At 43.3% G+C, this 72,089-nt stretch overlaps 2 protein-coding genes and 2 pseudogenes across 2 annotated transcripts; 2 read left to right on the forward strand and 2 right to left on the reverse strand.

Moving 5' to 3' along the window:
• Positions 1-21,579: 21,579 nt before the first annotated feature.
• On the forward strand, positions 21,580-27,070 carry LOC136512211 (probable protein phosphatase 2C 52; annotated as a pseudogene).
• A 2,918-nt stretch (positions 27,071-29,988) lies between these two features.
• Positions 29,989-32,283, forward strand: LOC136513823 (probable polygalacturonase; annotated as a pseudogene).
• Positions 32,284-32,385: 102 nt separating this feature from the next.
• On the reverse strand, positions 32,386-34,977 carry LOC136513822 (pentatricopeptide repeat-containing protein At4g01030, mitochondrial-like). The gene has a single exon (XM_066507798.1). The coding sequence runs from the start codon at positions 34,975-34,977 to the stop codon at positions 32,389-32,391; it is 2,589 nt and encodes an 862-aa protein (XP_066363895.1). The 3' UTR covers positions 32,386-32,388.
• A 35,296-nt stretch (positions 34,978-70,273) lies between these two features.
• Positions 70,274-71,355, reverse strand: LOC136509959 (uncharacterized). Its single transcript, XM_066504538.1, has one exon. It carries the CDS (start codon positions 71,304-71,306, stop codon positions 70,455-70,457), a length of 852 nt encoding a protein of 283 aa, XP_066360635.1. The 5' UTR covers positions 71,307-71,355; the 3' UTR covers positions 70,274-70,454.
• Between the last annotated feature and the right edge of the window lie 734 nt (positions 71,356-72,089).

A 72,089-nucleotide genomic window follows, 5' to 3' on the forward strand; every position in this document is an offset into this window, starting at 1 on the left:
GATGGAATATATAAGCTTGTCCGTTCGAGTAAGTCTGTCGGCCCTAGCAAGTAAGATAGGTAAGGGCAAATATGCTCTCTAGCTGCTGCTACAATGGACTCAATGTTGCACACCTTCTGAGACCTGAATGCTGCCCCACTGTTAAGATACGCATTATAAAAATCTTTCTATAGTGGTGTGTAGAAGCCTTCTGATGCACGCTCATTCCGCCTCAGCGGAAACCACTCCTCGAACTGAACGAACCTGAGCTGCTGCACCTGCTTGGCCGTGGTGGCCCTCAAATCCAGATGAGTCACTAGAGGCGGACCTTATGGTCTAGGAGGCGGATGAGAACCCCTCCACTATGTCTCTACCCTCGGTGTCACCTGGGTACGAGTACGACCAGAGCGGCATAACTATGGCTGAGGTGCCTGCTCTATCTCCTCTGACTGCACTCCCTCCTAAGTCTGCTCTGTCTATTGTGACTGCTGCTGTGACTCCCCATGAGACTAGCTCTCATCAATAGCGACATGCCATCCTCCAACCATGACTGTCCTAGCTGGACCACCATGATGACGCTCAACCTCCTAGACAGCGGCCCTTTGAGTAGGTGAAAGCTGATCTGCAATGACTACACCACTCTGAGCACCTCCTCTCTCAGCAAGTGTGGCAGAACCTCCTAAATTATAGGGTCTACATGCACCTGTCACTGTCCAACGACCTCTGACATCTATGCATATGTTCCCGGTAACTTAAGAAGACTGTCGGGTGTCCCCGTGGAACCCCGAATCATCCACGATTTCCGAGCAGGATCACGTTACAGAGTCATTGCAGTATTACAACATTTATTCAAGTATCAATACCAGAGTAAAAACAGCGGAAGTCTTACGATAGCATAGTTTACAAACCAGTTGTTTCAAACCTTACAAACTAAGTTCGATAATTATTACAAACCATAGTAGTAGTGGAGCGGCATAATTAATATATACATAACACACAAAATAAACATCCTGCCCAAGGATCACACATTTTACTTCTCATCGTCAGAACGAACGATAGTCATGCAGCACGATCCAAAACAGATCTGCTCATGAGGCTCACCTGCAACAAGGGGTCAACGAACCCTGAGTACAAAAGTACTCAACAAGACTTAACCGAAACAAAATTGAGAAGACTCAGGAATGCCGGCTCAGGGATTCAAGGTATAGCTTTAACAATAATCAAAGTTCTTTTGCGTAAAAGCTCTTTAACAAAATTCTTCATATAGAAAACTTCATAAAAACATATACAAAGCTGACATGATCCATGTTGAGATCATGAAACTTCATATCCAACACCTTCACAAGCCTTATTCGAGTTCCAGTTATTAATACTACGATGATGAACAGAGAAGTGAGTCTCCATAACCGAGGAGCAACGACGATTCGAACCGATTAAAACCCAGCTGGGAATTCTAGACCACACGACATATGTAGGTCCCCGACCTACATATATCAACCTACCCTCGGATCCTCTAAACAAGAACGGGTCCGCGCCACCCGAGAATACAGTACTCCACCAATCCAGCCCAATGCCATGTGGGTACACGCTATTCCCGCCATCTCTCCACTCCCAGTGCGCGAGTAGCCATTCTCGTAATAGAATCGCCAAGTTCAGGCTTACCAGAGTATGTGGTTAGTACTACAAAGTCTCACCGCACACAGTTCAACAACGGACGTGCCTTAATCAACCCAGGCGGAAAGAACCCGCTCACAAGACCTCCATGTCTTGTGGCTCACACACACCGAGTCCGCCCGATCTAGATTTATTACTCCACATGCTCATATTTCATGATAACATAAGTAACCAAAGATCCATTTAAAACCTGCAGGTGACAGGTAATCACCTGGCTAAGCATGACTAAGCATATCTAGTCATTTTCGAATTAAAACTGGTAACAAGGTAGATATGGAAAAACAAGGTTGGTAATGCACCAATTAGGTTTCCACTTAACTCCTAATCACTCAATGCAGTAACGGAAAGCAAAAGCGAATTTAATTTGTAAAACACAAGGTAGGGTTGTATGCATCCGGGGCTTGCCTTCGTTGATGGAAAAGTCCGGCTCCTGCGACGTTACACAAGTATTCGATCCGACCTCAATAGATGGATTAACCTCCTCCACAACTTGATTAACTACCACGTGCTCACCTTCGTTCACTACACGTAGTAACAATGCCATGTTTAACATGATGCGAGATACAAAATATGATGCTCGATGATGGATGCCGATTAACAACTAATTAAACATATTCATAAAACTTATTTCAATTGAACTCAAAACTTTTGTAAAGGTTCATCACATGATAACTAAGTGGCAAAACAATTTTCATAATTTTTTTTAATTAATTAAGCCTAGAAAAATCATGAAAACTCATTTATTAATTAATTGAGCAATTTTTATCACATTCAAAAATTACTGAAAAGTAACATTTAATATTTTTCCTAAATAATATACATCACAGAGAGGTCACACAAAAATTTTCATAATTTTTGGAGCTCTAAATAAATCTACACAAAAATAACAAATTACAGCACTATTCAATCATTTCTGAAAAAGGAAAAATTCCATTTTGAACTCACCCGCTCACACAAACAACTCGGAAAGAACCAGGAGTCACACAAACAACTCGGAAAAGAACCTGGAGCTCACACAAACAACTCAGAAAAAGAACCTAGAGCTCACACAAACAACTCGGAAAAGAACCTGGAGCTCACACAAACAACTCGGAAAAGAACCTGGAGCTCACAAAAACTACTCGGAAAAGAACCTGGAGCTCACAAAAACAACTCGGAAAAGAACCTGGAGCTCACAAAAACAACTCGGAAAAGAACCTGGAGCTCACAAAAACTACTCGGAAAAGAACCTGGAGCTCACAAAAACAACTCGGAAAAAAACCTGGAGCTCACCCCGAACGCACTGGAGCATAAAGCTGGATCAAAAGAGCAATGGATGAGTGGTTCGACGTGCACAGGAAGCACCAGTAGCTCACCCTAAACTCGATGGAGCAAAGAACAGGGCTGGAGAAGCAACGGTGAAGCAGGTCGACGATCCGAGCAACCACGGCGGAGCAAAACGTCGACGGTGGCGGTGCTCCGGCGACTGCGGTGGACAAAACTATCAAGAAACAAGGTATTAAGCACCACGGCATCGAGGCAAAGCTGGAGCTACGCCGAGCAAGGACAAATACGCATCGGAGAGCTCTGGCCACGGCGACACGCTCACGACGGCGGTGCTGCCGGCCGCGAGGAAGAAGAGCAACGAACGGAGGTTCCCGGCGAAATCAAGTAACCAAAACTGGCTGGCTGGGTGCATAAGGATCAGGCGAAGCTAGGACAGGCTTTGCTGGGACAGCAACGGCGCTGAATCGACGGTGAAAGCTCGACAGAGCAGCGGCGATGGCGACGGGAGAAAACAGAGAAGGGAAAACGAAGAACGACGACTGCACAGGCTTTATAGGACGGCCAGGAAGCAAAGAGAAACCACGCAGGGGCCTTTCCCATGCCAGCGCAAAGCCAAGGACGGCCACAGTCGCGTCTAGAAGCAGAAGGAAGATCGTGGACGGTGATTTGGCTTCCGCGGTTACTGTTCATCAGAATTACCAAACTGCCATTCGATTTAAAAATCCAAATTACTCCCAAATTTATGTAACAACTCAAAAATCTCCAAAAATAAAAGTTGTTCCAAATTTAAAGTTCTACAACTTTGATTTTATAACCATACCCAAATTCAGTCTACATTTTGAAATGCAAATTTGAATTCGAAAAGGGAACATTTAAAGAATCTCGCCTTTTCAAATTACTTCAAATTTTTCTAAACAACTTTGAAAACTCCAAAAACAAACTTTGTATAACTTGACAAGCTCTACACTTTTGCTTTTAGGCTCAACCCCAAAATATGCTTAGATTTTGAAATGAGTTTTTCAGGGTAGGCTTTAAATACTGAAAAATCAAGGTTTTCTTGAAAATTCAAAATCCAAACCAAATTTTTAACTCAATTCAAACCATACAAGGCAACACTCATAACATAAATGTAGACTTGTTTTAGTGAATGCATATCAAAGTTTTCCATATAACTAAATGCTTTGCAATGCATATGATGACATGTCCTGTTTTAGTATTTAAACACCCGAGGTGTTACAATCCTTCCCCCTAAAAGAAATCTCGTCCCGAGATTCAAAGTCACAGGGTAAGTAATGGAAAAGGAAATGTGTCAGTCCAAAAATATCCAAAATCTGTTCATAAAACAGCTGAGGTTCCTTTACAAACTTGATTGGTAACAACATAGTACACTAACATTATTCTATATTGCCGCAAGAAACTCTGGAAATTTTTCTAACAAGTAATCTTCGGATTCCCAAGTAGCTTCTTCTTCTGAATGTTGATTCCATTGTATTTTGTAGAACTTGATTGTCCGTCTTCGAGTAACACGATCTTTCTGATCTAACACTCGGATAGGATATTCGGAATAAGTTAAATCCGGTTCTAGTTCCACTCCTTCAACTTCAACATTCTGTTCAGGCACTTGGAGACACTTTTTCAATTGAGAAACATGGAACACATCATGTACCACTGCGAGATGTTCAGGTAATTTCAAGCGATATGCCACTTTTCCATACCTCTCCAAAATTTGATATGGTCCAATGTATCGGGGTGCCAACTTTCCTTTAACACCAAAACGGTTAACTCCCTTCATTGGTGATACTTTCAGATATACAAAATCTCCTTTATTGAATACCAATGGTCTCCGTCTTCTATCAGCATAACTCTTTTGTCGGGATTGAGCTATCTTCAAATTACTTTGTATTTGCTTAACCTTGTCTTCTGTTTCTTTCACAAGGTCAACCCCAAAGAATCTTCTTTCTCCAGGCTCAGACCAACTCAGCGATGTTCTGCATCTACGACCATAGAGTGCTTCAATTGGAGTCATTCTAATGCTTTCCTGATAACTATTGTTGTATGAGAACTCAGCCAAAGGTAAGCACTCATCCCACTTATTGGAATAGTTAAGGACACAACACCTTAACATATCTTCAAGTACTTGATTGACTCTTTCAGTCTGTCCATCAGTCTGTGGATGATAAGCTGTACTATACAGAAGTTTGGTACCCAATAAAGAATGCAATTGTTTCCAAAAGTTGGAGACAAACTGTGTACCCCTATCTGACACAATAGTCTTGGGTACTCCATGGAGACTCACAATTCGCTCTAAATACATCTTGGCATACCGTATAGTGGGATATGTATTCTGGACTGGAAGAAAATGTGCTGATTTGGTTAGTCGATCTACAATAACCCATACTGAATCAAATCCCTTTGATGTCTTGGGTAGACCAACAATAAAATCCATACTTATGTCCTCCCATTTCCAAGATGGAATAGGTAATGGTTGTAATTCACCAGCAGACCTCAAATGTATTGCTTTCACCTTTTGACAAGTATCACACTTCGCTATATATCTAGCAATCTCTATTTTCATTTTAGTCCACCAAAATCTTTGCTTTAAGTCATGGTACATCTTGTTGCTTCCCGGATGGATAGATAACCTAGTAGCATGTGCCTCTTCTAGAATTGACTGCCGCAACTTAGGAACTTTTGGTACCACTAGGCGATCCTTGAACCATAACACATCTTCATCATCTATGCTGAAGCATTCTGCTTTTCCATTCTTGACTCTTTCCTTGATATGGGCTATACCCTTGTTTTCCTTCTGAGCAACAATAACTTGATCTCGAATAGTGGCTTCAACAATTATGTTGGTCAAACTACCTTGTTGAATTACCTCTACATTCAACTTCTCCATTTCTTGACATAGCGTCAAACCCATTGTTCTCACTGTCAGACAATTGCAATAACTTTTGCGACTAAGGGCATCTGCAACCACATTTGCTTTACCCGGGTGATAATGTACTTCCAAATCATAATCCTTAATCAGTTCTAACCATCTTCTTTGTCGCATGTTCAAATCCGATTGAGTAAAGATATACTTTAAACTCTTATGATCTGTATAAATATGGCACGTATTACCAAGCAGGTAATGCCGCCAAATCTTCAGAGCATGGACAACTGCGGCTAACTCTAGATCATGAGTTGGATAGTGTTCTTCATGTTGCTTAAGTTGCCTAGATGCATAGGCAATGACTCGGCCTTCTTGCATCAACACACATCCAATACCAATACCTGAAGCATCATAATAAACATCAAATGGCTTCTCGATATCAGGTTGGGCTAATACTGGTGCAGTAGTCAACAGCCTCTTTAAAGTCTGGAAAGCCTCCTCACACTCTGATGACCAGACAAACTTGACTTGATTCTTCAACAACTCAGTTATGGGCTTTGATACTTTAGAGAATTCTGGAATAAACCGACGGTAATACCCCGCCAATCCAAGAAAACTCCGAACTTGATGAACTGTGGTTGGCGGTTTCCAATCAAGCACATCCTTCACTTTGCTAGGATCAACTGCAACTCCTTCGGCTGACAAGACATGTCCAAGAAATTGCACTTCCTTAAGCCAAAAATCACACTTGCTGAACTTGGCATATAGTTGATGTTCTCTCAAGCGGGTCAGAACAATTCTGAGATGTTCCACATGTTCTTTCTTATTCTTGGAATATACTAAAATATCATCAATAAACACAACTACAAACTTGTCTAGCTCAGGCATGAATACTGAGTTCATGAGATACATGAAATGAGCTGGAGCATTTGTCAAACCAAAAGACATTACCAAGTATTCATACAATCCATATCTTGTGGTAAATGCCGTTTTGGGAATATCCTCAGACTTAATCTTGATTTGGTGATAGCCTGACCTCAAATCTATCTTGGAGAAAACTTTGGCTCCGGCCAGTTGATCAAAAAGCAAATCTATCCGAGGTAAGGGATACTTATTCTTGATAGTCACTTCATTCAACGGGCGATAGTCAACACATAACCTCAGGGTCTCATCTTTCTTTTTCACAAATATTGCCGGACATCCCCAAGGTGAGGAACTAGGTTGGATAAACCCCTTCTCAATCAATTCTTGTAACTGAGTCTTCAACTCGGCCAATTCCTTAGGTGGCATCCTATAAGCCCTCCGAGAAATCGGAGCTGTTCCAGGTTGCAATTCTATGTTAAACTGGACATCCCTATCAGGTGGTAGACCGGGTAGATCTTCTAGAAACACATCCAGAAATTCACACACTACCGGAATATCTCTAATCTCTTTGACAACAGTTGCCCAAACCTTGCCCACTGATCTTCTTAGAGTTGGAAGTTGGATGAGAAGTTGAGAATTACTATCAGGCAAACTTACTCTTAAAGTCCTATTCAAAGCATCTATAACAGCCTTATGCTGATACATCCAATTCATTCCCAAAATTACATCTATATCCTGATCCTTAAGGATAATCATGGTAGTGGGAAAAATATACCCACCCAGGTTTACGGGTACCTGGTATACCATTTCCTTAGTACATAGACGTCCCCCGGGCGACTGTATAAAGAAACTTTCCTTTGTTGCCCCAATTGAAATTTCATGCTTCACGACAAATGTTCTATTGATGAATGAATGCGATGCGCCAGAATCAAAAAGTATAACTGCAGGGTGATTGGCAACAGAAAACATACCCATCATCACTGGCTCCCCTTCTGGAATTTCTCCAGCTTGAATATAGAACACCCGTCCTGTCTTCCTCTCATCTTTGCCCTTCTGAGCATTCTGATTGGGGTTCTTGTTTGGTGCCTGACCCTGTTGTTGATTGGCAGGGGCCTTCTGATAATTTTGATTAGCCTGCCTAGGATATGGACATTCCCTGGAGAAATGACCAGTCCTTCCACAATTGTAGCACGGGTAGTTGTGACCCTGGGACGTTGGAGCATTGCCACCAGAAGCATTGGTTGACTGTGAATTCGGATAGGTTATAGCAGGACGGACATTTGACTGTGGCCCAGCTTGGAACTGCGGTGGACGATAAGGAGGACGATTATGATGTACTGGATGATAAATCACCCTCTGCCAAGCTTCATTTCACCCCTCCACCGTACGAACTAATATGCTTTCGCAGTTCCTGTGTGTAGTGGTGAGACGCCACAATTGATCCTGTAATTCTCCTACCAGTATAGCATCCATAGCCCTATCTCTAGTAGCTTGTGCTAATTCTACAGAAATTCTCTATATCTCCGCCTAGGGATCAGGCCTAGAGCTGCTACTACTAGCACCGTCATTCTTAGGGGCAAGTTGGTGACGAGGAACTCCTTTGGGTCCAGTGGACTTACGGGGCGTCATCTTGGTACGAGCCATACTGTAGGAAGCTAATTTAATCCAAGTAAGACCACTTGATCAAAGTCTAAAGAGCAGCTATGATGGATTACATTACTCAAACCAGACTCACTACTCAACTCTAGACTCAGAGGTGAAGGAAGTAACGAGTGAATTAATAATGATGCATGAATCGTTCTTACGAACAAAATCATCAAAGTTTATAATGCACATAAACAACATTTATTTTTATATAGGGCATAGTAATATTACTGCTCCACCACACAAAACCTTTTTAATCAAATACGGAATAGGGAGAAAGAAATAAGATAAGTCAGAAGTAATTTGAACCAAATTATCAAGTTAAATTTAGTCATCCCAAATCAATTTGAAGTTTTTGTAAAACAATACAACAAAAACCTTATAACGATCGCTCTGATACCATTCTGTGGCAGAACCTCCTAAATTATAGGGTCCACATGCACCTGTCACTGTCCAACGACCTCTGACATCTATGCATATGTTCCCGGTAACTTAAGAAGACTGTCGGGTGTCCCCGTGGAACCCCGAATCATCCATGATTTCCGAGCAGGATCACGTTACAGAGTCATTGCAGTATTACAATATTTATTCAAGTATCAATACCAGAGTAAAAACAGCGGAAGTCTTACGATAGCATAGTTTACAAACCAGTTGTTTCAAACCTTACAAACTAAGTTCGATAATTATTACAAACCATAGTAGTAGTGGAGCGGCATAATTAATATATACATAATACACAAAATAAACATCCTGCCCAAGGATCACACATTTTACTTCTCATCGTCAGAACAAACGATAGTCATGTAGCACGATCCAAAACAGATCTGCTCATGAGGCTCACCTGCAACAAGGGGTCAACGAACCCTGAGTACAAAAGTACTCAACAAGACTTAACCGAAACAAAATTGAGAAGACTCAGGAATGCCGGCTCAGGGATTCAAGGTATAGCTTTAACAATAATCAAAGTTCTTTTGCGTAAAAGCTCTTTAACAAAATTCTTCATATAGAAAACTTCATAAAAACATATACAAAGCTGACATGATCCATGTTGAGATCATGAAACTTCATATCCAACACCTTCACAAGCCTTATTCGAGTTCCAGTTATTAATACTACGATGATGAATAGAGAAGTGAGTCTCCATAACCGAGGAGCAACGACGATTCGAACCGATTAAAACCCAGCTGGGAATTCCAGACCACACGACATATGCAGGTCCCCAACTTACATATATCAACCTACCCTCGGATCCTCTAAACAAGAACGGGTCCGCGCCACCCGAGAATACAGTACTCCACCAATCCAGCCCAATGCCACGTGGGTACACGCTATTCCCGCCATCTCTCCACTCCCAGTGCGCGAGTAGCCATTCTCGTAATAGAATCGCCAAGTTCAGGCTTACCAGAGTATGTGGTTAGTACTACAAAGTCTCACCGCACACAGTTCAACAACGGACGTGCCTTAATCAACCCAGGCGGAAAGAACCCGCTCACAAGACCTCCATGTCTTGTGGCTCACACACACCGAGTCCGCCCGGTCTAGATTTATTACTCCACATGCTCATATTTCATGATAACATAAGTAACCAAAGATCCATTTAAAACCTGCAGGTGACAGGTAATCACCTGGCTAAGCATGACTAAGCATATCTAGTCATTTTCGAATTAAAACTGGTAACAAGGTAGATATGGAAAAACAAGGTTGGTAATGCACCAATTAGGTTTCCACTTAACTCCTAATCACTTAATGCAGTAACGGAAAGCAAAAGCGAATTTAATTTGTAAAACACAAGGTAGGGTTATATGCATCCGGGGCTTGCCTTCGTTGATGGAAAAGTCCGGCTCCTGCGACGTTACACAAGTATTCGATCCGACCTCAATAGACGGATTAACCTCCTCCACAACTTGATTAACTACCACGTGCTCACCTTCGTTCACTACACGTAGTAACAATGCCATGTTTAACATGATGCGAGATACAAAATATGATGCTCGATGATGGATGCCGATTAACAACTAATTAAACATATTCATAAAACTTATTTCAATTGAACTCAAAACTTTTGTAAAGGTTCATCACATGATAACTAAGTGGCAAAACAATTTTCATAATTTTTTTTTAATTAATTAAGCCTAGAAAAATCATGAAAACTCATTTATTAATTAATTGAGCAATTTTTATCACATTCAAAAATTACTGAAAAGTAACATTTAATATTTTTCCTAAATAATATACATCACAGAGAGGTCACACAAAAATTTTCATAATTTTTGGAGCTCTAAATAAATCTACACAAAAATAACAAATTACAGCACTATTCAATCATTTCTGAAAAAGGAAAAATTCCATTTTGAACTCACCCGCTCACACAAACAACTCGGAAAGAACCAGGAGTCACACAAACAACTCGGAAAAGAACCTGGAGCTCACACAAACAACTCAGAAAAAGAACCTAGAGCTCACACAAACAACTCGGAAAAGAACCTGGAGCTCACACAAACAACTCGGAAAAGAACCTGGAGCTCACAAAAACTACTCGGAAAAGAACCTGGAGCTCACAAAAACAACTCGGAAAAGAACCTGGAGCTCACAAAAACAACTCGGAAAAGAACCTGGAGCTCACAAAAACTACTCGGAAAAGAACCTGGAGCTCACAAAAACAACTCGGAAAAGAACCTGGAGCTCACCCCGAACGCACTGGAGCATAAAGCTGGATCAAAAGAGCAATGGATGAGTGGTTCGACGTGCACAGGAAGCACCAGTAGCTCACCCTAAACTCGATGGAGCAAAGAACAGGGCTGGAGAAGCAACGGTGAAGCAGGTCGACGATCCGAGCAACCACGGCGGAGCAAAACGTCGACGGTGGCGGTGCTCCGGCGACTGCGGTGGACAAAACTATCAAGAAACAAGGTATTAAGCACCACGGCATCGAGGCAAAGCTGGAGCTACGCCGAGCAAGGACAAATACGCACCGGAGAGCTCTGGCCACGGCGACACGCTCACGACGGCGGTGCTGCCGGCCGCGAGGAAGAAGAGCAACGAACGGAGGTTCCCGGCGAAATCAAGTAACCAAAACTGGCTGGCTGGGTGCACAAGGATCAGGCGAAGCTAGGACAGGCTTTGCTGGGACAGCAACGGCGCTGAATCGACGGTGAAAGCTCGACAGAGCAGCGGCGATGGCGACGGGAGAAAACAGAGAAGGGAAAACGAAGAACGACGACTGCACAGGCTTTATAGGACGGCCAGGAAGCAAAGAGAAACCACGCAGGGGCCTTTCCCATGCCAGCGCAAAGCCAAGGACGGCCACAGTCGCGTCTGGAAGCAGAAGGAAGATCGTGGACGGTGATTTGGCTTCCGCGGTTACTGTTCATCAGAATTACCAAACTGCCATTCGATTTAAAAATCCAAATTACTCCCAAATTTATGTAACAACTCAAAAATCTCCAAAAATAAAAGTTGTTCCAAATTTAAAGTTCTACAACTTTGCTTTTATAACCATACCCAAATTCGGTCTACATTTTGAAATGCAAATTTGAATTCGAAAAGGGAACATTTAAAGAATCTCGCCTTTTCAAATTACTTCAAATTTTTCTAAACAACTTTGAAAACTCCAAAAACAAACTTTGTATAACTTGACAAGCTCTACACTTTTGCTTTTAGGCTCAACCCCAAAATATGCTTAGATTTTGAAATGAGTTTTTCAGGGTAGGCTTTAAATACTGAAAAATCAAGGTTTTCTTGAAAATTCAAAATCCAAACCAAATTTTTAACTCAATTCAAACCATACAAGGCAACACTCATAACATAAATGTAGACTTGTTTTAGTGAATGCATATCAAAGTTTTCCATATAACCAAATGCTTTGCAATGCATATGATGACATGTCCTGTTTTAGTATTTAAACACCCGAGGTGTTACAGCAAGCTCTGCAGCGGCTGCAACTACAGCTGCTCTCACTGTATCTACATCTGGATACTTGCACTTCTTCATTGCAAGCTTCTTCGTTGTCTTGCCTTTTGCCTCAGAAGGCAGGTAAGGCGGGGGCCTCGGATCCTCATCACCGGGACCACCTCTGACATTCTTGACACGAGCCATCTGATGGAGCTAAAAAGAACAACTGCACTAACAAGAATTGACTGCCAACTATCACTTTCGAGGCTCAGCCTCGATCCATACTCGCGAGCCTGGCCCTGAGTTGTCTAACAACTGCCAAAGTGACCTCAACAACACTGACTCACTACACGATGGAATAGATTGGATATATGAATAATTTCAATATACATCTAAAGATATAAAACCGTAAGAAGCAAGCAATAGGTACGGAATTAGAAATGAGGGCTTGCTACCAGACGAACCGATGAACCAAAGAACAAGGAATGGATCACGGAGAACCACCAGGTCAGCACTGTGAAGCTAGGGTTAGGGTTCCAACGATGCAAAGCGGCACTGGATGGCACTAGCGGTGCTGGTATGACAATGGGGGAGCTATTGCAGGCAGCTAGGGCACAGTGGCTCTGTTGCTGGCATCGGTAGGGGCTCCGACATGGATTGGACGGTGGCACAGGCAGGTAGCGCTGGAGGCGGCGTAGCAGACAGCGTGGAGAAGGCACGGGTGTGGTGGTGCTGCATGGTGGCGCACGAGCGGCACTGGCGTAGGAGCAGGGCGACGCAATGAGCTATGGATTCAGCGGCTAGGGCACGATTGCGGCGATGTCGACACAGACGGTTGCTATGTGGATTTAGGCCATGGTGGTACGGCAGTTATATGGTTTCCCCATGACGGAATAGAAAAGGAAAGAGATAAGAGTTTGAATCCTGCACAATTTCTATTGACCGGACGTAGCCACCTAGAGTTCGATCGACTCTAGAGAGGTCCAAATCCCCTAGAGCCACGACCGAACACGTCTGATCACAACTGATCGGACACAGCTAGAGTCTAGTCCAACCTATCTCCATTGTCTTTGCTCGACCGGACACAGGAACGCCATCCGACCGGACGCTGGACTCCAGAGTCCGGTCACTCTATCACAACAACGGTTCACCTCCTGTGAACTGACCGGACGCTGGACTCTAGAGTCCGGTGCAGCGTCTAGTCACTCTTTTGCAGTAAATCTTCAAAGTTCCTTCGTGTCGCCTATTCCCAATCAAGTCCCAACTTTAATAAGATCCAAATAAACACCAATTGGGACTGATGTGAGTGACCTCTCTCAAACCCTCAAATTTTTCAAAGTATTTTGCCTTAGGCTATAATTCTTTTTAAGAAAATAGATAATAAAAGGGTGATTGAAGAGAAACGACAAAACAACATTTATGCATATGCAATGCAATACTTGAAAGTAAATCTAGTTGCTTGTCAAGTTTGATCAAAGGTTCAGCTTCTTCACACGCTTTACGGCGGTTATCTTAACCATGTTAGAAGAGCCCTATATGCATTACCAAAGATTAAACATGTCAGATCCTCATCACTGGGACCACCTCTGACATTCTTGACATGAGCCATCTGATGGAGCTAAAAAGAACAACTGCACTGACAAGAATCAACTACCAACTGTCACTTCCAAGGCTTGGCCTCGATCCATACTCGCGAGCTTAGCCCTGAGTTGTCTAACAACTGCCAAAGTGACCTCAACAACACCGACTCGCTGCACGATGGAATAGATTGGATATATGAATAATTTCAATATACATCTAAAGATACGAAACCATAAGAAGCAAGCAATAGGTACGGAATTGGAAATGAGGGCTTGCTACCTAATGAACCGGTGAACCGAAGAACAAGGAACAGATCACGGAGAACCATCGGGTCAGCACTGTGAAGCTAGGGTTAGGGTTCCAATGATGCAAAGTGGCACTAGATGGCACTGGTGGCGCTGGTACGACAATGGGGGTGCTGTTGTAGGTAGCTAGGGCACGACGGCTCTGTTGCTGGCGTCGGTAGGGGCTCCGATGTGGATTGGACGATGGCACGGGTAGGTAGCGCTAGAGGCGGCGCAACAGATGATGCGGAGAAGGCATGGGCGCGGTGCTGCTGCATGGTGGCGCGCGGGCGGCGCGACAAGCTGTGGATTCGTCAGCTAGGGCACAATTGCGGCAATGTCAGCGCGGGCGGTTGCGATGCGGACTTAGGTCATGGTGGTATGGTGGTTATATGAGGTCCCCGTGACGGAATAGAAAAGGAAATAGATAAGAGTTCAAATCCCGCACAATTTCTATTGACCGGACGCTCCGGTGCCAACGACCGGACGCTGCCACCCAGAGTCCGGTCGAGTCCAGAGAGGTCCAAATCCCCTGGAGCCGTGACCGGACGCGTCTGATCACAACTGACCGGACGCAACCAGAGTCCGGTCCAACCTGTCTCCATCGTCTTCACTCGACCGGACGTAGGAATGCCATCTGACCGGACACTGAATAGTAGAGTCCGGTCACTCCATCGCAACAACGATTCACCTCCTGTGAACTGACTGGACGCTGGACTCCAGAGTCCGGTGCAGCGTCCGGTCACTCTTTTCCAGCAAATCTTCAAAGTTCCTTCGTGCTGCCTGTTCCCAATCAAGTCCCAACTTTAATAAGATCCAAATAAACACCAATTGAGACTGATGTGAGTGATCTCTCTCAAACCCTCAAATTTTTCAAAGTATTTTGCCTTAGGCTATAATTCTTTTTAAGAAAATAGGCAATAAAAGGGTGATTGAAGAGAAACGACAAAACAACATTCATGCATATGCAATGCAATACTTGAAAGTAAATCTAGTTGCTTGTCAAGTTTGATCCAAGGTTAAGCTTCTTCACACGCTTTATGGCGGTTATCTTAACCATGTTAGACAAGCCCTATATGCATTACCAAAGATTAAACATGTTGTATATTACAATACAATGCAAGGGACAACACAAGCTCATTTTTTAGTGAAGTTGCTAAAATCAAGAACATTGAGCTCATTTCGCAATCGACAAAAAGTCACCTCATCTAGCGGTTTAGTGAAGATATCCGTTAATTGATCCTCGGTCCTTACACCTTCTAATGATATATCATTCTTTGCAACATGATCTCTAAAAAAGTGATGGCGGATATCTATGTGCTTGGTGAGAGAGTGTTGAACCGGATTATTTGCAAGTTTTACCGCACTTTCATTGTCGCACAAAAGAGGTACTTTTTCTAGAACTACACCATAGTCTAGCAAATTTTGTTTTACGTAAAGTATTTGTGCACAACAAGCACCCGTGGCAATGTATTCTGCTTCAGTGTGGACAAAGCCACACTATTTTATTTCTTGGAGGACCAAGACACAAGTGATCTACCAAGCAAATGGCACCCTCCGGATGTGCTTTTTCTATCAACTTTGCAACCGGCATAATCTGAATCAGAATAGCCAACTAATTCAAATCTAGCTCCTTTGGGATACCAAAGGCCAATGCTTGGTATGTGCTTAAGATACCTAAGGATTCTTTTAACGGCAATCAAATGAGTTTTCTTAGGATTAGCTTGAAACCTAGCACACATATACACACTCAACATGATGTCGGGCCTAGATGCGGTTAAATATAGCAAGCTATCAATCATAGAGCGGTAGAGAGTTTGATAAACCATGTTACCTCCCTCATCTAGGTCGAGATGTCTATTAGTTGGTATTGGTGTCTTGATTGGTTTACATTCATCCATTTTGAATCTCTTGAGAAGATCATTAGTATATTTCTCTTGAGAGATGAAAATTCCTTCTCTCATTTGCTTGACTTGAAAACCAAGAAAGAATGTAAGCTCTTCAATCATTGACATCTCGAACTCCTTCGACATCAATTCACCAAACTCTTTGCAAGAATCTTCATTTGATGATCCAAAGATGATATCATCAACATACACTTAACAAATAAAGATATATCCATCAAGTTTCTTGGTGAATAGTGTGGTGTCGACCTTTCCAATGGTGAAGCCCTTCTCAATGAGGAAGTCCTGAAGGCGCTCATGCCAAGCTCTTAGGGCTTGCTTAAGCCCATATAACGCCTTGGACAACCTATAAACATGATTAGGATATCTAGGGTCTTCACACCCGGGGGGTTGATCAATATAGACTAGTTCATTAATAAAGTCATTTAAAAATGTACTTTTCACATCTATTTGATATAGTTTCATTTCATGATGTGATGCATATGCAAGGAGGATACGAATGGCTTCTAGTCTTGCAACCGGTGCAAAGGTCTCTTCAAAATCCAACCCTTCAACTTGAGAGAATCCCTTTGCAGCTAGTCTTGCCTTGTTCCTCACAACAACACCTTGATCATCTTGCTTGTTGCGGAACACCCACTTTGTTCCAATGACTTTTGCACCTTGTGGTCACTCTTTAAGAGTCCAAGCTTCATTGCGGATGAAGTTGTTCAACTCTTCATGCATAACATTTATCCAATCCAGATCTTGAAGAGCTTCTTCTACCTTAGTAGGCTCAAAGCAAGAGACAAAAGAGTGATGTTCAATAAATGAAGCAAGCTTTTGAGATCGAGTCATTACTCCCTTTGATGGACTTCCTATGATGAGATCTTGTGGATGGCTTGTAGTAGAGGTAAATTTGTTCTATCAACCACTTGAGGGGGAGGTTGTGGAGCATCAACATCATGTGCTTATGTCACCATTTGCTCATGGGAGACATGAGTGTCTTTATTTTTTACTCTCCCATCTTTATCACCATCGTGTGGCACATTTAATGAAGAAGGTGAATTAATCACTTGCACATCATCTTCATCATCATTAGGCTTGATGTCTCCAACTGGAATATTCTTCATGGCCTCCCTCAAAAGTTCATCACCTATATCATCAAGATTCTCATGTGCTCCTTGGGAGCCGTTAGATTCATCAAATTTCACATCATATGTTTCTTCAACTAAGCCGGTGGCATGATTAAATACTCTATATGCTTTGGACTTTGATGAGTAACCAACAAGAAAAATAATATCACAACATCTTTGAAACTTCCATAGGTGTTGCGGCTTCTTGTAGATGTAGAATTTGCAACCAAACACCCTAAAGAAGGAGACGTCCGACTTCTTCCCATTGAGCAACTCATAAGGTGTCTTGCCAAAAAAACTTTTGAAGGAATAGGTGGTTGGATGCATAACATGCGGTGTTGATAGCTTCCGCCCATAGAACTTCGGGAGTGTTATACTCATCAAGCATTGTTCTTGCTAGTGTGATCAATGTCCGGTTCTTTCTCTCAACAACATCATTTTGTTGAGGAGTATATATTGCGGAGACCTCATGCTTGATCCCAACTTCATTACAATAAGCTTCAATGTTTGTGTTATCAAATTCTTTCCCATTGTCGCTTCTAATCTTCTTGAGCTTCACTTCAAACTCATTTTGTGCTCTCTTGGCAAACTTCTTGAAGCATGATGCAACTTCGGATTTATCATGAAGGAAGAACGCCCATGTATATCTTGAATAGTCATCAACGATCATAAGACAATAAAGATTTCCTCCCAAACTCTTGTATGTTGTTGGTCCAAATAAGTCCATGTGAAGGAGTTCTAGCACACTTGTGGTTGACATGAAAGCTTTTGTAGGATGAGTATTTGCAACTTGCTTGCCGGCTTGACATGCACTACAAAGCTTGTCCTTCTCAAACTTCACATCCTTCAACCCTCTCACCAAATTATTCTTCATTAGCTTCTTGAGTGAGCTCATTCCAACATGAGCAAGTCTTCTATGTCATAGCCACCCAAGTGTTGTTTTGGTAAATAGGCAAGTCTTTAAATTAGCATCTTCAGAGATAAAGTCCACTAATATATGTTGTTGTATCTAAATCCCTTGAATATCACTTGATCATCATCTTTCTTGGATACAACCACTTTCTTCTTGATAAATAGGCATTGAAAGCCAAGATCACACAATTGTCCAATGGATAGCAAGTTGAAGCTCAATGAAGCAACATATAGCACATTTGAGATTGAATGGTCATTTGATATTGCCACTTTGCCCAATCCTTTAACCTTGCCCTTTGAATTATCTACAAATGTGATTCTTTCTTGTCCATCTACTTCTTCATCTAGTGAGGTGAACATATGAGGATCACCGGCCATATGTTGTGTGCAACCACTATCAATTATCCAATGACTTCCACCGGTCTTGTAGTTCACCTACACACAAGAGATCAAGCTTTAGGAACCCAAACTTATTGAGGGCCCTTGACTTTCTCAACAAGTGACTTTGCAACCCAAATTTTCTTAGGCCTATTCTTGTTGGGAGGTCCTAAGAACATAACTTTCATCTTTCCACTAGAGTCCTTTCTAAGCATGTAATGAGCATTGAAAGCAAAAGGTCTAGCATGCTTGGACAAGGGTTGTGGTGGTGGAGTTTGGCACTTATGGGCAAAGTGGCCTTCTTGTCCATACTCAAAACATCTCTTTGGCTTTGGCTTTGACTTGTGTTGTTGTTGAGCTTGAGCCTTCTTTTCTTGGTTTGTCAAGTACCCAATGCCACTTCTATCTATCTTCATGACGGTGTTCATTAGTAGCTCACTTTGAAGATGCTTGCCTCTTGTGAACTTGCTCAATCCAATCTTGAGATGCTCTTTCTCCAACTTGAGCTTCTTGTTCTCTTCCTTGAGTGCATCATTATTTTTCTCTTCCTTGAGTTTCTTATTCTCTTATTTGAGCTTCTTATTCTTAAGAATCAAATCACCATCATGATCAAGAGTTTCTAGCATAATAGTGTTGTGGGTTTTGATCTCTTCAAGATCTTTCTTGAGCTTTTCATTATCATTCATGAGCTTGACATACTCATCATAATTATCGGTCTCAACCACTTGCTTGCCCTTGCTACTAGAACTTTGCTCAATGCTCTCAATGACCAAATCATCATATGATGTAGCTATATCAATCTTAACAACATCGTTAGTAGCATCATATGGCTTATTGGATAAAAATTCTTGAGCAATAACAAGATTATCATGATTAATCTTAAGATTGGTATATTCTTCTTTTAGTATATTATGGCTAGTGATGAACTCATTGTGTATCCTCTCAAGTTTATCATGTTTATCTTTAAGCTCTTTTTTAGAAGATTTGAGCTCCTTGAGTTTGGATTACATAGCATCATTTGCTTCTCTAAGCTCAACACTAGCCTTTTCGGTTATATCACATTTGGCTAAAAGAGAATCATTCTTAGCCTCTAGCTTGTTATTCTTAGCTCTAGTCTTTCTAATGATCTTAGTATATTGATTTAGCAATTTAACAAGATCATCATAAGAAGGTGATTCATATTCATCATCATCACTATCACTATTATCATTGTTAGTATGATCATCACCACTACTATCATCATCATTTGATACCTTGCGTTCACCTTTGGCCATAAGGCATAGGTGTGTAGAGGATGATGGTGGTAGTGTCGGTGAAGATGATGAAGAGTCAATCACAATGGCGGCCACCTTCTCATTATCACTATCATCATCGAATGAGCAACTTGATGAATCAATATCCGTAAGCCAATCACCAACGATGTATGCCTTGCCATTCTTCTTTTTCTTGTGGAAGTCCTTCTTCTTGTATGGCTTATTTTTCTTCTTCTTATCTTCTTCGTTACTTGAGTCATCTTTCTTGACCTTGTACTTGTTCTTGTACTTGTCTTTCTTAGGCTTTGTGCATTGGTGTGCTAGATGACCAAGTTCTCCACAATTGTAGCAATCCATCTCCGAGATTGGCTTCCTTCTAGAGCTAGTGAAGAACTTTTTTTCTTGCCATCAAACTTGATGCCGCTCTTATTAAGCTTCTTTAGCATCTTGGCGATTCTTCTCACCATGAGAGCAAGACTTGCATCATTAATTTCATCATCACTTGAGCTCTCATACTCAAGCCTTGCTTTGCCCTTCTCTTGACTAGCTTTGAATGCTAAGTCCTTGTCTTTCTTCTTAGTAGAGGATGAGCTATCTTGTGGTGTGATGTGCATGTACATCTCATGAGCATTGATCTTTTCCAAGATTTGTGTTGGTGTAGAGGTGGAAAGATCACCTTGATGAAGCACGATCACAATATACCCATATTTATCAATGGGAAGGACACTCAAGATTTTTCTTACAACATCGGATGGTTGCATTTGAGTAAGTCCAAGCCCATTGACTTCCTCTACAAGAATATTCAAGCGTGAGTATATTTCATTAGCACTCTCTTTAGGAAGCATCTCAAATGAATTTAGCTTTTTCATGACAAGATGATAGTGTTCCTCACGCTCGCTCTTTATTCCCTCATGGAGCGCACAAATGTCCGACCATAGTGTATGGACGTCTTTGTGGTTCCTCACCCGATTAAACACATCTTTGCAAAGGCCTCTAAAGACGGTGTTTCGAGCCTTTGCATTTCATTTTTTTGTAATTTACTTCATCACCTTGAAGGTGCGTGGGATCCCGAGGTTTTGGGAATCCTTGTGAGGCGGCTCTAAATATTCCAACAAAATTCATTGCAATTCTGTAAGAGAGAATTATTTCGTTTCAAAAAAAGAAAGAGATAGTTATTTTGTCCTAGAAAAAAGTTTGGCCTACTTTGTTGGCCTTTTTATTTTTGAACTTACCTATTTGGTCCGAAAGTGATCTTTAGTTACTTTGACTTCCGTTAGTTTTGGGACTTAACGTGCTAAATCAAGGGTCAAATAACGATTTTGCCCCTGAGTGAAAAATGAATTAGTTAGTTAATGAACTTAATTGGTATGATGGTGAACATATACAGGTGCACTATATATGTTTCGTAGTTTTTGAAAACTTACAACTTTTGCAGAATTCCTATGGCACCATGTTTTGTTTCGTATAAGAAAATGGGCAGAAACTGACAGGGACAGGCTGATCACATGGCATGACGCAACAGTACCTTGTGCAGTTGGGCCGTCTCTCGACATTCCTGATGTATGGCTCATACGTAAATCCCGGCCCACACAAATCACCCAGTTTTTTTTTTTTTTTTTTTGACAAACACACATTTTACCCCTTGACGCCTCCAGCAGGCGCCGCGGATCCCGTGGGCAACCCCGGCCACGCCGCCCTGACGCTCCCAACCAAACGCAGTACTCCTGTGTCTCTTACACCTGGACCCCATGGCTCACAGTCCCACACGTCAGTCCCGAGTTTCCCACACCCCACCCGTCGCCCGAGTCCCAGGTGCTCACGCCTCGAGCCGCGTACGCACATATAAAAAAGCAGAAAATAAATAAATAGTTAGATCAAACAAAACGATTATAACAATTATATTAATACGTATTATAATATAATATTTATTAGAAAAGAAGAGAAGGGTGGGAGGTGGTGCTGGGCGCTTCTGTCTTCTCCTCTTCTTCTCTTCTCTCAGGAGGAGCGCCAGCGGCAGGCTTCATCCGATCTCTCACCTCACCTCTCTCCCTCCCCCGATCACTCCCCTCCCTCCCCTCCAGCTCACACCCACCGCCCCACACCTCCCACTCAAATCCAGGGACCAGGGCCATCGCACGCAGATCCACCGCCTTCCCGATCCGGTCGCCTCCGCACCCGCCCGATTGGATCCCGCAGGTGAGCCCCCGTCCCCCCATTGGCCCCGGCGCGCCGTGCTCGCTTCGCATCTGATGCTGCTGCTGCTGCTCATGCTCATGCTGCTAGGGTCTGTGCCCGCCGCGAGTTAGATGGTTTGCGATGGTGCCGTGAAGGACCAGGACCAGGACCAGGACCAGGAGACCGCGGCGGCGAGCACTGCGTCGGCGGCATCGGTGGTGGCGGCGTCGGAGGCGTCTCCCGCGCCGGTGGTGGTGGTGGTCAGCGCGAGGCCCTCGGCGAGGCCGACGCCGCACGACAAGCGCCTCGGCGTGCGCCACCCCTTGAAGCACCGCCGGTTCCGTGCCGGGGGGAAGATGATGGTGGGGCCCGGAGGGGTGCCGCCTGCTCACGCCGTGCCGGAAGGCGAGGAGCAGGAGGAGGAAGAGGAAGAGGAGGAGGGAGCCAGCGAGGTGGAAGAGGAGGAGTTAGTGGATGCAGAGGCGGAGCAGGCCTTGTCCGCGGAGACAGCGATGCGGGGCGCTGAAGTGGAGGTGTCGTCCGCGCCGGCGGCAGGGGTGCAGGAGATGGAGGTGGAGGTGGAGGGCGGCGAAATGGAGGTGAAGGACGGAGGAATGGAGGTGTCGCCAGAGCCTGCCGTCGCTGTGGGGGGCACTGAGTTGGAGGCCCATCCGGACGAGGAGGACGAGGTCTCGTCCGTCGCTGTGGCAAGAGGGGAGACGAAGCAGGAGGCTGCCTCTCCTCCTCCTCCTGCTGCTTCTGCCGTGCTAGCTGTGGAGGCTCCCAGGGAGATGGATCAGGATGGGGAGAGGGCGGAGAAGGAGAAGAGGGACAAGGAGAGGGAAAGGCAGAAGGAGCGGGAGAGGGTGGATGAGGTCGGCTACATGAGCGGAGGATGGAAGAGGTAACGCTTGCTGCCCAATGCCCTTCTTTGCAGCTGACGTCTCAGACGATCGGTTCTATTGGCGGTCTCATTGGTTCATTTAATTTAGATCTGCCATGTAGCTTGCATGCGGACAAGATCAAATAGTCTATAATACACTAAATGAAATAGATGTTGGCGCTTTTAGCGTTTCAGATAGTAGTCGAATGCGCATTCTCCACTGTAGCTTCCTGAGAACCATCTTATCCAGAACTGTATTTAGAATGGTAGCTTGGTGGTTATCCTTGTTTAATTTTAGTTTTTATGAGCTGGTGTGCTAACAAATTCCACCATAACGGATGCTAATTCTAATATGGTGCCATGCAAATAAGAAAATAGCTTTAACTGTAATATACACCACTTCTAAATTAGTAATCCATAGTTTCTTGTTTCAAATGGTTATATGAAAGGGCAGCAATCGTCACTAAAAATGCACCCAACGTGGCTTGTGGGTCCTTATAAGCATAAATATCACATCGGTTTCCATATTTACAGTTGCACATAGTTCCAGTAGACCATGACCTCAAGCTTACAGAAGATTTTGAGAGAGCTCCCAAATTGTAATTTGAGCCACTATTAGAAAGCAGCACCCAAAATAATTGTTGACAAGCATAATGTATTAAAGTTCTGCTAACTGCTAGTTAGTTCATAGCACATTATGTCATCAGGAACAAAATCAAATGCGGAAACTGCTGCATATCATACTAAAACTATGCTCGTTGTGTAGCACATCATGAATTTGATGCATCACTTTTTTCTTCATAAGTCAAACTACAGATTGATCTAAAATGCTAGCTCGACCACTCTTTTCATATGTTGAGGTAAAAAAATAGACGTGGTGCTAATACATGATTTTGTTTATACCTGTATCCCTGAGATGCTGGTACACCATCCATGTCACCATGTGCTTGATTGACGTCGTGTCTATGAGATTTTGACGTTTGTCATAGTACAACATGCTCAAGAGATTTCTGACTTAACAAAGGCAAATTAATTAAAGACATCATGAGGGTGAACATCTTACGTTACATGCATGACAACAAAATACAAATTAGAAACTAGTTCTTAGTAAGTCATTATTGTTTTCAGATTCTGTATTAATCATGACAAATGCCTCTGTCAAATCCTGACCTTATTGTTGTTTCGAATATGAATTTCTCAACTAAGTATGTAAGAAATAAATGACAGTTCTTAGTATCAAGTTGTTCATACAATTTTGTCCGTTCTATCAATAAGACACAATGATATGTATAGTTTGCTTTTCTGTTCGAGGAGGAGCCATTTGTTGATAATTACTAGCTAGTTTTTATATATCAGAACCTATTAGTGATTTCATGATAGATATGTGCGATTTTTTGTCAATAATATATTGACAATAAGTCTTGTTCGTGTTTGACTGATTTGCAGTGTTGATGGAATGCTGAATTGTGGATATTCAAGTTTTAGAGGAAAAAGGGCAAGCATGGAAGATTTCTATGATATAAAATCATCTAAAATTGATGATAAACAAATAAATCTCTTCGGAATTTTTGATGGTTAGAGATTTGTTCTTCTAGACTTCCTGTTGTCTCTCAGTGCATCTATCTAAAGCATTTATATTCTCGCAGGTCATGGCGGTTCACGTGCTGCTGAGTATTTGAAGGAGCACTTGTTTGAGAACCTCATGAAACATCCGGAGTTCATGACAAATACAAAATTAGCAATAAGTATGATATTGCACATAGCATTTACAGTTATCATTGACCGTTAAGTCCCCCAGTCGTCACCTGATTAATGGCAACCTGCAGGTGAAACATATAGGAAGACCGATTCAGAGTTTTTGGATGCTGAAAGGAATACTTATAGAGATGATGGGTCAACGGCATCAACAGCAGTGATGGTTGGTGACCATCTTTACGTGGCAAATGTTGGAGACTCAAGGGCTGTTATATCAAAGGCTGGCAAAGGTGCTTTTATTTGGAAATTATCTGCCACTTAGATGAAAATGATTTGGTTCATTGAGTATTTGTGATTGCTGTCTGTTTCCAGTTTGTCAGCATGTAGAGTCTTCTATATCAGAAATTTAAGAGATGAATCATTGCATATTTAGTACCATTAGTGACTTCGGACTTTGTTTATACTGATTGATATGATACTACATTATGATTTATAAAGTTTTCTAAGCTGGTCGTTGTGTAAAAAGTTGAAAAATTTGTGAGAAACATGTTGCTCAGTATGTCACCTTCAATAAAACATTACAAATGAAATCAAAATTACATGCCTTAGGGCGGATGGATTTTTGCTCGAATTAGTTTTTGAGAACGTAATTTTTGTGAAGAATACTGTATTTATAGTAAAATATTATTGCTCTGACCAATTAAGTGTTCGGTTTCTAAGTGAATCGCTTGTTGGGCATGTATCAAGTTATTTCACACAGCATAATATGGATATAAACTCAAAATGGTGCGAGTAATTCTTAATGGTATCATGGGCACCATTATTTCTCTTCCTGTATCCTTGGGATATCTGTATTGCTGTGGCAGGTCTTGTCTATAATCCAGATGTATGTTGAACTGTTTGTAAAACATCGTGTTGCCTCCTTTTCACAGCTATTGCGCTCTCTGAAGATCACAAGCCGAACAGAAGTGATGAGAGAAAACGAATTGAGAGTGCTGGTGGGATAGTTATGTGGGCTGGTAAGGTCTACAATAACCACACCAAGTACACTTACATGTTTCATGATTCAACAAAACGATCCTTGGCATGATCTTGTATTCTTGTTGCTCATAGTGGCAAGTTGACTTCTACAGGAACTTGGAGGGTAGGTGGGGTACTTGCGATGTCTCGGGCATTTGGCAACCGTCTCTTAAAACAATTTGTTATTGCAGACCCTGAGATTCAGGTAACTTGATCTGCACCTTATTTTAATACTGATGTTTCATGTCTTATATGTAATCTGTGGCATTGTAGGCCTAATCTGTTCACGTTTTTTTTTTTGGGTCAGGAACAAGAAATAAATGATGAGTTGGAGTTCCTAATTATAGCTAGTGATGGGCTGTGGGATGTGGTTCCGAATGAGGTTAGTTTGTGATATACATCTCTGACCTATTTAGAGGCGTGGATATCACTTCTTTTGTGCTTTCTTCGTGAGCATCTGCAGTAGTGGAGTAATTCTAACTTTTGTTGGGCCTTTGGAGCTTAGATGGATCTATGGCCTGAAATATAAAATTATAGATTATTGTAATTGTGTGTGATGTCCTGATAAGCAAAGGGTTTCATTGTCTCTCCATGAACACCTTACCCCCCCCCTCCTCTTTTGTCCTCTTTTCCCTGCTGCATTTTAAGCATTTACAGCAACCAATCTATACGTTCTACTACCTCCATTTTGCATAATATCTAGAGGCACAAAAGTTATGCAAATTCTTGGCAATTAGAGTGATTCTTTGTTGTATTGGCTAGAATAACTACTATTGTATAAAAAGCGCATAAATTTGATTGTATTTTATTAGACAGTCTTTCAAATATTATGCTATAATCGTTTGAAAAATTGAAGGGCGGGCCTGGTGCAAGCGGATAGAGTCTTACCGCCTGTGACCGGAAGGTCCCGGGTTCGAGTCGCAGGTCTCCTCGCATTGCACAGGTGAGGGTAAGGCTTGCCACTGACACCCTTCCCCAGACCCCGCACAGAGCATGGAGCTCTCTGCACTGGTTACGCCCCTTTAATCGTTTGAAAAATTGTTTGAGTGGATTTTTTTCAGATATAAAAAGCGCCCTCATGTTTGAGTGGAATTTTTTTTGGCTTGGCTGTAATCGTTTGCACATTGTAGAAACAAAATTGTAGGTATCTTAGTGTGTTTTCAGAACAATAGGATCTGAGCTTGTTTTCAACTGCTGGCATTGATATCTGAGTGTGTTGTATGTTGAGGTGGTTTAAGCGTGTAGCTTTTTTGGTGGTTTTGCGGTGTTGCCTCACCTGCAGAGCCCTTGGTGCTCAGAGGATGTTGGTATTGTGTGCGTTAGTATTGTTTGAATGTACTGCTGTGACGATCCTTGCTGTAAATGAAATTCGGGTTTCTCGTGTCGGGAAAAAATATCTAGAGCTTCCCTTACTGGGCGTCTTGCTAATGGTGCATTCAATCCTTCTTATGATACTTGACTGACCAGTGTCATCTTGTTCGCGCAGGATGCGGTTTCACTTGTGAAGATGGAGGAGGAACCCGAGGCAGCAGCCCGGAAGCTGACAGAGACCGCGTTCTCCCGCGGGAGCGGCGATAACATCACGTGCATCGTGGTGAAGTTCCAGCATGACAAGCCGGGCATCAGTGGCAGGCTGGCAGCGGCGATTCCCCCTCCTCGTCTCCAGGCGACAAGAGTTGATTCCATTTGTTGCTTGGTTATACGTGTTGTTGGGGTCCTTTTACCTTGAGCCGGATTTTGCTGGCCCCATCCATGGTGGCCCCCGCGGCTGGTACTTAAGAAAAGGAGTTGATGTTCGTTGCCTGTCTATATATGCCCTTAATTTTGGTTCTCCGGTCAGTAGGGTTACCGGTGGCAGTGCTGCCCATTTGCATGTTTATCGTCTGTTCATCATCCTATACGGCCTTGCTGTAGACTTGTAGTTGCTGTTGTATCGATGAGAGTTACTAAATGCTGGGTCCATATTGGGATGTCCCCGGACCGATCTTCTATCCAATCCAGCCGATTGCTACTGGGGCAGGGCCGCTGGGCTGAAGAACCATCATGTTGCTCTGCAGAGCAAGATCCGTAGGATGTGCAGTGCAGGATACTGAAAGAATGCAATTCTTGCTTTTCCAGAAGTTAAATAGTCTGTACTTTGGCTCAAAATTATATCATGTGCGTTATTATTATACCTCCACTGCACTGCATGTTTCTGCGCTTACAGATCCAAGTCCTTACACAGCCAAGGCCCTATTTAGTTGGCGAAATTTTTTGGGAAATGATAATGTAGCACTTTCATTGTTATTTGGTAATTAGTGTTCAATCATAGTCTAATTAGGCTTAAAAGATTCGTCTCGTGAATTTCGTCTAAACTGTGTAATTAGTTTTATTTTTTATTTATATTTAATGCTTTATGCATGCGTCCAAAGATTCGATGTGACAGAGAATCTTAAAAAATTTTACAAAATTTTGGGAACTAAACAACCACCAAGGACGAACGTTCAGTAAAAAAAACGTGGTGGTGGTCACTGCCCAAAAGCCTCTCAGAGATCTGCAGCTGGGCAAGATCTGCAGCTGCGATGATGCAGCAGGGTTGCAGGCTACAGCGTTTCAGTAATAGGGGCACATGGTTCATTAACCTTACTGATTTTCATGGCTAGGGAGTAGGGATCGACGGGCACCCACAGATATGAATGTGGGCATCCGTGCACGGTGCATTCTCGGTAGTTCACTGTAGAGAATTTGCCACTAGCAGGTGGGCCTGATGCTCATCAGCCTCACCAACCAGTGTCCGTTGAATCGTTTTTTTTTTTCACAATAAAACAGCATCAACCGACTTATAAACTAGAGAAACAATCAAGTGAACAGCATGAGTCGACTGCAGAGGAACTATCTCACTTACCGGTGAGTCTCTTTACTGTTGAATGGTGAGGAACTGCAGGCGCTTGGCGAGATCAAAACATTCTTCTGCTCTGTGCTATCTAGCATCCTTGAGAACTTGTGGCAGCGTGCTGGAATATTTAGTTAAATACTTCATCAATTCTAAATTCTAAGTCATTTTTTTATATCTAAACATAATACATATCTATATGCATAACAAAAATTATGTAGCTTGAAAGATAAAATGACTTGGAGCAACTTGAAGAGCCTCTATATTATAACTAATTGATAGGATTAAAGATTTTTGGTAAAAAAACAATCTCCGGTAGCTTCTTTAATTAGATCTCTAAATATAGAGAACATGGATGACTCTCTAGAGCGCGCATAAGATATAGAGAAGTTGTCGGAGATAGAAAGATATAGAAAACTGATTTTTATATAAATACCTTTCTAAACGATGATTTAGAGAATGAACATCGTATACAACAGAGTAGTTAAATATATTATGGTAGTTGGTTTAACAATTAAGACCATAAATGATCGGGCTACTTCTTGTTGGGCACATGGCGGGGAGCAGCAGGTGCTGCATGCAACCATGCAAGTAAGGTGACTTTAATCCCCTTGCTTAGCAGAACAACCATCTGAGCGGGCCCGTACAACTACATGCAGCAGCACGACGGATTTGGTTTCAGTAACGGCGCTTGAATCACGGCAGCAATGGCCGTTGGAGCACGGTGGTTTGGCTTCGTATTTGGACCACGTCTACCATTGTACGCGGTACCGTCTGTATTTATTTGTACCATCACTGCACGTCTGCACTTGCACAGAAAGAAAACTGGTACTGTAAATAAACTGTAAAAGACGTGAATGCACTGCGGGATGTAAATCCGACCCATAATAACTACAACTACACATTTTGCTTTTTTCAAGAAGTCATTTTTTAAAAAACAAATAAATACAAAATATACTAACATTTATGATGTCTAATAGGTATATTAAATTAATAATGATTTTTATAATAAATATATTAATGTTGATAATATTTTATATACAATTTAGTCATCAAACTAAAAAAAGCTAGAGGTGAAGTTATTTTGGTCTACTATTAACGTGAGACAGATAGAGAGTTTACTCCCAATCCCATTAAATGTTTGGACACATGTATGGTGTATTAAATATAGACTAAAAAATAACTAATTGCATAGTTTACGACTAATTTGTGAGATGAATCTTTTAGGCCTAATTAATCCATGATTTGATAATGTGGTGCTACGTTAACACATATGCTAATGACGGATTAATTAGGCTTAACAAATTCGTTTCGCGGATTACTACCGGATTCTGTAATTTATTTTTTACTAGGGCCTTGTCCGAACATCCCATAAGACACCCCATGTAGGCTCCGTTCGCGTGCCCTTAAACCCGATTTGATCCGCTTCTTTTTTCATCCGAAATAATATTTTTCTCTTACAAATTCCTCAAAACCATCTAAATTCCTCCACAACCATACCAGCCAAACATCCCCCGTAATACTCGACGTGACACCCAAAATTTTAGCCCTCGATTTAAACAGGGCCTTATTCTGGAACTGGGAATGGACGACGACTGTGTTCTGTCCTCTGGATCCTACACAAGCCATGGGGCCGACGCCAGCTCACACACACAGGCTCTCTTCGTCTGCCGACGCTGGCGTGCCAGTGACCAGTGTTCTACTGCCACCGCCACTGCCACTGCCATCCTCAAGCACAGGGGACCAACCCATGGCGCTGTGAGCTTGTCAATTGCAGATGCAGGCAAAACAACAACCGCATTTACATCCACCCAGAAGCAGGGACGCAGCAGCTTTTGCGCCTTGTACTCTCCTGCTCGTCGCCTCCTTCCTCCCCGCTTCACCGCCACCGCAACAAGCCAAGCCACTAGCGCGCCTGCGCCAAGAAAGAGGGATGCCGCCGGCGCTGCGCCTGCTCGCGGCGATTGCTGCTGCTGCTGCTGCCGTCGTCGGCGGGGGCGCAGGAGACGTGCTGGTCGGGGCCGGCGCCGCGGCGCGGGGCGTGGATGTCCGTGGCCAGCTTCGGCGGGCGCGGCGACGGGCAGACGCTCAACACGGGCGCGTTCGCGCGCGCCGTGGCGAGCATCGAGCGCCGCCGGGGCGCGCGGGGCGGCACGCTGCTGTACGTGCCGCCCGGGGTGTGGCTCACGGGCCCCTTCAACCTCACCTCCCACATGACGCTCTTCCTCGCCCGCGGCGCCGTCATCCGGGCCACCCAGGTACGGCCATTGCTTCTTCTTCTTCTTCGCCATGCCTTGCTACCATCGAGCTAAGCCTGTGTGGAGCAGGACACGTCGAGCTGGCCGCTCATCGACCCGCTGCCGTCGTACGGGAGAGGACGCGAGCTGCCTGGCGGGAGATACATGAGCTTGATCCACGGCCATGGTCTCCAAGACGTCTTCATCACAGGTTCTTCCATACACTGCCACCCTGCCACTCCTCCATCACTTGCTGAAAGTTCATCGTTCTGGGACAGGTGATAACGGCACCATTGACGGCCAAGGCAGCGTGTGGTGGGACATGTGGAAGAAGCGTACGCTGCCCTTCACGAGGCCGCACCTGCTGGAGCTCATGTACTCCACCGACGTCGTCGTCTCCAACGTCGTCTTCCAGGACTCGCCGTTTTGGAACATCCACCCGGTTTACTGCAGGTGAGCACTGCGAATGGATCGCCTGTCGTTACAAAGAGGGAGGGGAGCCATCATTTTTCAGTCCAACTGCTATAGCTTGTTTTTGCCTGTTCCTGTTCCACAGCCAGCAGGGCTTCAGCTACCGCCTTGACAGGCTACAGCAGTAGTTTCAGGAACAAACATTAATTAAGCAATAAAATTAGCATGAAAGTCGATACACAACTTACAGACATCTGGTTAACTGAACACTGATGTTGATCCCAATGTCAGCCAGACAGTTAAAAGGGTAACCACAGCCCTTCTAAATGAGCGTTACTTCACTTCATGTGTGTGTTTGCAGCAATGTAGTGATAGCAAACGTTACTGTGTTGGCACCACATGACTCCCCAAACACTGATGGAATCGATCTAGGTAATAGACGCTTCACTTGCTTTGTAAATAAATCTGAGCAAAATTTGTGTATTCCTGACAATTAATGAAGTTACATCTGCATTATCGTGCACCTGCAGATTCAAGCAGCAATGTCTGCATCGAGGACTCCTACATTTCCGTGGGTGACGACCTGATTTCCATCAAGAGTGGCTGGGATGAGTATGGCATTGCTTTTGGCCGTCCAAGCTCCGGCATCACCATCCGGAGGATAACCGGGTCCGGGCCATTTGCTGGCTTTGCGGTTGGAAGCGAGACCTCTGGTGGCGTGGAGAACGTCCTTGTCGAACACCTGAATCTCTTCAGCATGGGTGTTGGGATCCATATCAAGACCAACTCAGGAAGGGGAGGATTCATCTGGAACATCACCGTCTCCGAAGTGACCTTGAATGGAGCTCGGTACGGTTTGAGGATCGCCGGTGATGTTGGGGGCCACCCTGATGCATCCTACAACCCAAGTGCGCTTCCTGTTGTCAACAGCGTGATGATTAAGAATGTTTGGGGTCAGAACATCCGGCAAGCTGGGCTGATACGGGGCATCAGGAACTCAGTTTTCAGTAACATATGCCTCTCAAATGTAAAGCTCTATGGCAGTGCGTCAATTGGGCCATGGAAATGCCGATCCGTCAGTGGCGGTGCAATTGATGTGCAGCCATCACCATGTACAGAGCTGGCTAGTGCATCTGAGACAGGTTTCTGTACAAGTTAGCTCTGATTCTGCCAAGTGAATCTTGTTATTCTCAGTTTCACTTAGGCATAGAAATTCTCCTATAGCAATAAAGATGTCAGCATTTCTCCTTTTTGTTCAGCAGAAATGGTTACTGATTAACTGGAACTGTAACGGAACCAATGATCCGTGGTGATCCGTTGATTCATTACCTTGTTCATTCACAGGGATAGTCAGCGCTTTTGTTTCTTGGCAAACTCTTCTGCAATTCAGCTGTCAGGTCTGATTGAATGGAATTACATCTTCAATCTACTATTTGCAGAGGATAATCCAACATTTTACATTATATGCCATTCATTATTTACGAGCAATCATTGCAAGAGCATTTCCCATCTGTAAAATGGTGAAACCTATCGGCATCTCGAAGAATAATTTGCCGGTCGCATAGAGCAGAGATATGCTTGGCCACCTCATGGCAGTCATTGCACATCCTGGTGTTCTTGATCACCCTGATGGGCACCCTGCTTGCGTCTGAATGGATCAACCCATAAGTGATAGCTAGCTTCTCAGTATGGCTCAGCAGCAGCTTCTCCTTCTCTTCTTCTGGAACGTTATACACTATGCAGCTAGTGTCTGGCACATATCCTGCCTTTCTGATCTGAAAAACCAAACGATTCAGTTCTTCATATATCTCTGCAGTATCTGGATGTGGCTTCCCCTCGACTTCAAATACATGGATACTTTGCTCAATCTGTATCCAGCTCCACCCAGGTCGAGTATCCAGTGCTCTTGCTTTCATTGCATACTTGAGGCTCTCAGCTTCATCAAACATCTGTTCATGTTCGTACAAGTTCACCATCTGCAAGTAGTTGGCTGAATTGTAAGGCTCTAGTTTGAACAATTTCCTTGCAGCTGCCTCGGCAAGAGCAAGGTTTCCATGTACTCCACAACCGGTTAGAAGGGCTCCCCATAAGCTAGCTGCTGACTTGAATGGTGACTTATTGATGAAGTCCATTGCTTCATCGAGGTAACCGCACCTTGCCAACAGGTCAACCATGCAGGCATAGTTCTCAACTGTTGGTGTCACGCCATATCTGCTTTCCATGCTATCGAAATACCCCCACCCTTCAGTAATCAACTCCATGGATCTGCAAGCGGTAAGCAGTGCTGTGAAGGTTATACTGTCTGGCTTCAGTCCTGAATCGCACATGTCGTGGAACAGCACTATTGCCTCGCGGCCCTGCCCATGGGCTGCCAGTCCAGTGAGCATCGCATTGCAAGACACCAAATTATTCTCCTGAATCCTTTCGAATATCCGCTTTGCACTTGCCAGGTTTCCCGACTTTGAATACATGTCAATTAGTGCTGTTCCAACAACCATGTCATGATCATACGCTCTTCGCAGAGCAAAACAATGCAGCTCCTTCCCTTTCTTCAGCAAAGCAAGCCCTGCGCAAGCCCTCAGCAAGACCGACATGGTAACCACGCTGGGCTGGACATGGTCCTTCTGCATCTCATTGAAGAAGTAGAAGGAATCTTCATAGTCTCCATTATGGCAGCTCCCAGAGATCAGCGAAGTCCAAGAAACCACATTGGGTGTCAAACCAATCGCCTTGATCTGCCGGAGCAGCAGCACAGCCTGTGAACTCAGACCGTTCATCGAATAACCATTGATCAGCCCGTTCCAAGTGGTTACATCAGGATCAAGCCTGTTCCTCTTCATCTCCTCCACAAGGTCCAGTGCATGGTTAAACTGACCAGCGTTCGCGTACCCTGCAACCAGTGAGTTCCATGTGGTGATGTTCCTAAGCTCCAGCGTGTCGAACACCTTCTGGGCATATTCGAGGCAGCCGCACTTGGCGTACATGTCAACGAACGCCGTCCCAGTGTACACGTCCGGCTCGAGCTGGTGCCTGAGGAAGAAGCAATGGGCTTCCATGCCATGGGCAAGCAGCCCCAAGCTGGCCACAGACTTGAGCAGGCTCGACATGGAGCTGGAGTCCGGTCGCAGCCCCTGATCCAGCATGCTCCGAACAACGCCGAACGCTTCCATGACGCGCCCATGCCGCGCGCAGCCGGACAGCACGGCATTCCACGTCGCGAGGCTGGGCTCGAGGTCGAGCCGGCCCGACCTCGCCATGCGCTGCGCGAGGTCCAGCGCGTCGTCCACGAGCCCGAGGCGCGCGCAGCAGACGACGACGACGTTCCACGCGACGGGCGGCGCGTCCTCCGTCTCGAGCACCCGCCTGGCAGCGCCCACGTCCGCGCTCTCGGCGTACATGCCGGCGAGGAAGCCCGGCACAAGCGGGTGCGCGGCGACGTGGCCCGCCTTGGCGGCGTGCGCGTGCACGGCTTGCCCCCCGCGCGGCGCCCCCGCGCGGCCGCACGCGTGGAGCGCCCGCGCGCACGCGTACCCGTCGGGAGCCACCCCGCGCGCACGCATCTCCCCGAACGCGGCGATCGCCTCGCCCCACTCCTCCGCCTCGGCGAGCATGGCGACGCGCTTGTTCCACAGCACCGCGTCATCGTCGTCGTCGCCCTCCTCCTCCTCCGCCGCTGTCGCCTCCTGGAGCAGGCGCCGGGCCGAGGCCCCGCGGCCCAGGCGCACGAGGAGGTCGGCGAGCGCGCACGCGACACGCGGGTCCCGCGCGTGGCCCGCGCGGACGGCCAGAGAATGCAGCTGCGGCGCGACGCGACGCGCCGCGGAGACGCGCTCGGTGTCCTCGTCACCGTGGAGGAGCTCCGCGCACTGCCGCAGGAGGGAGACCAGGAGCCGCCCGTCGCGGAAGGAGTCCACGCCTCGCAGCGCCTCGGCGAGCGAGCCGCCTTTGAGGAGGAGGTGAGGCGGAGGGGAGTGGGCGTGGTGGAGCGGCTGGGGTGGAGGTTTGGCATGGTGGTGGTGGTGGGTGGGCGGCGTCGGGAGCGAGAGGGAGATGGCTTGCGCGGCCATTGGAACTTGGAAGGTAACTGCAAAAGAACGACGATTTGTTTTGCGGTGCGGATAAGGGGATTAAATATCTGAAGAAAGGAAATGTTATTAGAAGTGGGCCTGGGCCGGCACATACGACTCGGCGGCCTTGTACACAAACTTTGATGGCCCAAAAAAGATCTCGAATTTAACCGGACATTTACAACCGGACTCTTATAAAAGTTAAGTGGTTTTAAAACAGTTTTATCATTTCTAGTTATAAAAATCCAGTGAACGCCTCGCATTCAACCATAAAAATATCTCTAAACTTCTAAAACCTGATAAACATTTCTACATACAAACCAATACATGAGAAATCCAAATATAATATTTAGCGCTTACAAAACTGCCATGTCATATTTACACCTAGAAGCTTCCATTAATTAGGCTTGAATTAACGCAGTGCTTAGCGCTCGGACGTCCAAACGCCCCCGTCCGCCTTCACCCAGCGCCCACGAGTGCACTCCGCCCCCATCTCTGAGCCCGCCGGTCCTTCCCCTAACCCCTTCCTCTCTCTTCGACTCTCCGCACGGGCGACATGCGGGCAACTCTTTGACTTTCCACGCGGGTGACTCTCCGACTACCTCGGTGCGCCCCCACCCACAGCACCCCCGTCCACCGCCCCCCTAGCGCGTCCCGCGCCCTGTGCGTCGACCCCTCGGCTCGCTTCCAGACGAACAACATAAAACACTTGCAACATGAAAAAATATTTGAATGCAACATACGTCAGAAAAACAGATTAAACATTTACACATGCACTTGCAACATCTGTGTGAAACACATGAAACACCCAAATAAAAACAATTGCAACTTGCAACATGAAAACCACTTGCTGCAACATAAGACTGATACAACTGAAATATTAGGAACATACAGTTGCAACATATGTGTGAAACATATGCAACATCCAGTTAAAAAACAATTGCAATATATTTCTAAAAATAGATGAAACATTTTGAACAAACTTTTGCAACATGCCTCTGAAGCACTTACAACATATGCAACATACCCATCAATTTTTATAATATTAAAATAAAATAATTGCAATATACATCTAAAACATATGAATATACTCTCGTATATATCTATAATTCTATATGGATGGACGACGGTTACCACTCTTTAGTAGCATCAGTCATCTATCTATTGGTGTTTAAGTGTTTACATATAGCAATCAATTCTTAAAAACGCATCTTTTTGTCAAGGTGCATATTAAAGTTCTATAATCTATACTTAATAATAAAGAGGCAAAATTTTCACCATAGTTTTTTTTCTACCTCCTTCTAGCTTATTTTTTGGTCCAACCCCGAATCCAGATCGGTATCGTGCTCAGCCTCAGTATGCCGATCTATTTGCCTTAATCGACCTGAGTAAAGATTCCAGAGAGAAAGAAAAGGTAAGAGAATATTAATTTTTTAAAATATATTGGGGTTCCTGATGCAAAATATCTAGAACCGAGTTGGCCTCTCCAGCTGGGCTTCTTCTTTTTTATCTGGACTGAATCCTTCATGTTGGGCCGGCTTCGTTGTGGGATGGACCAAGCCCATACAAGTTTTTTTTTCCTTTTCTTTCGTTTTCTCTTTTTCTATAAAAAGAAAGATTTTGCAAAATTTAAAAAAAATTATAGAAAAATCAGAAAATGCCAAACCAATTTTGTTAGCTTCATAAAAATATGATTTATCCATAGATGTTATGAATCTTGTTAAGTTGTGCTTTGCCTATAGGTGTGTTAAATCATCTCTTTCATATGTTGCATGCATATAGGTTTGACGATGATCGAGAACGTTGAAAGGTCCTAATATGGCTAGAGGGGGGGGGGGTAAATAGCCTATTTAAAATACTACAAATCAACTAGAGCAATTTGATTAGTATAACAAATAGCGAAATGCAAACTTGCTCTAGCTCTACAAGGGTTGCAAGCCACCTATCTAATAATTCTAGTTGCTATGATCTCTTGAAACATAATTTGCTAGCTCACTAATCCTTAGGAGCTCTCACACTTGCAACACTAAAGAGCTCTACTAGATGAACTTAAAACAACAAGGCAAGCTCTCAATTCTCATTACACTAAAGAGTTTGCTACAACTTGTTTGCAAGAATATAAATAAGTGAGTAGGGTGATTATATCACCGTGTAGAGGAGTAAATCAATCACAAGATGAATACTAAATCAATCACTGGGAGAATACCAAAGGGCAAGAGACAACCAATTTTCTCCTGAGGTTCACGTGCATGCCAACACGCTACGTCCCCGTTGTGTTGATCAACACTTGGTGGTTCGGTGGCTAAGAGGTGTTGCACGAACCTCGTCCACACAATTGGACACCATAAGAACCTACCCACAAGTGAGGTACCTCACTAACACGAGCAATCCACTAGAGTTACCTTTCGACGCTCCACCGGGGAAGGCACAAGACCCCTCATAATCACCACGATCGGAGCCGGAGACAATCACCAACCTCCGCTCAGCGATCCTCGCTGCTCCAAGCCATCTAGATGGCGGCAACCACCAAGAGTAACAAGTGAATCCCGCAGCGAAACACGAATACCAAGTGCCTCTAGATGCAATCACTCAAGCAATACACTTGGATTATCTTCCAATCTCACAAAGATGATGAATCAATGATGGAGATGAGCGGGTGGGTTTTGGCTAAGCTCACAAGGTTGCTATGTCAATGCAAATGGCTAAGAGAGTGAGCTTGAGCCAGCCATGGGGCTTAAATAGAAGCCTCCACAAAATAGAGCCGTTGTACCCCTTCACTGGGCACAACATGGGGTGACCGAACGCTTCGGTTAGATCGACCGGACGTAGGACCCCAGCGTCCGGTCGCCCAATGTTTGCCACGTGTCATCAGCTTCAAACGTGGTTCACCTAATCTCAACGGTCAAGTGTTGACCGGACGCACTGCTCAATGTGACCGGACACACCAACACCAGTGTCTGATCGTTTCTAGTAAGGTTCCAACTGTGACCGGATGCGTTAGTTGGATCACGACCGGATGTAGGACCTCAGCGTTCGGTCATTTGCAGTAAGCCTCCACGCATGACCGGACGCGTCCGATCAAGCCCGACCGGACGCACCCAGCGTCCGGTCACACACTGCCTCCTCAGTGTGCTGCCATGTCAGTGGGACTGGACGTACCCCATTAGCGTCTAGTCACTTTCAACGCCAGCGTCCGGTCGAAGACTGATGTTGCGTGTCTTCAGCTACCACTGACCGGACGCGTCGGTCCAACCGAGACCAGCGTCCGGTCACTGCGTGACCAGCGTGACTAACTCCTTTTTAACTCTATCTTCTTCACCCTTGCTCAAATGTGTCAACCACCAAGTGTATCACCTTGTGCACATGTGTTAGCATATTTTTACAAACATTTTCAAGGGTGTTAGCACTCCACTAGATCCTAAATGCATATGCAATGAGTTAGAGCATCTAGTGGCACTTTGACAACCGCATTTTGATACGAGTTTCACTTCTCTTAATAGTATGGCTATCAATCCTAAATGTGATCACACTCACTAAGTGTCTTGATCACCAAAATAAAATGGCTCCTATTATTTATACCTTTGCCTTAAGCCTTTTGTTTTTCTCTTTCTTCTTCTCAAGTCCAAGCACTTGATCATCACCATGGCATCATCATCGTCATGTCATGATTATCATTTGCTTCACCACTTGGAGTGTGCTACCTATCTCATGATCACTTGATAAACTGGGTTAGCACTTAGGGTTTCATCAATTTACCAAAAATCAAACTAGAGCTTTCAATCTCCCCCTTTTTGGTAATTGATGACAACCCTTTCACAAAGATATAAATTGAAATTCAATTGAATTCATGTTTCTTGCCCAAGCATATTTACCATGTGTAAAAGGATATGGACAAGTTTCATGAACCCCAAATGGTAGCAATTGCTCCCCCTACATATGTTCTAAGAGTTTGGATTGAAGCTTGCACATATGCTTAGATAGGAAATATAGGAGACAATATCTACCAAATGATGCTAAGGTATAAGAGATGGACCTTTGAAGCATGATACCAATCGGAGTGAATCAATATACCATCCTTAGCGCCATGGTTAGCTCTATACCACTTGGAAATGAAATCACCAGATAACCTATGCATGCTAGTTTTTTATTTCATCATTCAAACCTACAACTAGCATACACCACACAAGCATGGATATTGAAATTTAAAACTTGTGCTATGCAAGCAAATATATGAAATGCACATTCAAATGCAACATACAAGTTTATGAGCTTGCTCCCCCTACTTGTGTGCATTTTTGAGTGATCCCCTTACAATGTCATTTCATTTGTTTGCTCCTCCTATCTTACTATCTTTGTGAATTTCTCTCCCCCTTTGTCAACAATTAGCACAAAAGGTGAGCTCAAATTATAGATAGGTTGGGGTGAAACCATGTGAAATGAGGATCATTTTCCCAATTTGGTTCAATCTAGATCACTTGCAAAAGATATTTAACTCGGTTTGATCTAAGGACAAGCTTCTTCACACCTCCAAAGAAGGGTTATCACGTACCATGTTGACACTTATAGCTTATTTTCTAGACCAAACACTAGGTTTACAAGCCCACAAACATGTCATATGCTACCACTAAATTATTTCAAACATACAAGCAATAGTGGTACCATATGAGCATCAAATTTATTTAATTTTCATGAATGAGCCTAGGACATGATCGGAATGACTAGATGCACTAAACAAGTCCTTAGCAATGAATGGATGACATGTCAATCAACTTTACCTTATTTTGCTTGAAGGAGAGGCATGTCATATAATGGGGGGTGCATCAACACATATTGGAGAAGTCAAGTATGTTTAATTCATTCCTTAGCTTGCAAAACCTCTTCTCATCAAGTAGCTTGGTGAAGATATCGACAAGTTGATCTTCGGTGCCTACACTCTCAATGCAAATATCCCCTTTTTGTTGGTGATCTCTTATAAAATAATGGCGGACATCAATATGCTTTGTTCTTGAATGTTGAACTAGGTTGTTGGTGAGCTTTACGACACTTTCATTGTCACATATCAATGGCACTTGCTTGAATTTGATTCCAAAATCACTCAAAGTAGCCTTCATCCAAAGTAATTGAGCACAACAATTATCGGCCGAAATGTACTCCGCTTCGGTGGTTGAAAGTGCTACACTATTTTGCTTCTTTGATGACTAAGACATAAGTGATCTTTCCAATAGTTGACATGTGCCCGATGTGCTCTTTCTCTCAATTTTGCATCCCGCATAATCGGAGTCTAAATATCCAATCAACTCAAATCTTGCTCCTTTGGGATACCATAATCCAATATTTTGTGTATGCTTCATGTACCTCAATATTCTCTTTGTTGCCTTCAAATGACTTTCTCTTGGTGAGGCTTAAAATCTAGCACACATACATACACTAAACATCACATGCGGCCTTGATGTGGCCACATAGAGTAGGCTTCCAATCATAGACCGATATATCTTTTGATCCACCATGTTGCCATTAGCATCACTATCCAAGCTTCCACTTGTTCTCATTGGTGTACTAATAGCTTTATCATCATCCATTCCAAACTTCTTGATCATATCCTTGATATACTTGCCTTGACTCACAAATGTACCATTCTTTATTTGCTTGATTTGAAGACCAAGGAAGTAACTAAGCTCTCCAATCATGGACATCTCAAATTCACTAGCCATCATCTTACCAAACTCTTCACAAAAATCTTGATTTATTGAACCAAATATGATATCATCAATATAGATTTGCATTATAAACAAGTCATTTCCAAGTTTCTTGGTGAAGAGAGTGGTGTCAACCTTTCCCATTTTGAATCCCTTAGAGAGTAGAAAATCCCTCAATCTCTCATACCATGCTCTTGGTGCTTGTTTCAATCCATACAAAACCTTTCTCAACTTGTAAACATGGTTGGGTTTCTTTTCATCTTCAAAACTGGGAGGTTGCTCAACATACACAAGCTCATTGATGTATCCATTGAGAAATGAACTCTTCACATCCATTTGATACAACTTGATGTTGTGGGCATAAGCATAAGCTAATAAGATCCTAATTACTTCCAATCTTTCAATTGGGTCATATGTTTCTCCAAAGTCAAGACCTTCAACTTGAGTGTAACCTTGAGCCACTAATCTTGCTTTATTCCTTATTACTATCCCATCTTGATCATGCTTGTTCCGAAAGATCCACTTGGTTCTAATCACATTATGATCCTTAGGCCTCTCAACTAACTCCCATATTTGGTTTCTTGTGAAGCTGTTTAGCTCTTCATGCATAGCATTGACCCAATCAATATCCTTCAAAGCTTCATCTATTTTCTTAGGTTCAATGGATGATATAAATGAGAAATTCTCACAAAATGAAGCTAATCTTGATCTAGTTTGCACACCTCTTGAAATATCACCAATGATAGTGTCCAATGGATGATCTCTTGCAATATTTGTTGGTTGAAGCACTTGCACTTGATTGCTTGTATTTGATTGATCACTTGGTTGAGATGATGAACTAGCCACTTGTTGTTGATCTTGCACTTTGTCATGACTAGTACTTGCTTGAACTTGATCATGAGAACCACTAGCTTGCATATTTGAGTTAGAGAGCACTTGATTCTTGTCATCTTCAACATCAATCACCTCTCTAGGCCTTATATCACCAATGTCCATACTCTTCATTGCATTGATCAATTGAGTGCATCTTACATCATCTAGATTCTTATCTTCCTTTTCGGAACCATTTGTTTCATCAAATTCCACATCATGAACCTCTTCAAGAGTACCACTAGACAAATTCCAAACTTTATATGCCTTGCTAGTAGTGGAGTAACCAAGCAAGAAGCCTTCATCACATTTCTTTTCAAACTTGCTCAATCTAGAGCCTTTCTTCAATATGTAGCATTTACAACCAAAAACTCAAAAATATGCTATGTTGGGCTTTCTTCCATTCAATAGCTCATAAGGTGTCTTCTCCATCATGGGGTGATAATAGGGTCGGTTGCTATAATAGCAAGCCGTGTTGATTGCTTCGGTCCAAAATGAATGACTCACATTGTACTCACTCAACAATGATCTTGCCATATCAATCAAAGTTCTATTCTTTCTTTCAACTAGGCCATTTGATTATGGAGTGTTCTTGACCGAGAATTGATGTCTAATTCCAAATTCATCACATAACTCATCAATTCTAGTGTTCTTGAATTCATTACCATTGTCACTTCTAACTTTCTTGATAGTTATTTCAAACTCATTGTGAATGCCCTTGACAAATGATTTGAATGTTGCAAACACATCACTCTTGTCAACAAGAAAGAATACCCATATGTATCTAGTGAAATCATCCACAATCACAAATCCATATTTGTTTCCACCTAATGCTAGTGTATGTGGTTGGTCCAAACAAATTCATGTGCATCAACTCAAATGCTTTAGATGTGCTCATCATGCTCTTCTTAGGATGTGTGTTACCAACTTGCTTTCTGACTTGACATGCACTACATAGCTTATCCTTTTCAAATGTGACATCTTTCAAGCCTCTAACTAAGTCATGCTTGATCAACTTATTCAATTGTTTTATTCCAACATGACCAAGCCTTCTATGTCATAACCAACCCATGCTAGACTTAGTGATCAAACATGTTGACAATTGAGATTCTCTAGCATTGAAATCAACTAAGTATAGATTCTCATATCTAAATCCTTTGAATATCAAGTTAGAGCCATCTACACTTATGATCTCTACATCATCCACACCAAATATGCACTTGAAACCAAGATCACACAATTGAGCTACCGATAATAGGTTGAAGTTCAAGCTCTCTACTAGTAGCACATTGGAAATGCTCAAGTCATTAGATATTTCAATCTTACCAAGCCCTTTGACCTTGCCTTTGCCATTGTCACCAAATGTGATACTATCAATCCCATTGCTCTTGTTTTCATTGATTGAATTAAACATTCTTGGATCACCGATCATGTGTTGTGTGCACCCACTATCAAGCATCCAATGCCTTCCTCTAGCTTTATAATTGACCTACAAAAGAAGATCAATTTCTTTTAGGTACCCAAACTTGCTTGGGTCCTTAAAGGTTAGTTACCAAGGTCTTTGGTACCCAAATGGTCTTCTTCTTTGGGCCCACAATTTGTGTACCAATGAACTTAGCCTTCACACCATTGGCACCCTTAACAAGCATGTAACAAGAATCAAATTTAATTGAGGATACATTAGGTAGCTTATTCTTGTTAGTCTTACAATATTGCTCTATATGCCTAACTTGCTTGCATCTATTGCAAAATCGACCATTGCCCATCACAAAGCTAACTTTGAGAGTGACAAAGGCCGCCTTGCCTTTCTTAGGGGTATAGCCTAATCCCTCTTTATTAGGAGAAAATATTTGGCTACCCAAACACTTTAGCAAGCAGGCATCTCCACCATAGGCATTGCCTAAGGCATGAGTGAGCTCATTCACCTCCTTCTTGAGGGTCTCATTTTCCACCATTAGTGAGGCATTACAAGTGAGACCATCACTCAAAGGTGAAGTAGAAGTAGTAGTGCTACAAGAAGTGTTAGTGGGAGCAACTACAATGGGCTTATAAAAAGATTCATCAATAAGATCACATGTTAGTCCCACATCACAAGACACGATCACTTGCTCCTTCTTGGCTTCCTCCTTCTCGACTTGCTCAATGAGAGAGGAGTGAGCTTTTTCAAGCTTAGAGTGAGCTTTGTCAAGCTTCTCATGGACTTCCATTAGCCTCTCATGAGTGGCATTGAGCTCATCAAAGGATTGCTCAAGAAATTTGACTTTCTTGCGTAATTCTTTGCACTCTTTTCTCTTTATCTCAATGCAAGTGTGCACTTGCTCACACATGCCCAAGAGCTCCTCCTTGGTGTACTCTTCCTCCTCATCATTATCATCACCATTCCTACAAGCATCACTTTCACATTCATCATCATCACTCACATCATATTTTACCTTGGTAGGCTTTGCCATGAGGCATGTCGATGGAGTGTCAAAGATGGAGGGCTTGTTGTTGATGGCGATACTTGCTAGTGCTTTCTTGATAGATTTCTTGACATCATCACTAGAGTCATCACTATCCGAAGAGCCATCACTATCCCATGTGACCACATAGCCTCCACCTTTCTTCTTCTTTTGGAAGGTCATTCTTTTCTCCTTCTTCTCTTTCTTGTCCTTCTTGTCCTTCTTCTTTTTATCCTCATCATTGTCACTATTGTAGGGACAATTCGCTACAACGTGATTGGGGCTCTTGCAATTGTAGCATCTTCTCACATATTTTTTGCTTTTGGTGTGATCTCTTCTCTTTCTTGCACCATACCCCTTCTTCTTCATGAATTTGCCCATCTTGCACACAAAGAGAGCTATGGCTTCATCATTAATATCACTAAGATCATCATCATCACTTGATTCTTTCTTGGACTTGCCCTTGTTCTTGGATGATGAGCTAGCCTTGAATGCTACACTCATCTTCTTCTTATCTTCTTCTTCCTTCTTGTCATCCTTGTCAACCCCTTCTATTTCCACATGGTATGTCTCTTGTGTCATGACATCACCTAGTACTTAGTTAGGGGTAATATCCTTCAATCCTCCTCTTATGATAAGCAATCTCAACATCTCAAATCTTAGAGGTAGGCACATCAAGAACCAATGAGAGACGTCATCATCCTTGATCTTCTCTCCCAAAGCCTTTAAGTCATTGACAATTACTTACAACTGATGGAACATCTTCAGAATGCTCTCATCATCCTTTATCTTGAAGCTTGTCAACTTATCCTTGAGGATATACAACTTAGCACTTTTCACCGCTGGTGTGCCCTCATATGTTTCCTCCAATATCCTCCACACCTCATTAGCTCTTTCACAATCCTTGATTTGCTCAAACACCTTGGAATCAATGGCATTGTATATGGTGTTGAGAGCCATTGTATTGCATTGCTTGTTGGTCTTGTCTTGGTTAGTGGGATTGTCGGGATCAATGATGGCATAGTCATTCTCGGTCATCTCCCATACTTGATCATTGATTGAACCAAGATACATCCTCATCTTTCTCTTCCAATAATCATAGCATATGCCATCAAAGAATGATGGTTTGCCCCCCACATGATTGAACACAACTTGAGCCATAATTTGACATTGAGGTTGTTAAGCCTTTAATCAAACGGTGACCACGGCTCTGATACCACTTGAAAGGTCCTAATATGGCTAGAGGGGGGTGAATAGCCTATTTAAAATACTACAAATCAACTAGAGCAATTTGATTAGTATAACAAATAGCGAAATGCAAACTTGCTCTAGCTCTACAAGGGTTGCAAGCCACCTATCCAATAATTCTAGTTGCTATGATCTCTTGACACACAATTTGCTAGGTCACTAATTACTAAGAGCTCTCACACTTGCTATACTAAAGAGCTCCACTAGATGAACTTAAAACAACAAGGCAAGCTCTCAATTCTAATTACACTAAAGAGCTTGCTACAACTAGTTTGCAAGAATACAAATAGATGAGTAGGGTGATTATACCGCCGTGTAGAGGAGTGAACCAATCACAAGATAAATACAAAATCAATCACTGAAAGAATACCAAAGGGCAAGAGACAACCAATTTTCTCCCGAGGTTCACGTGCTTGCCAACACGCTACGTCCCCATTGTGTCGACCAACACTTGGTGGTTCGACAGCTAAGAGGTGTTGCATGAACCTCGTCCACACAATTGGACACCATAAGAACCTACCCATAAGTGAGGTAACTCACTGACACGAGCAATCCACTAGAGTTACCTTTCGGCGCTCTGCCGGGGAAGGCACAAGACCCCTCACAATCACCATGATCGGAGCCAGAGACAATCACCAACCTCCGCTCAACGATCCTCGCTGCTCCAAGCCATCTAGGTGGTGGCAACCACCAAGAGTAACAAGTGAATCCCGTAGCGAAACACGAATATCAAGTGCCTCTAGATGCAATCACTCAAGCAATGTACTTGGATGCTCTCCCAATCTCACAAAGATGATGAATCAATGATGGAGATGAGTGGGAGGGCTTTGGCTAAGCTCATAAGGTTGCTATGTCAATGCAAATGGCTAAGAGAGTGAGCTTGAGCTGGTCATGGGGCTTAAATAGAAGCCCACACAAAATAGAACTATTATACCCCTTCACTGGGCACAACACGGGGTGACCGGACACTCTGGTTAGATCGACCGGACGTAGGACCCCCAACGTCCGGTCACCCGATGCTTGCCACGTGTCATCAGCTTCAAACATGGTTCACCCGATCTCAACGGTCAAGTGTTGACCGGACGCGCTGCTCAATGTGACCGGACGCACCAACACCAGCGCCCGATCGTTTCCAGTAAGGTTCCAACTACGACCAGATGCGTCAGTTGGATCATGACTGGACACAGATCATTTGCAGTAAGCATCCATGCATGACCAGACGCGTTCGATCAAGCCCGACCGGACGCACCCAGCGTCCGGTCACACACTGCCTCCTCAGTGTGCTGCCACGTCAATGGGACCAGACGCACTCCATCAGCGTCCGGTCGAAGACCGACGCTGCGCGTCTTCAGCTGCCACTGACCGGACGCGTCGATCCAACCAAGACCAGCGTCCGGTCACTGCGTGACCAGCGTGACTAACTCCTTTTCAACTCTATCTTCTTCACCCTTGCTCAGATGTGCCAACCACCAAGTGTATCACCTTATGCACATGTGTTAGTATATTTTCACTAACATTTTCAAGGGTGTTAGCACTCCACTAGATCCTAAATGCATATGCAATGAGTTAGAGCATCTAGTGGCACTTTGACAATCGCATTTCGATACGAGTTTCACTCCTCTTAATAGTACGGCTATCAATCCTAAATATGATCACACTCACTAAGTGTCTTGATCACCAAAATAAATTGGCTCCTATCATTTATACCTTTGCCTTGAGCCTTTTATTTTTCTCTTTCTTCTTTTTAAGTCCAAGCACTTGATCATCACCATGGCATCATCATCGTCATGTCATGATCATCATTTGATTCACCACTTGGAGTGTGCTACCTATCTCATAATCACTTGATAAACTAGGTTAGCACTTAGGGTTTCATCAATTTACCAAAAACCAAACTAGAGCTTTTAAGCGTGCCACAAGCAAACTCGAAATACATGGAGGTGGCCAAGAAGCACGAGGAGGATGTCCTCGTCGTCGGTGTTCCCGAAACCTTCACTAACTTTCGACTATCTAGTTGCTGCCTAAGGCATGCCCCGGTACAAAACCCCTACTTTCTAGTACTATTTGTTTGTGCATTAAGTTTTGAGAAGATAGATTTACACCATCTAGTGTAGTTTTGATTAAAAATAAAACTTATTTTTATTAAATGTGAATTAGTCAATGGTACAACTAATTATTTCATAAACTAGAATCTTGGAAAGATTATTGTCTAATAAAATCTAAATAGATATATTTATGTAATTTCTAATGAGTGCTGCTGTGTGAAAAATCAAGAGAGGTCTCTTGCCTTAATCATTGGCGAACAGACCAATCTTTGACACATCGAAAAAAAGTTACGGAGGTTGATATGATGCGTCAAAAAAGCCTCAAAGGTCAATATAGAGTCAGATAAACACATGGGTAGTACGAAAAAGTAAAGTTATGGTATATTTATATCTAAATAATTAAGCGCTTTGTAATGAAAGAAAAAATATGCCAATGTGTATTTCAATTCGATACAGGTTTAATTGGGCATTATTATTTATTGTCAGCATTAACTTATATTATAGATAAAACGGTCATCATAAAATAAATTATAAAAGCATAAAATAGATATATACCATTCACATTATCGTTTTGCATGAATGTTTAATAATTTTTTTTCTCCCGTTGTAATGCATGGGCATATTTGCTAGTTACAAATAAGAAGAAAATGACTTATAATTAATAATGAAAGAAATATTTATAGAAATAAAATTCATTAAGCAAGAAAACAAAATATATAATATATAATTATTTATTTTATTTTGTTTTAATTGATCATCTAATGGCTCCTATTCATAATAACACTTTCTACCCTACTGCTCCGTGGTCGTGAGTCGTGACCATACACACACGTGCCGCATGTATAGGTTCAACTGGTCACATCAATGCATAGGCTATCATTTCTGAGAATGTGCGGACTATTCAGCTGCCACTGTTAGGCCGGTGGAAGTTTTATTAGTGTTTCATTTGGGTCGAGGTGCGTTTTTTTTATAATGTGATAATGTTTTTAAGAAGAAGGAAGAATTGAGTTTTATGAGGACGAAACTTTCTTAGCATGATTACCAACTTTTTATGTATAATCTTTTCTCTACAACTAAAAAATTTACACACCAATCGTTCACCGGCAGATGAAACAAACCCACCGTGATGGTGTACCCGACAGACAATCCGCACGGTAAAAAAAAACCTCCGCAGAATACTTGTTGTGCGTTAGTGGAGGATCTGAGGAGGTAACTGTTGATGATGAAATCCATCTTCCTCATGATATATGCATACCGCACACCGAAGAAGATAGTGACCTTGATACTCTAATTGACTGCATATTTCTATCGACATAGAATTTTCGCCCCGTGCCGAGGACACACGCAGCAAGCCGGAAGGGTCCGCTCGATGGACCAGATCCGCCTAGCTTCAGCGCAGGGGTGGTCGATCCTGCGCGATCCTCCCGAGACGTGCCAGTCAATTTGACCATGTAATTGACAAAGAGAGAAAGTTCATCAGTAATTAAGGGGGAACTTGCCGGTGTTGCTAGATAGTCTCGAATGTGCGGCTATAAGAGCCGATATGAAAGAAGATCGACTAAATAGTCGATTCCAGTATATTCATGAGAATAAATCAATTAGAGCCCATGGGGTCGTGTAAGAAAAATCGGTTATCATTCAGGATAAATATCATTAATCGAACATATATTAATCAATGGCAATAAGATATCAACAATGATCAGTTTGTGCTAAGCCAATGATTATAATTAACCGAACCCCTTTTTATATAAAGAAACAATTCAACACCACTTAACCGTTTAATAAAGATAAATCTAATGAACATGTTAGATCTCATTTATCATCATGACCAGTGGGGCATGAGGCAGGATCATGCAGGCCGTAGAAATAACAATAGACTCGACGACCCTAACTCATTACTAATATCAGTGGGGCATAAGGCAGAATCATGCAGGCCGTAATACAATAATAAGATCATGGGGCTAACATATCTTTCAACCTATCTTTACTTCAACGGTCTCGTGATGCGAACTGTTCATGAAAGCGCTTGATATCGGCTAAAACAGCCGATTCATGCATAACGCACAGTTAAAGTCATGCCTTACCGGGAATAAATCTACTAAATATCGATCCCCACTCTATGGTACTAAAAGTGGGGTATGAGGCAAAATCACATAGGCCATGATAACGGGTCGTGGAACGGTTCTCTCTAGCCAATAGATCTACTCAAGACACAACATGCCTTAACCGCACATTATGCACGATCAAGATTGATGTAAAACAGCTGATAAGACAACTCATCGTTTAAGGTGTAGATTGGATCAGTTTTAGGTTAGCAAACAATGGGTCAAATAAGATATAAGGCCAATCTAAATCAATCTCAATTGGGCAGAGTGATATTGCTCTAATTAGATAAATAATAAAAGCAATAAGCAATATCGGTAACTTAATGAATCTACCAAAGGCTGCCATTCTAAGGTAGAGCCGATAACTTGACCTTGATCTAATTCAAGCAGTGGGGTGTGAGGCAGAATCACACATGCCATACTTGAATTAAACAAGAGTCGATAACTAGCTTATACAAGAGCCGCAGTGGGGGTAGACCGGATTGATGTAGTCATACAAACAGAGGTATAAACCATGACGATACTTACAGACAAGCAGTGGAGGTCGATCGGATCGATGCAGCCGTACTCGCTGAAGAACTCGCCGAGATCTACTCTACTCCTACTCCTAAGGGGTGGCTGGAGCCAAAAAAAGTAATTGACTTGTATTTGGATTGATTGATTCCTTTACAATAGCTGGGGTTTGGTATTTATACCTGGGCCCTGTGCATGACTCGTGTCTAAGCATGACTTATTACAATTTTTGACCCTAGAGAAAACATTCCAAATTTAAGATAACTTAGACTCTAATCTTTCCCTTGTTATAGAGTTCGGCATGCTTCGTCCTGGCGCCGAACGTAGCCTTTGTTGTTATCCGCTGGCGCTATCTGTGGAAAGTCGATTCCATTTTCTGCATCTGAATCAGCTGGTCCCGATCTGCACGTAATTGATTCCTTGGTGACATGATCTTGGGAGCATTCGAGTCCCCGCAACATCTTCTTTTAAATTTTGGTGTAAACACATGCCCCCCCAATTTTAGGATAAAAGTAATTTTATTCCAAAATTATCATGTCTGTATTCCTGATTAGTCCATAGTCATGAGTAGAGAACCTTGATCTGGGGTCCACTGTTTGTCGTTGCCTGCATCCACCCATGAGCCTATGCCTCAAAACTTTTCACAAGAGCGTTGCTGCTTCATGGGCACTTGGATTTATCTTCCCGAGCTGGCTATAAAAAGCTCATCTAACCCTGGCGAGAGCAGCTCGATAATTTAGCCATGTTTTGCTTCCATCTACTCCCTCGAGTGCCTCTAGTTCCGCCGGACCCTCCATGGTCCATTCTCTTGCCATGAAGATCTTGAGCGGTTAGAAGAATTCTTGTGTATAGGGCGATTATGTCTCCCATCTTAGCACCTTGTTGAGCAAGAGAATTAGCTACTGTGACTAGAAGAATCCTTGTGATATCACCTGGGTTTTCTCTCCATGCTCGCAGAGCTGTTCTAGTGTTTGTAAAGGCTAAAATGCGTGGATGGTTTCCCCTTGTTTGCTCAATCAAATGCCCACCAAAAAAGCCACAAGCTTCTTTCCAGCAGCTTCGAGAAATCAGCTGGGCATTTGCTAGACAAGCAGCCTTTTCCTTCCCTATCGTAATTTTATTAACGGGCCAATGTGACTTGGTTTATGATGACTTTTCGGCCCTATAGGGATTTGAACTCCCTTCAATCCAAAGAGGCCTTGGTGGGTTGATTGCTGGTCAATGTAAATCTTTTGATCTATCCCATGGTATTATGTAATTTGGGAGAGCAATAAGTCTAAATCTGTTATTTCTTGGTTATCTGTTCCCTGAATTCTCAGAGCGTCGATCCTTTTTCGTATCTGATTTTAATTTCACACCGCTGGTGAGATCTATCTCTCTACCCTCCCAGGCTATATATATAGGCCATGGCTAGGGATCAAAAAACAACTCGCTTCACCTCAAAGCTTCCATGTCCTTAGTATAGTTCCTACTCCTTCGTAGGCTTGAGATCATGGGGAATAGCAAGAAGTTCGCTGAGGAGGCCCTCAATGGACCTGCATCATCGCGTCAGCGCTTTCATTGGCAGGATGGTGCAATTCATGGTGCCCCCACTACCTCGGAGAATATGACCGACTTTGTTCGGCCTTTAGGGTCCTCTTCTTCAATAGCTTGTCACCAACTCCCTTGTTATCAAAGGAGGTAGATTGACAACGAAGATCTGCTTGCCTCCATTGATTGGCATGGCCAGAATCTCACTGAATGTCTCTTCCTTATAGAATTAGCTCTGGCCATTGTTCGATGTCAATCATCTCCTGAGGCCAACGGGGAGACTGTACTATGGCTATGCGCAGGTTTACAGGGTGACTCCATCAGCCCTTTTACCCTTAGTCATTAAGGGTAATTTGTTTCCAGCCTTCCCGAAAGTCGTTCTTTGTTCTGACTGAAGAACCAATTTTGAAAATAGCCAATTCTAGACCCTTGGCTTTAATTTTATCTAGGTTTGAAAATACAACCCATATTAAGGGAGCCTTTTGATCTTCCATCCTTAGTCATCTAGCGTCGTATTCTCTTCGACATTGGTGAAGTGGTGTTTCGCCTTCTATTAATTGCGGTTGCCTTTTGTGCGCCCTAAAGCGTCCGCCTCTTCGCTTCATGTCTTCAAATACAAGCCGAGGGCTTTGGCCTCAAACACATCTCTATCTGCAACTGATCCTTCACTTCCTTTTATCTGCCAAAACTCTACAGCGGTTCCCTTCCTCTTTTCTGTAGATCCAATCATTTCTCATGGCCAACGAAGGTAATTGAGGTAAGCGCGCGGCAGAGGAGATCCCGGTAGAAGACATGTCGATGAACCAACATCTCCGACGCATGAGGTGAGATTGACAACCTTTGTTCATGATGATGATCTATCCTGACTCGTCTATAGGTTCATTATGAATGACAGCCTTCATCCTTTTCCCCGGACTGACAAACCCGCTGATGCTGCATCTTCCATATCGGCTTCATCGTCGGGTTCTTCCAACTCATACGACGGTGATGATGCCCGACGCTTCTTCCGAGAATGGAGGGCGACCGAGGACCACTATTCCGAGGCAATTCGGAGCAACTGCCAACTAGAGATTCGTCTGGGAGTCCTCCAAGCGGCCCTTAATGCGGCTGAGGAGGAGGCCAACACCGTTCAAGCGTGGCTGGCTGAGTCTGATGCCATGGTAGCAGGTAGGATGAGCTCTATGAATGTTTCCATTCTAGTTTTCGTTGCCTTTGTCTTGATATTCTCCTACAATTGCTAGCTCAAACGGTGCAACTGAAATCTCTCCAATCGGTGACAAACGTGGCTGTGGACGCCGTCAATGCGAGGGGTTCCCCCATTGACGCTCGTCTCCAAGACATCCTGGCCTGCGCCCAGGAGATTGCTCTTTAAGGTGTTCGTCACGGCGCATTGGTGGCGCTAACTGTGGCACAGGTCCAAACCGGGCATGATCTCCACACCATGGAGGTTGGCTTCCTGATTGGCGATGGCCCTGAGTGACATGAAGATTTGATAGAAAATTTCACCGCAGCGGTGGAGGCCATCGTGGACATCACATCCGCTTAGGATGTGGTGAACAAAGTCTTTGATTAGTTTATACTTAGGGTAATCTAATGAACAAAGACTCCTGTTCTTTTATGAATGTGCCTTAGTGCAATGCCCTTGTATATGATTGCTTTTGCTTTTTGTTTTTGTTCTATTGGTGATATATATCGTATCGGCTTTTATTGTCTTTGAAGATTTTCATTTTTTGAACTAGAGGCGATACCTTTCTGGTACCGGCTATTAGAGCCGAGAATAAATCGGTTATCAAATGTTGATCAGGTGTTAGGATAACATACCACAGAACTTTTTATATCAAAGGTCGAATGATTAATGAACCTAGGTCAAGCATCCTATTAAGCGAAATAGAACTTCTTAAGAAATCCATTAACTCTGAATCGCACTCACACTTTGATTTAGCGTTCACATACATCGGCCTAAATCCATCTCCAAGACTCAACGCTTATTTTTCCTTTAATCCAATGGCCGACGTGAAGTCGTGATTTTTCTACTAAAACAAGATTTCAGAGCCGATCACTTGCATCGATTGTTGGCTTTCATTGCTAATCTTAATGAAGCCTCCTTCCCATGACTTGCCAGAAAAATATTCGAAGTCTCCTAGTTCCCAAAAGACTGGATCAGCTGTTGCGATACTCACGGACTCATCAGCACAAACCAGTTCGACGTCATCCCCATGCCATTGAATCAAACACTGATGCATGGTTGATGGTATGCAACAATTTGCATGAATCCAATCATGACCGAGGAGCAAACTATAAGACCCTTTCCCATCGATGACGAAGAATGTAGTGAGCAGAGTCTTGCTTCCGATTGTTAGCTCGACGTTTATTGCCCCTCGGGTCTTAAACGTATTACCTCCGAAATCCTTAAGCATCATGTCAGTCTCCATCAGATCTTCTGGTCCTTTGCCAAGTTTACGAAAAGTAGTGTAAGGCATAAGATTGATAGTTGCACCTCCGTCCACCAACATCTTATTCATCGGCTTTCCATCGACAAGACCTTTCATATATAACGTCTTTAAGTGCCAATGTTTGACTAGCTTGTCAAATATTGCTTGTTGTACAACCGTCAACTTGGCAACTATCTCCTCATACTCTGATTCATCGAAATCCGAATAAACTTCTTGATCTGCCGGAGCTCTGAATTCCGATTGCAACTGAAAAGCCATTTAGATATTAGCCGATGATGGCTTTCTATTGGCTATTTGTTTGGTACGCCATGCTTGAGTATTACCAGATGCCTGAGCCTGTTCTATCTCTTTATTTCTTAGGCGTTGCACCCTTCTCTTCTGGCTTCTTGTTAAACCTCCTGGGCACCACTGGCTTTCCTACCACACATATCTTCTTTCAGTGCCTTCTTCTTCATGATCAGCCCAGTCCTGATCAACGACTCTTTTTCCAAGCCGATCATGAACACTTTTATTTTTAAGCGCCAATCCATGTTATTATGATGATATGCATCTTGAGCATGGATAGACCGACGGTTGGTTTGAGACTGCCTATACTCCCGATATTGATTGCTGCATTCTGGACAGTCATGTTTGGTAGGCAATTTCAAACCTTTATTCCAGCAATGTCTGAAGAAAGGACAATTCCAATGTAATTCGGCTTGTTCCCTTTCATACCTTTCTTGCTTCAATTGATGCTGGTACGCTTGATCTTTTAACCACCTTGGATAATCATTTTCCTTCTACCACTGCCACTTATTCAACAGAATCCGAGATGTGACCCGTGGCTTTGTCATCTCTGCTTTTGATGTCCTCCCTTGCTCATATCGGCTCTTCTGCTCAGCACGACGTCTCCTAATTTCTCTATACTCGTCAGCCGATATTTGCATCTTAGGATCGACTGTTCCAACTTCTTTTGATTTGGTTGATGTTAGGACCTTAGTTTTTCCTTTGAATAGCCTAGCATCAACCATGTTTTGATCTCCTGGGAAAGGATTATCATCAACTTTCATTTTCCGAGGCATATTAAATTTGAGCCTCCCCTGCTGAATAGCTCTCTGTATATGCTGCCTAAAGATTCTGCATTCATTAGTGGAATGAAAAGTAGCATTATGGAACTTACAGAACTTCTTATTCTTCAACTGATCAGGGGGCAACATGACATGACTATCGGGCAACTTGATCTACCCTTTCTCTAGCAAGAAATCGAAGAGTTTATCTAATTTGGTGACATCAAAGTCATAGCTCTCCTCGACTCCTCTTCCCCAAGGATTTGGCACCATCACTATCTTCTTGCCCCAATTCCATTCAGCTACAGCAACCTCTTCTTCTTCATCTTCATAGCCGTCATCGACTAAGTATGGATTATAAGCTTCAGCTACTGAGATACTCTTCTGGAAACCAGGTATCTCTGCGCATACTCTGAAATTGGCTATTAAGCACTGCTACTCATTGAGCCAATTGTCCCAAGTTGTCAAATTCTTGTCCTAGCAGCTTTTCTTTCCACATCGGCAGCATTCCTTGAACAGCCAAAGCAGCTAGTTGATCATCGGCTAAGTTTAAGGAGAAACACAAGTTCCTGGTCTCTCGAAACCTCTAAAGAAATTCAGTGCCCGATTCATTAGTCTTTTGTCTTATGGTTGTCAGATCGTTAATCTTCTTTTCTCTAGTCCTAGTATAAAAAAATATATGAAACTTCTTCTCCAGGTCAGCCCAATTGGCAATGGAATTGACTGGCAATAATGAAAACCAAGTGAAGGCTGGCCCTGATAAGGATAGAGAAGAAATGAACTCGATGGGCATCTTCAACTGATGTTTTGCCCAATTATGTAAGATACTGACTGACATGTTCTATCATGCTTGTACTGTCTTGGCCAATGAATTTAGCGAATTCTGAGAGCCTATAATTTGTTGGAAGAGCAACCAAATCATACCATTCTAGATATGGGTGTTTGTACGAAAAGGTCAACCCTTTTGGCTTCAGACCGAACTGATTCTTTATCATCTCAGTCACCCTCAGCAATAACTCATCAGCTTGCGGATTTAGATTCCTCTGTACCTGCTGACCCATCTGTGAATTGAAATCCCATGTGCCTTGATATCCTAGATTTGGTATCATGTGGAGGGTGTTATAATCTATGCCATAGTGATACCCTTGTGAATTCTCAATCTGTTGAGTCCTTTGTTGGCTTGCTGTTTGAAGTCTCTGATTATAGATATAAGGATCTATATCTCTACGGATCCTTTGAACTGACGGTGCTATTTTTTTAGCCGACGACGGTAGTGGTCTGATGTGCCAAAATTGATCACCTAGTTATGACTTTGCCCCGCCGGCTGTTGCACATACTGTACTGGTGGTCCAGGATGGTACTGTGTTTGATTTGCAGTAGTTCCTTGAGTTTGTTCAGATGAACCCTGAACTGTCTGGACATCACCACTACTAGCCAGTGCTGCTTCTTGATAGCTGGTTGAAAGCTCTAGTTTGGTTTTGGTGAATTGATGAAACCCTAAGTGCTAACCTAGTTTATCAAGTGATCATGAGATAGATAGCACACTTCAAGTGGAGAAGCTAATGAAGATCATATGATGACAATGGTGATGGCATGGTGATGATCAAGGGCTTAAACTTGAAAAGAAGAAAGAGAAAAACAAAAAGCTCAAGGCAAAGGTATAATTTGTAGGAGCTATTTTGTTTTGGTGATCAAGACACTTAGAGAGTGTGATCACATTTAGGTTTGATAGTTGTACTATTAGGAGGGGTGAAACTCATATCGGAATGCGGTTATCAAAGTGCCACTAGATGCTCTAACTCATTGCATATGCATTTAGGATCTAGTGGAGTGCTAACACCCTTGAAAATGTTTGTGAAAATATGCTAACACATGTGCACAAGGTGATACACTTGGTGGTTGGCACATTTGAGCAAGGGTCAAGAAGTTAGAAGTGAAATGGAGTTGGTCACAATGATGCTGGCGTCGGTCTACTGACCGAACGCTGGGTCACTCAGCGACCAGACACTGAAAGGCTGCGTTCAGTCGAACTGTCAGACGGCATAGTGGTTAGGGTTAAGCACCGGATGCTGGGCTTGTGTCCAATCAAGCTTGACCGGACGCGTTCGGTCGGCAAAAATTGGATTTGGAACCTTACTGGAAATGACCGGACGCTGAGGGTCCAACGTCCGGTCAGCTCTGTTAGAGCATCCGGTCAACTTCTCGACCGTTGAGATCAAAAGTTCACCGTTGAACGCAGGAGACATGTGGCCACCATCGGGCGACCGGACACTGAGGGGCAGTGTCTGGTCAGTAGGACTGGAGCGTCCAGTCACCCCGATCAGTACCCAGTGAAGGGGTACAACGTCTCTATTTCATGGGGGCTTCTATTTAAGCCCCATGGCTAGTTCAAGCTCACTCTCTTGGCCATTTGCATTGACATAGCAACCTTGTGAGCTTAGCCAAAGCCCTCCCACTTATCTCCATCATTGATTCATCATCATAGCGAGATTGGGAGTGAATCCAAGTGCATTGCTTGAGTGTTTGCATCTAGAGGCACTTGGTGTTCATGTTTCGCTGTGGATTTCGCTTGTTACTCTTGGTGGTTGCCGCCACCTAGACAGCTTGGAGCAGCACAGATCGTTGAGCGGAGGGTGGTGATTGTCTCCGGCTCCGATCGTGGTGATTGTGAGGGGTTCTTGACCTTTCCCCGGTGGAGCAGCCAAAAGGTACTCTAGTAGGATTGCTCGTGGCTTGTGTGATCCTCATCTTGTGTTGGTTGTGCGGCACCCTATTGAGGGTTTGGCGTGTGATGCCAATTAGCGCGTGAACCTCCAAGTGAGTGAATCACCACAACGAGGACTAGCTTGCCGGCAAGCAAGTGAACCTCGGTAAAAATCATTGTGTTCATCATTGATTCCAAGGTGATTGGTCTTCATTGTTATTCATCTTTGTGATTGATTGGTTCTTCATCTACACGGTGGTATAACCTTCTTGATCACTCTCTTTACTTTACCGCAAACTAGTTGACAAGCTCTTTAGTGTAGCTAGTTGTGAGAGCTTGCTTGCTTGGTTGGTGTGGCTCTTTAGTTAGCTTTTGAGAGCACACTAACATAGGGTAGTGTCATAGCTATTGTGTGAATAGACACTATCTAAACTAGAATTGTGGTAGGTGGCTTGCATTTTGAGTAGGCTAGCGCAACACTTGCTTCGCCTCATAATTGTCTAACCATTTTGTTAAGTGTTGTTGTAGAAATTTTATTAGGCTATTCACCCCCCTCTAGCCATTAGGACCTTTCAAGTGGTATCAGAGCCGAGGTCACCGTTATTTGAGGCTTAACAACCTTCGGTGTTAAAATGGCTCAAATCAACAACACCAAGAAGCCACCCCAATTTGATGGCTCAAATTATCCCTATTGGAAGGCTAAGATGACAACATATATCAAGTCAATCAATAGGAAGATTTGGAAGGTGGTAGAAACAAAAATTGAGATAAAAGATGAAGAGGCTCCCACCGTCGCCGAAGAATTGCTACTCCAAAACAATGACATTGCTCTTAGTGCCATCCATGATGCTTTGGATGAGAGAACATTTGAGCAAATCAAGAACATTGAGAGAGCTCATGAGGCATGGAAGAAATTGAAAGAATCATTTGAGGGCACCAAGGCAATCAAGGGTGCAAAGGCATACATTCTCAAGGATAAATTTGCTAGTTTCAAGATGAAGGAAGATGAGAGTGTGCCGGACATGTTCCATCGGATGGAAGTGATTGTAAATGATCTCAAGGCACTTGGTGAGAAGATAGAGGACAAGGAATTCTCAAATAAGTTCTTGAGATGCTTACCCTCAAGATTTGGTACATTGGTCACTATTCTAGTGAGGTCCAGTTTGGATACAATGACACCAAATCAAATCTTGGGAGATATCATGACCGATGATGCTTATAGAGATGATGATGAGAAGGAAGAAAAGAGGGAGAAGAAAGAAGAAAAGAAGGATGACAAGAAGAAGAGCGTGGCATTCAAAGCCACATCATCCAAGGGAAAAGCCAAGCAAGAAACATCAAGTGAAGATGATGATTCATGGGATGATGATGATGATGAGAAGATGGCTCTATTTGTCAAGAGATTTGGCAAGTTCATGGTGAAGAAGGGCTACAGTGCTAGAAGAAAGAAATCTTCATCCAAGAACAAAGAAGAGTCAAGAAGGTGCTTCAAATGTGGAAGCAAAGATCATCTTGTTGCTCAATGCCCATACCATAGCGACAATGATGATGACAACAAGAAGAACAAGAAGAAGGACAAGAAGGAAAAGAAAGAGAAGAAGGACAAGATGGCCTTCAAGAAGAAGAAGGGTGGTTCATATGTAGTCACTTGGGATAGTGATGCTTCCTCAAGTGATGATGATGATGATAGTGATGATCACAAGACCACCAAGAAGAAGGTTCTTGCAAGCATTGCTATCAATGAGAAGCCTTCTCTCTTCGAATCTTCATCATGCTTCATGGCTAAGGCCACTAAGGTACAATCTTGTGATGATGAAAGTGATGAAGAACATGTTGATGATAATGAACATGAAAATGAAAATGATAGTGATAGTGATGATGATGAACCTACTAAGGATGAATTATTTGACATGCTAGAAGATGCTAAAGAACACTTTGACATTAAGAGAAGGGAATGCAAGAGCTTGAATAAGGAGGTAAAAGCCCTTAAGCAAGCCCTTGATGAGCTCAAAGCAACTCATGAGAAGCTAGAGGAAGCCCATGAGAAGCTTGGCAAGGCTCACAAAAAGCTTGAAAAGGCTCATTCCACTTTGCTTAATGAACAAGATAAAAAGAAGCATGTTGAAACTTGTGATGTAGGTTTAACTTGTGATATAATTGATGAATCACTATCTATGCCTATCATTGTTGCTCCTACTAACCCTTCTTGTAGTACTTCCACTTCCTACCTCATCTAGTAGTGATGGTCTCACTTGTGATGCCTCACTAGTGGTTGAGAATGAGAACCTCAAGAAGGAGGTCACTAAGCTCACTCACACCTTAGCTAAGGCTTATGGTGGTGAGGACCGCTTGCTTATGTGCTTGGGTAGCCAAAGAGCTTCTCTCTACAAAGAGGGATTGGGCTATACCCCTAAGAAAGGCAAGGCGGCCTTTGCTCCTCACAAGACTAGTTTTGTGAAGAACAATGGTCGGTTTTGCACTAGTTGCAAGCAAGTTGGTCATAAAGAGCATGAATGCACCAACAAGAGCAAAAATGCTAATGTATCCTCCCTTAAGCTTGATTCATGCTATATGCTTACTAAGGGTACAAATGGTGTAAAGGCTAAGTTCATTGGTAAACCATGGATGGGCTCAAAGAAGAAAGCCATTTGGGTACCAAAGAGCTTAGTGACTAACCTTCAAGGACCCAAGCAAGTTTGGGTACCTAAAAAGAATTGATCTTCTTTTGTAGGTTAATTACAAAGCCGGAGGAAGGCATTGGGTTCTTGATAGTGGGTGCACTCAACACATGACCGGTGATGCAAGAATGTTCAACTCAATCAACACCAATGGCAATGATGGTTATGATAGTATCACATTTGGTGATAATGGCAAAGGCAAGGTCAAAGGGCTTGGTAAGATTGCAATATCAAATGACATGAGCATATCCAATGTGTTGCTAGTAGAGAGCTTGAACTTTAATTTGCTATCCATGGCTCAATTGTGTGATCTTGGATTCAAATGCATATTTGGGGTAGATGATGTAGAAATCATAAGTGTAGATGGCTCTAACTTGATCTTCAAAGGCTTTAGATATGAGAATCTATACTTGGTTGATTTCAATGCTAGTGAAGCTAGATTATCTACATGCTTGTTCACTAAGTCTAGCATGGGTTGGTTATGGCATAGAAGGCTTGGTCATGTTGGAATGAAACAATTGAATAGATTGATTAAGCATGACTTAGTTAAAGGCTTGAAAGATGTTGTGTTTGAAAAGGATAAGCTTTGTAGCTCTTGTCAAGCCGGCAAACAAGTTGGAAACACCCATCCTAAGAAAAGCATGATGAGCACTAGTAAAGCATTTGAGTTATTGCACATGGATTTGTTTGGGCCAACACAATACACTAGTATCGGTGGAAACAAATATGGATTTGTGATAGTGGATGACTACACTAGATACACATGGGTATTCTTTCTAGTGGACAAAAGTGATGTGTTTGCAACATTCAAATCATTTGTCAAGGGCATTCACAATGAGTTTGAAACAACCATCAAGAGAGTTAGAAGTGACAATGGTAGTGAGTTCAAGAATACTAGAATTGATGAGTTATGTGATGAATTTGGAATTAGACATCAATTCTCGGCCAAGTACACTCCACAATCAAATGGCCTTGTTGAGAGGAAGAATAGAACACTCATTGATATGGCAAGGTCTATGCTTAGTGAGTACAATGTGAGTCAATCTTTTTGGGCCGAAGCTATCAACACGGCTTGCTATTGTAGCAACCGCCTCTATTGTCACCGATTGAAAGAGAAGACACCATATGAGCTCTTGAATGGTAGAAAGCCCAACATTGCATATTTTTGGGTCTTTGGTTGCAAATGCTATATCTTGAAGAAAGGCACTAGATTGGGCAAGTTTGATAAGAAATGTGATGAAGGATTCCTACTTGGTTATTCCACTACAAGCAAAGCATATAGAGTTTGGAATTTGGATAGTGGTACTCTTGAGGAAGTTCATGATGTTGAATTTGATGAAACCAAGGGTTCACAAGTAGAGAATGAGAACTTGGAAGATGTTAGAGGCATTCAACTTTCAAATGCCATGAAGAACATGGATATTGGTGAATTGAGGCCTAGGCAAGTGAATGATGATGAAGATGATCAAGTGCAAGTGCTCTCTAACTCAAATGTGCAAGATGATACAAATCAAGTTAGTGCAAGTGGATCTCATGAAAATGAACAAGATCAAGTGGCTAGTACATCATCTCAACCAAATGATCAAGCAAGTGCAAGCAATCAAGTTCCAATCCTCCAACCAACCAATGTTGCAAGAGATCATCCATTGGACACTATCATTGGTGATATTTCTAGAGGTGTACAAACAAGATCAAGATTGGCATCATTTTGTGAACACTTCTCATTTGTATCATCCATTGAACCAAAGAAGATAGATGAAGCATTGAAGGATGTTGATTGGGTAAATGCTATGCATGAAGAGTTGAATAACTTCACAAGAAATCAAGTATGGGAGTTGGTAGAAAGACCAAAGGGACACAATGTGATTGGAACCTAAATGGGTCTTTAGAAATAAGCAAGATCAAGATGGGATAGTAGTAAGGAACAAAGCAAGATTGGTAGCACAAGGCTATACACAAGTTGAAGGTCTTGACTTTGGAGAAACATATGCCCCGATTGCTAGATTGGAAGCAATAAGAATCTTGCTAGCCTATGCTTGTGCTCACAACATCAAGCTCTATCAAATGGATGTCAAGAGTGCATTTCTCAATGGTTATATCAATGAAGAAGTATATGTTGAGCAACCTCCCAGTTTTGAAGATGATAAGAAGCCCAACCATGTGTACAAGTTGAAGAAGGCATTGTATGGCTTGAAGCAAGCACCTAGAGCATGGTATGAGAGATTGAGGGATTTCCTACTCTCTAAAGGGTTCACAATGGGCAAGGTTGACACCACTCTTTTCATCAAGAAGATTAGGAAAAGATCTATTTGTATTGCAAATATATGTTGATGATATCATATTTGGATCAACCAATCAAGACTTTTGTGATGAGTTTAGAAAGATGATGGCTAATGAGTTTGAGATGTCCATGATTGGAGAGTTGAGTTACTTCCTTGGTCTTCAAATCAAACAATTAAAGAATGGTACATTTGTGAGTCAAGGAAAGTACATCAAGGACATGATCAAGAAGTTTGACATGAGTGAAAGTAAAGCCATTAGCACACCAATGGGAACCAATGTCAACTTGGATAGTGATACAAGTGGAAATATGGTGGATCAAAAGTTATATCGGTCTATGATTGAAAGCCTACTCTATGTGACCACATCAAGGCCGGATGTCATGTTTAGTGTATGCATGTGTGTAAGATTTCAAGCCTCACCAAGAGAAAGTCATTTGAAGGCTACAAAAAGGATTTTGAGGTACTTGAAGCATACACAAAATGTTGGATTGTGGTATCCCAAAGGAGCAAAGTTTGAGCTAGTTGGTTACTCTGACTCGGATTATGCGGGACGCAAGGTTGAAAGGAAGAGCACATCGGGCACATATCAATTATTGGGAAGATCACTTGTTTCATAGTTATCAAAGAAGCAAAATAGTGTTGCATTATCAACGACCGAAGCCGAATACATATCCGACGGTAGTTGTTGTGCACAAATTCTTTGGATGAAGGCCACCTTGAATGACTTTGGAATTAAGTTCAAGAAAGTGCCATTGCTACGTGACAATGAGAGTGCAATCAAGTTAACCAACAATCCAGTACAACATGCAAGAATAAAGCACATTGATGTCCACCACCATTTCATAAGAGATCACCAACAAAAAGGGGACATATGCATTGAGAGTGTAGGCACCAAAGATCAACTTGCCGACATATTCACCAAGCCATTGGATGAGAAAAGGTTTTGCAAGCTAAGGAATGAGTTGAACATATTGGATTTCTCAAATATGTGTTGATGCACCCCCACACTCATGACATGCCTCTCCTTCGAGCAATTCAAGGTAAAAGTTGATTGGCATGACATACATCTTTGCTAAGGACATGGTTAGTGCATCTAGTCACATTTTCAATTTTATTAGGACCTTTCAAGTGGTTCTATTTTGTTAGGCTCATTCATGAAAATCAAATGATTTTGATGTCTATATGGTATCACTATTGCTTCTATGCTTATTTTGATCTAGTGGTAGCATATGACATGTTTATGGGCTTGTAAACCTAGTGTTTGATCTAGGAAATGAGCTCTAAGTATTTAACTCAACATGGTACAAGATAACCCTTATTTGGAGGTGTGAAGAAGCTTGTCCTTGGATCAAACCGAGTTAAATATCTTTGGCATATATTCTAGTTTGAACCAAATTTAGAACTTTGATCCTCACCCCATTGATTGACATTGATAGTCTCGACCCTACAAGTAATACTATCTATATTTTGAACCTTTGTGGTCATTGATGACAAAGGGGGAGAGAAACAAAGATAGTAGTAAAAATAGTGAAAAAGGGGAGAAATATCATAAAGGGAGAGAAACATAAAGATATCTTGATATATGACATAGGGGGAGAGATATGACAAAGGAAAGGGATCAACTAAAATTTTGAGCACACAAGTAGGGGGAGCAAGCTTATGAACTTGGATGATGCATTTGAATGTGCATTTCATATGTTTACTTGCATAGCACAAGTATTAAATTTAAACATCCATGCTTGTGTGATGTATGTTAGTTGTAAGATTGAATGATGAAATGAAATCACTAGATAACTTTCATTTCCAAGTATTGTTTCCAAGTAGTATTGAGCTAACCATGGTGCTAAGGATGGTATATTAGTGCACTCCGATTGGTATCACGCTTCAAAGGTCCATCTTTTATACCTTAGCATCATTTGGTAGACATTGACTCCTATATTTCCTATCTAAGTATATGTGCAAGCTACAATCCAAACTCTTAGCACATATGTAGGGGGAGCAATTGCTACCATTTGGGGTTCATAAAACTTGTCCATATCCTTTTACAAATGGTAAATATGCTTGGGCAAGCAACATAGATTCAATTGAATTTCAATTCATATCTTTGTATAAGGGTTGTCATTAATTACTAAAAAGGGGAGATTGAAACCTCTAGTTTGGTTTTGATGAATTGATGAAACCCTAAGTGCTAACCTAGTTTATCAAATGATCATGAGATAGGTAGCACACTTCAAGTGGAGAAGCTAATGAAGATCATAGCATGACAATGGTGATGGCATGGTGATGATCAAGGGCTTAAACTTGAAAAGAAGAAAGAGAAAAACAAAAAGCTCAAGGCAAAGGTATAATTTGTAGGAGCTATTTTGTTTTGGTGATCAAGACACTTAGAGAGTGTGATCACATTTAGGTTTGATAGCCGTACTATTAAGAGGGGTGAAACTCATATCGGAATGCGGTTATCAAAGTGCCACTAGATGCTCTAACTCATTGCATATGCATTTAGGATCTAGTGGAGTGCTAACACCCTTGAAAATATTTATGAAAATATGCTAACACATGTGCACAAGGTGATACACTTGGTGGTTGGCACATTTGAGCAACGGTGAAGAAGTTAGAAGTGAAATGGAGTTGGTCGCAATGATGCTGGCGTCGGTCTACTGACCGGACGCTGGGTCACTCAGCGACCGGACGCTGAAAGGCTACGTCCGGTCGAACTGTCAGACAACACAGTGGTTAGGGTTAAGCTCCAGACGCTGGGCTATGTCTGATCAAGCTTGACCGGACACGTCCGGTCGGCAAAAATTGGATTTGGAACCTTACTGGAAACGACCGGACGCTGAGGGTCCAGCGTCCGGTCAGCTCTGTCGGAGCGTCCGGTCAACTTCTCGACCGTTGAGATTAAAAGTTCACCATTGAACGTAGGAGACACGTGGCCGCCATCGGGCGACCGGACGCTGATGGGCAGCGTCCGGTCAGTAGGACCGAAGCGTCCGGCCACCCCGATCAGTACCCAGTGAAGGGGTACAACGGCTCTATTTCGTGGGGGCTTCTATTGAAGCCCCATGGCCGGTTCAAGCTCACTCTCTTGGCCATTTGCATTGACATAACAACCTTGTGAGCTTAGCCAAAGCTCTCTCACTCATCTCCATCATTGATTCATCATCATAGTGAGATTGGGAGTGAATCCAAGTGCATTGCTTGAGTGTTTGCATCTAGAGGCACTCGGTGTTCGTGTTTCGCTGCGGATTTCGCTTGTTACTCTTGGTGGTTGCCGCCACCTAGACGGCTTGGAGCAGCGTGGATCATTGAGCGGAGGGTGGTGATTGTCTCTGGCTCCGATCATGGTGATTGTGAGGGGTTCTTGACCTTTCCCCGGTGGAGCGCCAAAAGGTACTCTAGTGAATTGCTCGTGGCTTGTGTGATCCTCATCTTGTGTTGGTTGTGCGGCACCCTATTGAGGGTTTGGCGTGTGATGCCAATTAGCATGTGAACCTCCAAGTGAGTGAATCACCACAACGAGGACTAGCTTGCTGGTAAGCAAGTGAACCTTGGTAAAAATCATTGTGTTCATCATTGATTCCGAGGTGATTGGTCTTCATTGTTATTCATCTTTGTGATTGATTGGTTCTTCATCTACATGGCGGTATAACCTTCTTGATCACTCTCTTTACTTTACCGCAAACTAGTTGACAAGCTCTTTAGTGTAGCTAGTTGTGAGGGCTTGCTTGCTTGGTTGGTGTGGCTCTTTAGTTAGCTTTTGAGAGCACACTAACATAGGGTAGTGTCATAGCTATTGTGTGAATAGATACTATCTAAACTAGAATTGTGGTAGGTGGCTTGCATTTTGAGTAGGCTAGCGCAACACTTGCTTCGCCTCATAATTGTCTAACCATTTTGTTAAGTGTTGTTGTAGAAATTTTATTAGGCTATTCACCCCCCTCTAGCCATTAGGACCTTTCACTGGTACCGACTTGATTGGTACCTTGGGTCGACGGATCTGTAATGTTGTAATAAGCCGGTCCATCTTGACCAACTGGAAATCCATGAGTCGCCTCAAGGCGTTATGGAATACGTCCATGAAAGCTTTGTTATGGCTCGACATGGCATCATGAATAGATTTGTCCACAATCTCTTTAAAGAAACATCTGTCTTCAGCTTCATTTGTGTCCGTCTGCCCATATAACAGAACTCTTGGTAGTAGAAATTTCTGAACAATTGTGTTGTCACGTGTTTTGGTGTAGGACAACAATCATTTGTTCTAAAACTCTTCTATAGCTTTGCTGATGATACCCTTATCCCCATCAGGTAGATCTTTATAATGTAGCATAAGCATGTCGTCATTGTTGTGAACTGCCATGACGATTGGGGTGTTCCACTGGGCGTGCCAGAAATGTGTGTCAACACAGAATTTTTGCCTAGTGCTGAGGACACACGCAGCAAGCCGGAAGGGTTCGCTCGATGGAGCAGATCCGCCTAGCTTCAGCGTAGGGGAGGTTGATCCTACGCGATCCTCCCGAGACGTGCCAGTCAATTTGACCCTGCAATTGATAATGAGAGAAAGTTCATCAGTAATTAAGAGCGGAACTTGCCGGTGTTGCCAGACAGTCCCGAATGTGCGGCTATGAGAGCCGATATGAAAGAAGATCGACTAAATAGTCGATTCCAGTATATTCATGAGAATAAATCAATTAGAGCTCATGAGGTCGTATAAGAAGAATCGGTTATCATTCAGGATAAATATCATTAATCAAACATATATTAATCAATGGTAATAAGATGTCAACAATGATCGGTTTGTGCTGAGCCAATGATTATAATTAACCGAACCCCTTTTTATATAAAGAAACAATTCAACACCACTTAACCATTTAATAAAGATAAATCTAATGAACATGTTAGATCTCATTTATCATCATGACCAGTGGGGCATGAGGCAGAATCATGCAGGTCGTAGAAATAACAATAGACTCGACGACCCTAACTCATTACTAATATCAGTGGGGTATGAGGTAGAATCATGCAGGCCGTAATATAATAATAAGATCATGGGGCTAACATATCTTTCAACCTATCTTTACTTCAACGGTCTCGTGATGCGAACTGTTCGTGAAAGCGCTCGATATCGGCTAAAACAGCCGATTCAGGCATAACGCACAGTTAAGGTCATAATGCACAGTTAAAGTCATGCTTTACCAGGAATAGATCTACTAAATATCGATCCCCACTCTATGGTGCTAACAGTGGGGTGTGAGGCAGAATCACACAGACCGTGATAATGGGCCGTGGAACGGTTCTCTCTAGCCAATAGATCTACTAAGATGCAACATGCCTTAACCGCACATTATGCACGATCAAGATTGATGTAAAACAACCGATAAGACATAACTCATCGTTTACATAGTGATATTGCTGTAATTAGATAAATAATGAAAGCAATAAGCAATATCGGTAACTTAATGAATCTACCAAAGACTGTCATTCTAAGGTAGAGCCGATAACTTGACCTTGATCTAATTTAAGCAGTGGGGTGTGAGACAGAATCACACATGCCATACTTGAATTAAACAAGAGTCGATAACTAGCTTATACCAGAGCCGCAGTGGGGGTCGTCCGGATCGATGCAGCCATACGAACAGAGGTATAAACCATGACGATACTTATAGACAAGTAGTGGAGGTCGACCGGATCGATGCAGCCATACTCGCTGAAGAACTCGTCGAGATCTACTCTACTCCTACTCCTAAGGGGTGGTCGGAGCCGAAAAAAGTAATTGACTTGTATTTGGATTGATTGATTCATTTACAATAGCCGGGGTTTGGTATTTATACCTGGGTCCTGTGCATGACTCATGTCTAAGCACAACTTATTACAATTTTTGACTCTAGAGAAAACATTCCTAATTTAAGATAACTTGGACTCTAATCTTTCCCTTTTTATAGAGTCCGGCATGCTTTGTCCTGGCGCCGAACGTAGCCTTTGTTGTTATCCGTTGGCGCTATCTGTGGAAAGCCGATTCCATTTTCTGCATCTGAATCAGTTGGTCCCGATCTACACGTAATTGATTCCTTGGTGACATGATCTTGGGAGCTTTCGAGTCTCTGCAACATCTTCTTCCAAATTTTGGTATAAACAATTCCCTAACCTCAATGCGAATATGTCAAGCAAAGATTATATCACCCCTTGAGCGATCTTATTTACGTGGAACGACTGGGTTGATATGATTAATATGAAGATGATAGGTCGTTTCCACGGGAAAGAGATGGTGTACCATAGTTTTGACTTTGTGGTGGATAATCCGCACAACTACTACCCTGAGGAATTCCTTAACACTTTGACACCTAATGGTCTACCTCCACATGTGTTGAAGCTGAAGATTGGTTGTCCGGTCATATTGCTTAGGAACATTGACCCTGCGAACGGACTTTGTAATGGTACCAAACTCATCATACGGGGGTTTCAAAATAATACCATAGACACAGAAATTGTGTTGGGACAGCACGCTGGAAAACGGGTTTTTCTGCCTCGTATACCCTTATGCCCGTCGGACGATGAGATGTTCCCTTTCCAATTTAAGCGAAAACGGTTCCCTATACGGCTCAGCTTCGCGATGACCGTTAACAAGTCGTAGGGGTAGACTATCCTTAACATCGGGGTATACTTGTCGGAATCAGTGTTCTTGCACGGCCAATTGTATGTGGCGCTATCAAGAGCTACGACAAGATCGAACATTAGGATCCTAGCTGTGCCGGCTGCTAAGAAGGACGTGGACAAGGGGAAAGAGAAAGGGAATGAAAATAAGAAAGCGACAAAGGATATATTCACAAAGAATGTCGTATATAGAGATGTTCTAACTCCATAAAAGTGGTAATGCATCACACGTCGATACATATTTTTTGTGGATATCAATGGTACTTTAACTTTACAAATTAGCAAACAACTTATATGCAGGATACTTCTAACTATAGCTTCAGCCATCTGCATGTTTCAGCTGTGAGAAGTCAGACGCCACATCTTGGACTAGAAAATCTTCTGGATCATCATTTGATTGGTGACCAACTGCAGCTTGGTATTTGTGCAAAGTACGTTCTCTTAGTTGAACTATTGAGAGATAAGATTCTTAATTGTAGAATAGATTGTAAAACATGTATTGTGAAATACAAACTTGTTATGATTATCCTTCCGTAGCACTTGATTCCTAAAGAAGTGCAAGCTTATCTTTCGCGTATCGTAGGCATGAAGTGATGCGGTAATTGATGTTGATGTTTCAATTTTGCATTCAAATTTAGAGTTATATTTTAACTATCTATTTTTCGTGAAGACTTATGTAAAATTGATTGGAACATTATGATTCCGGTATCTATTTTAGATAACAGTATAACACACGCCCATACATATGTTATCGTGGTATTATGTGTTCTCGTTACAACGCATGGGCATTTACGTAGTGAAATTAAATATCTATAAAATCATAGAACGAAAGTTTTTATTGAAAGTAGATGTTTTATTTTATTTTATATAACATGGCAGTTTTGATACTCTCCAACCCCGCTGTCAGGCGTATGTTTTCACTTTTCACTGACCACCCGATGGGTGATCCAAGAGATAGTTTTTTTTTTTTTTTTTGAAAGGATCCAAGACAAAGATGGTGGAGGTAGTCTGGTAGTGTGTGGTAAATAATAATAAACTCGGACATAGAAAATGGAATACAATAAGCTCCATCAACTATTGGGCCCAACAATCCGGGGGTTGAGGCCGTCATTAAGCCGAACAACGGCCCAGAAGGGTTGCAGCCCAAACAATTTATTTACCCCTTCGATTCGCCCCTCTTTTACATTACAGCGCGGAAAAAGTTGTTGCGAGCGAGGATCACCGGAGCTCGGTGGGCAGCGCCCGCCTCCTGGCGGCCTCCTCCCAGTTGAGTGGGACGCGACCCTCGCGGTCGCGGCTGAGCCACTCCTGCGCCCCACCGCGGAGCTTCTCCAGCCGCAGCGCGTCGCTTTGGTGCATGGTGATGACCTTGAGCACGTTGAGCAGCGCCGCCGCCAGCCACAGCACGCTCCCCGCCAGGAACAGCCACGCCGGCTCATCGCCGCCGCTGCCGGTGCCGGATACGACGCGGAGGTTCAGCGCCGCGGCGACCAGGAACAGCAGGCTCCCCAGGAGCTGAGGCACCTGCACGCTCGACTGCAGCAGCTGCGCGCGGCCGTCGGCGCGCTCGTACACCTGGCAGGAGTTGAGCACCGAGCCCAGCACCCACAGCAGCGCCGCGACGAGCAGCATGATCGCCGCGTGCGCCTCCCGTCTCCCGTGCCCTGCCGCGCCCTTCCCCTTCAGGTGCTGGGAGTGGGAGACCAGCAGCGCCAGGCCGACGACGGCGAGCGCGCAGCCGGCCGCGTGCATGGCCGGCACGAGGAACTCCACGAGGCCGAGCTGGGCGTCGTACCTCGCCAGCCCCACGCGGCAGTCGACGCCGGCTAGGTGCGCTGCGAGGTCGTGAGCATTGACGGCCGCGGCGGCCGCCAGCGCCACGGCGGCCACGGCGAGTCCCGCCCTGGCAGCGGACGCGGACAGCGCCGCCGCCGCGAGGACGACGCCCGCCGCTAGGACCAGGAGCAGCGCCGCGAACACGTACACCCCCGCGTTGATGTACTCCCACCGCCGCGCCGCCAGCGCCGGCCCGTACAGCCGCGCCTCCCTTGCCGTCGCCAGCTTCACCATGGCCGGCCGCCGGATCCCGGATCGATCGATCTCGCGGTGGGCAAAGGCGCTTTTTTTTTTTTTTTTGCTGGCGCTCCGGAACGAAGCTAGGAAGCAGTTGCGCGATCGGTGTGTTAATGCGGCGCGGCTTCGAGGGGAGGCGGCCAGGTGGGTGCGGTGCAGAGATGGGGGCCGCTAGTCAGTAGTCACCGGAGCTTGCGTACGTGGCGGCGTGCATGGCGGCGTCTGGTCTCCGCCGCCCTGACAAGAGGGGGTTGGGAATTGCAAGCTTGGCACTTTGTGGTGCCAGACGAGCATGTTCAAGCACGCGGACGTGGGCAGTTACATCTGGCAAGCATGCCCCTGCGCTTGATGCGTCGTCATTGCTAGGTTTGTCATCACTTGTTCAAACGGATCAGCATCAAATCCAGGGGGTGTTTAGTTCCCCAAATTTCAGAATTTGGCACTATGCAAAAAAAAAAGATTCCCCGTCACATCAAACTTGCGGTACATGTATAGAGTACTAAATGTTGACGAAATCAAAAACTAATTGCACAGTTTGGTTGTACTTTGTGAGACGAACGTTTTGAGCCTAATTAGCCAACGATTAGACAATTAGTACCAAATAAAAACAAAATGCTACTGTAGCTACATTGTAGCTACAGTGATCCTGACGGCGCCGAATCGGCCGAACTAAACAAGGGGCCAAAGAGATGAAGCTTACGGCTCACACATACCGGCGGTCAACATCAGTTCCATGCATATAAAAACGTCGATCAATCTCAATTCCATGGATGTACGAAA

The sequence above is a fragment of the Miscanthus floridulus genome, chromosome 16 (genome assembly GCF_019320115.1).
Source record: "Miscanthus floridulus cultivar M001 chromosome 16, ASM1932011v1, whole genome shotgun sequence".
NCBI classification, from domain to species: domain Eukaryota; kingdom Viridiplantae; phylum Streptophyta; class Magnoliopsida; order Poales; family Poaceae; genus Miscanthus; species Miscanthus floridulus.

Bases quoted from the DNA above. Each gene is read 5' to 3' on its own strand.
- LOC136513822 (XM_066507798.1), bottom strand. From the start codon at position 34,977: ATGGCCGCGCAAGCCATCTCCCTCTCGCTCCCGACGCCGCCCACCCAC.
- LOC136509959 (XM_066504538.1), bottom strand. From the start codon at position 71,306: ATGGTGAAGCTGGCGACGGCAAGGGAGGCGCGGCTGTACGGGCCGGCG.